A 72,089-nucleotide genomic window follows, 5' to 3' on the forward strand; every position below is an offset into this window, starting at 1 on the left:
CGTATGACATTGGTTTCATAACTCTTCAGATATTTATCAAGAATACGATGTCAATATTAGAACGGTCAAACTAAACTACTTGTCAAGCAAAGTTCAGTTTCGAAATCCTAAGCCGAACGAATTCCTCCTTGGATAGCTTTTCTCGTGGAGAGATCTCATCAGCGCCTTTTTCCAATTGCGTTTACTTACTTGTTATCTTTCGTTCCCCCAAGAGCAAACCAACTTGATCCCTCTCCGTGAGCGGAGTAGGTCCAATTATGTTCTCTTCTGCAAACTTCGATTACCCAGCTCGTGTCTCGCAGAATCCACGCTGTAATATTCGCGTCTGTAATTAGCTCTGGCTAATTTACTCGCTCTCCAGAATCCGGCTGGAAACTGCTATGGAATTTTAGAGGAATTCTGCAGAGACCGTAAGCAAACGTTTGTAAATATGTATTCGGATAAGACACGGTACATGGATCGAGACGTATTACCTGTGGAAACGTTAGGAAGAGTATTTTAAAAGTTAATGAGACTCCGGCGCTGTAAATCATCCGAAACACAATGACTCTTTTATTCACTTTCTTTCCACTACGGTAGGTGTCTCCCATCAAGTAACTATCTAAGCTGTCCACAGACTTTTTAATAGTATTCAGTCATTGCCAGTACATTATGATTGTCTCCATTCTTCGTCACTTTTGAGGGTTTTTCGTTTCTATTACTTCTTTTGTGTCCGTACCCGGTGAATTCTCTTGACTAAGAAGCAGACGTTATATGTGATGCCAACTGATATATTTTTACTCGTTTCGGTCAATAACTGGAGCGTTGGGTAAATGAGTAGTGGAATGCTCAATTTTCAGTACACCTATGGTGAGTAATCCGTAATTTTCGAATATCCAGGTTAGTCAGAAACAATTTGAAAATCTTGCAATTGTGTACTTTCACGCTACGAAATGCGATAACGCTGAGACATCTGAAGGTCCACGAGTTACCAGTTAAAATGTGCCTTCTTCGGATGGTGATCATTTGAGGTGAGGGACGCTCAACATCATGGCCACCAGGGCGCTGCCTGAAAATCATCATGCATATCTCATTGGTGGGAACTAAGTCTGTCCCCAAGTGAAGAGCAGTTGATAATGCTTAAAGTCTGCCTCTCTTCCCCTCCGATTTAGGGATGACGCCTGACAGTTCACAAAATTTAACCACTTGTAACAATGGAATCAGTATTGGAGATGATGGTGGGCAGATATCCATCGAGACTGAGGACTACGCTAATATCAGTATATAGGACACATGTTGCAAAAGTTTTGTGAACTGAAAGTGGCACACCACAGATCCCACAGAGTGGTGGATACTCCAGCCGGAGGAGGAAGGCATGTGTTAAGGGGCTATGTCCGATGCGCATCCTAGTAAGTAGAGCCTTCTTCCAGCTGTGGGGCTGAAATGCCGACATGCCTATGTGTTCGATTCGACCGACAGCAGTTTGTTTTCTGCCATCTGCAACTACTCAGTCTCTCACTGACGCATGATGTGTCTGTCAGAAAATGAAATGATGACGTGCAACAGAATGGGACACTGACGAAAAACACCATCCCGACATGCTTCCTTGGCTGCTTTGTCGTTCATGTTGTTTCCCTCTATCCCGATGTGGCCAGGTACCCAGCAAAAGACCACCACCAAGCCACAGTGTTGGAGACGCTGCAAGGAGTCATGGTGAGCTGAATCAACTGGTCTGCAGGATACTTTTGGTGAAATCGTTGTAGTGCAATAAGCGAGCTGCAACAGACAAGAAACCTTGTACGGTGATGCCTGCTAATCCTCTCCAGTGCCAACATAATGCCATATAACTTCGCATCGTAATTATAAATTGTTCTGGAAGACACACTTTGAAAACCCTATCTGGGAAAACAGCGGAACAACCAAGGACATCCTCTTGCTGGGATCTATCTGTATAAACAACGATAAAACTGTGATGCATACTTCAAATGGAACAAAGTACTAAAAAGTATAAACGTAATTTGGAGTACAAGTTTTATTGTACTACGTTAAGCTTAAAATTACTTTGGGCTTCTGAAGACACCAAGGCAGCAACGCGTTCCATACCTGACTGTGTACTTGGAGGTCTGATAGATCCAGATTCTTGAGACAGTCAGTAGCACGTATCCAGAATCGCTTGGTCACATTGGGCAATTCCTGAACAGCCGTTCAAAGTTGGATTGGAGCACGCCACTAAACGCCAATGACCGATGTGACGCTGAGATTTTCAGAGCCTGTCGAGCCAAAAGGATATCTCACCGAATCCAGAGTGGTGGTTCGCCAGTCTCTGCACACAGACTCTGAACTAGGTTGGTCCGAAAGGCTCCAGCTGATATACAAATGCCCTCATAGTAGACAGCGTGTAACATCTTGAGGTAGGAAATACAGGCTGATCCACAGAAAACGCTGTCTTAATCTAAACTTGCTCGAACAAGTGTCCTATAAAACTGCAGGAGACGAGACCTGTCAGATCCCCATGCTTTCCTGCTAAGGAATTTCAAAATATTCAGTGACTGGACGCCCTTTGTTAGTAGGCTTTTCAGGTGTTGTGGCCGAAGTAAATTTCGAGTCAAATAATGAACCCAAAATGGGCGTAGTGTCCTGAAAACGTAAAATATGGTCTCCCATTTTGAGCGGTGGTTGGTTAAAACTTCGAAGAGCACAGTTAAAATTAACACATGTACTCTTCTCTGGTCAGAACTGAAGACCAGTTGTCCAGGTTTCCAGCCTTCAAATGGTCAGCTGTAGCTGTCTCCTCCTCACTGTAAGATCGGAGGAAGATTAGAATATCGCGAAGTCATCCACAAACAAGGACCGGTTGACAGGGCTCCTGACTTCTAAGGAAATGCGATGATATAAATGGCAAACTATGTGACACTGAGTACACTGCCTTGGGGGAATCCATTCTCTTAAACTTGGCAGTAAGACAAGGCATCGCCAACACGATATTTAAAACGCCAGTCCTCGAGAAAAGATTGGATAAGAAGTGGGAGATGTACATGTAGTCCCCATTCGTGAAGTTGCCGAGGTATGTTGTACGTATAAGTAGTGTCATATGCTTTATTTCGAGGTCAAATACACACAGACCAAATGATTTCGGCGTAATTAGGACTCCTGCATCTCCGTCCCCAGTAGATTTAAGGTGGGTAGTACATCAAACGGGCCGACTTGGAGCAGGAGAGGCACCACAGTACGATTTAATTTCCACTGTCTATACTTTTACAAATAAATTAACACTCATATCAGTGGAAGTTCACAAACGAAACAAAATAAATTTTTTTATATGTGAAATTTCATAATTTTTTTCACTTACTATTGGCTGATTTTCTTGTTGTAGGTACACTTTTCTACATTAGGGGGAGAGATTTTTCGATGAATTTCACACGCCATACAAATCATACTTACAGATGTATTGAGAGGTGGCATGAACCCCCTCTCATATTTCTATCTTACGATTTTCCTCTCTAATTGCATGCGGTGAAAAGTTGCTATTCCTTCACACGTGGACTTCCCACGCAGCGTCTCTCGTCACCCAGGTGGTCCGGTGACAGGCGGGCTCTCCTGATCTTGAAAGGGTAAGCCGACGGGTGTGAGGGAGTCGAGTGAATGCTTTCCAGACGCCGACATTGTCAAAAGAGATGCCCGGAGGGGCCTTAAGTAGTGGTTGGGCTAGAGGTTCAGTTACTTCGCAGAAACTTAGCGAAAACACTTTCTGGCGGGCTACCTGCGAGGCGTGGGAATGACTTGTGTACCCAGCCGGTTGTGGCGGGCAAATTCCCGCGCTTTCTGCAAAATCGTAACTGTGATTGGCTTGCTCAGGGCATAGCTCCGTGACGTAGCAAAATCAGCACAGAAATTGGCGCCAAGAATCTCCATTGGTGGAATGATAGTGCTCCGGCAATAGAGTGAAATTTTTCGCCGGTTTTCGAGTTGCTGATTGGAACGGTTAACCACGGCCACTGTCGTGGGGGCGCGAATGTTCTGTGTTCGGTTTGTACGGGTGCTCTTGTGGAGTAATCGGCTCTCGCCTTTCGGTCGGAGTAGGTTACAAGATTGAGCTCTCGCTGGTCTGGACAGCCTGCCTTCCGTTGGCTGTCTAATATACTTTTATTTAATTTGAACTGTTTGCCGAAGTTGCTGAAGTTTCGACTTCAACGTAACTTTCCGAGTACAGTTGGCAATTGAGCGTTCTGCGTACAAGCGGCCTATGTTGTCTGTCTTGAGCAGTTTTGGCTAAAGTTGACTGTATCGGAGTTACAGTGTGACTTCGCTTGTTAAAATCAATCACTGTACCGTCAGTGATTGTGTGGCGAGCCTTCTTCGTCTCTCTCAGAGGTGCATTTGTATTGCTAGGAAGTCTTTAGTCTGGAACAACCAAATCAGGGTAATTGGTTTCGGGCTATACTCGCGACATTATCATCACCATGACGGGACGTCGAAGCAACCAGCCATCGCCTCGGATACGCCAGATCGTGTTCTGGCAGTTAAGAAGACAGTTTGGTAATGTATGTCCGCAGCACCGGCAGATAGGGATTTTCCTAGGTGATAATCAGAGCTCAGCAGAACGCGCCTGTTCGTCTTTTTCTTTGTTCTGTCTTGGGTAGCAGCAATTAATGTTGGGTTGGCTGTGTGTTTTCTCTTAAGATTTGAGTTGCAAGGAATTGGCTCCACATAACACTTCGTCATAAATGTCACTATCCAGTTTAGGGACAACTTCACCTTCACAGCATTTATTTGAGTATCCAATTTGAGCCAATTTGATGTATTGTAAATGTTTCATGTGTTTTGTTTATTATTTTGAGTTTTATCATAATAAATCATATTGTTATTTTGGACAGAACTTTCATTCTGTTAATCGGCACAGCAACCCTTTCATTTCTCACTACGTTACTGAAACTTTCCTTTATTTAATTAATGTCTATGAAACTAAATTATTGCAGGTGCCAAACTCTTTCTACTCCACTTGCAGGGTCGACTACAGTCGGTTCGCGTTTCTTTTTAATCCATGTGCAACAGCAAAAGTCGGAGTTAGAATAGGGGAGGGGGGGGCTTAGAGCATCATTTATATATGAAGATTCTCGAAGAATTTAGTGTTAAATACATTGCTAGCCCCGGCACCTCGCATAAAATAGCGACCCTTAGCCTCGGATCGTTCCTGTGAATCACTGATAAGCTAACAGTGTTCTTAGTATGAACATTCAAATATTTTTCTCTACTTTTTTTTAATTAGTACCCAAGTTCTTTTTCTTGTAGTTCCGTGATTAGTTTTAAGTAGCGGCGCATGATTACAGTTTTTGTTTTCAGTGGATATATTTTTTTGTTCATTGTTTTTGTGTTCCTCTGATGGTGTGTCCGTATCACATCACACTTTGTTGGGTTTTTGTGCGGTTTCTGTACCACAACAAATCGTGCGTATAATTACAGCGTTGGAGCGGCGTTGTTGAAATTTTATGTCTATGTGTAAAAATATATGGAGTAGATTAATTTTATAGTGCATTTTAGATAAATTTGTTTTTCATGAATGATAACGAGAAGTAAGGCACGACTATTATCGAGCGAGCCGGCCGAAGTGGCCGTGCGGTTAAAGGCGCTGCAGTCTGGAACCGCAAGACCGCTACGGTCGCAGGTTCGAATCCTGCCTCGGGCATGGATGTTTGTGATGTCCTTAGGTTAGTTAGGTTTAACTAGTTCTAAGTTCTAGGGGACTAATGACCTCAGCAGTTGAGTCCCATAGTGCTCAGAGCCATTTATTATCGAGCGAAGCTAAAACAAAAGAGGATAGCATAATGGATAAGGGGCAGTTTACTGACGAGGATAGGTTCGGAGATGAGATGGGCACATTTTTAATAGCACAGAACGACAGGGTCACTGATGAGGAAGGTGATTTGGACGCGATCTTAGAGCAACGTCCCGACCGTGATTATGATAGTGAAGTGGAGGATGGAACAGAGACAGGAACACAGGTCGAGACGGTAGCAGAAGTTTATAGTCTAACGAACGAGTGCAGACAGAGGCCAGCTCGGTCACGTCAGAGCTCTAGCGCCCAGGTGTCCAGAGTTACATCACCCATGTGTGACGAGGATCAAAATGATGACATTAACCCAATACTAAGCTTCCTACGATATATGAAAGAAGAAGCTAACCAACAACGTAAGAAGGAGAAGGAAAAAGATGAGAAACAACGTAAGAAGGAGAAAGAAGAAGCTGACGAACAGCGTAAGAAGGAGAAGGAAGAAGATGAGAAACAGCGTAAGAAGGAGAAAGAAGAAGCTGACGAACAACGTAAGAAGGAGAAGGAAGAAGATGAGAAACAACGTAAGAAGGAGAAGGAAGAAGCTGACGAACAGCGTAAGAAGGAGAAGGAAGAAACTGACCAACAGCGTAAGAAGGAGAAGGAAGAAGCTGACGAACAGCGTAAGAAGGACACTCAGGCAATAATTTCGCATATAGGAGAAACTCGAGGGGAATTACTAACAATAAAGAAAGAATGTGGAGAAGTAAAACAAATGTCAATGGCTGCACAAAAAGTAGTAGGCCTGGCCAAAACGGCGGCAATAGGGGCAGTGAAAGTCGCGGAAGCAACTTCTAAACTCGCAGGGCGCTTGCGACGTACAACACAATCCCACTCAAAATCCCTAGCGTTCTTAAAAAATCAGGGTAATATCGCGGTTGCGAACAACACGAAACGAATGGAAGAACTAGAGAGTCGGATAGCAAAACTAGAGCAAAACGGGCACACGAGCACTGCGCGTTCGGATACCAATGATGGAGTACACAGAATTGTGTCTCCGAGGAAAAGCCCGCCGTGCTCTAGCCCAATGACCGAGTGCGGAACTAACAATGCACACGCAGAAACAGTAATAGCTCCAATAATTGTAGCCCACTTAGGAGAGTGAATTCTCAGTGCCACTTCCACTGTGATACAGAGGTACACATCACAGTTATCAGCAAGATAGGTCAGGACACTCAGCAGACGTGCAAGTATCGGAAACGAGTGACAATGCCAGTGCGAGGATCAGACAGGATTTTCACCACAATCACTTCCTGTCGATACTAAAATTCCAGAAGTTCAAAGAAAATGGAGGGTTGATGCATCCGAAGAGCTGGGTGATGCAGTTCACAAATTCATTACTGGCATCATGGCCAATCCAGGCAAAATTAGAATTCATGTGTGGACACATCGAAGGCCAAGCCGCGGAAAAGATGCGAGGTGGGGCAGCGACGTGTCGGACTTATCAGGAATTTGTTGGTGCATTCCAGCGGACCTACTGGTCAAAGAGGAAATAATATTTTGTCCTGAACTGGAAGTGTCCGGGCATAGGAGCGCAACCAAATTTCTTGATGATTTACTCAAGAAGAATCAATTTTTAGATAGTCCATATAGCAACGGAGAAATCATTAAATTTTGCTTTTCCAAATTGCCAGTTAGGTACCAACAGACACTTGTCGGGAAGTGTGGATCTGACATAGAAGCATTCAAGAGTCTATTGCGCGAACTCGAAGTTGTCTTTGATAAACAAGACGCAAAGGACAGGAAGAAGGGGCAAAGTAACAAATACCACGAGCCAGGAATGGAAGACGACAACAGATCGCATAATCGCACTGGTCAGTTAGGAAACCAGGGTTACGGAAGCCAAGGTTACGCTATTCAAGGTTATGGAAACCAAAGACACGGAAACCAGAACATCAGGGAGCAGGGTCAGACAAGGAATCTGGGATAGGAGGAATAACGAACGGCAAAGCGACCGTAATTGGAGAGAGCGAAACCAAGGACAACAGTGGAGCCACGAGATTGAAACTAGACCCGCAAATCCTAATGCACGTCAGAGGAGGGGGAGCTTAACAAGGGATTGACGCCAGACTAGTGCGAACACAGGCCGCCGGAATTTCGCACGTAATCTCGGACATGGCCAACTACTGATGATAAATTACGAAGATTTATCAGAAATCCTACTCGAAGAACATAAAACAACTCCTCGACAGGATCGGCAGCCTCTTATCACAGTATCAATAGCTGAAAAGAGTATGAATGCGATAATAGCTAGTGGAAGCTACATAACAGCAATATCTGAGGCAGCATACAAGAGGTGCTCTCAGGAGGTGGACTGGCCTGTCCTATCGGTTAAGAAAACCAAAATAAAAGGGGCATTAGCGGGTAAATGTACGGAGGTCACCCAACAAACAAGACTGGAATTCTCCTGCCAAGGACACAAAATAGAGTCTAACTTCTGGATCGTGCCAAATCTGGCGATCGACATGGTAATAGGAACGGACTTCCTAAATGAGCATGAAGCGATAGTTGATCTAGGACGAGGTGAAGTGGTTCTGAGGAAAGGGAATCCCGTCCACATTAAGTTCGACGACCAGCTGATCCCAGCTCAACTACCGTCTAACTGTGTTCGGATAAACTATGCGTGTCACAAAGACAGAAAGGAAGAACAGGACGACGTTGCGGGTAGGAGAGAGGACACGGATGAGAATGAAGTCGTAGTAATGGGAGAAATAAAGGAGAAAATAGGAGAAAAAGTGGAAGCAATAAAGAATATAAGGTGCGACCACCGCAAAGAACTTCATAAATTACTAGTAGAACATGCGGAGGTTTTCATTCCCAAGACAGGATCAATAAAGAACTTCCAATATGAATTCCGTGTACGTCTGCACAACCAGTTTCGTGTGCCACCCTACCCAATCCCCTTGGCATATCGACAGAAAGTAGCAGCTGAAATTACGCGAATGCTGAGTGAAGGAATAATAGAACCTACGGCTTCAGCCTATAATAACCCGTTTAGAGTAGTCGAGAAGGCAGATGGTTGTATTCGGTTAGTCTTGGACTCGCGACAGATTAATACCATAATAGAACCCGAAACAGACAGACCGGAACGAATAGAGGAACTCTTACAAAACTTCCATGGAATATCAATCTTCTCATTAGTTGATCTAAAATCGAGTTTCTGGCAGATCGAGCTCCATCCAAATTGCAGACAGTATACAGCCTTTTTAGCATTTGGAAGATGTTACCGGTTTCGTCGTCTACCATTTGGTTTGAGCATTTCGTCTGCCGCATTCATTCGGGGGCTGGACGGCATACTAAGCGATAATTTGAAACGTCATGTCATCAGCTATGTGGACGATTTGCTGATCGCGGAGAAATCTTGGGGAGAGCACAATCCTCGGTGAACTCCTTGCGATATTCAAGGAATACGGAGTGACTATCAATATCGAAAAATCCAATTTTGGGACGTCCTCTGTCAAATTTCTAGGACATATCATCACGGGTGAGGGCATTGCCCCAAATCCCGAAAAGATCGAAGCGATTGAAAAGTTTCCCATTCCTACGACAAAGAAGCAGTTAAGGGTTGGTTCTTGGGGATCAGAAATTTTTATAACCGCTTTATACATGTCAAAACTAAGAAGAGTCCTAGGTTGCATCAACTTACAGGAAAGAAGATTCCTTGGGAATGGGATGAGGCGGCCGAATACGAATGGAAAGAATTAAAATTCGCATTATTACAAGCACCCATCCTCTCACACCCTAATTTAGCAGAAGAGCTTTGCATAGTCACGGACCGTTCATACTGAGGTCTGGGTGTCATGGTGTTCCAAGACTATGTACATGAAGGAAACAGGGTGTGGAAGACAATCGCGTTTGGTAGCAGAGTACTAGCCAAGAGTGAGAGGAATTACCCAGTAACCGAGTTAGAGGCGCTGGCTATTGTATGGGCGTTTGAAAAATTCAGATACCTTCTGTTTGGTCGCAAGACGAGGGTCTACACTGACCACAAGGCACTCGAGTTCCTGATGACTGCAAAGCTTAATCACAGGCGGCTCATTAGGTGGGCATCATATCTGCAGCAATACAATTTTTCGATAGAATATATCCCCGGCAGTCAGAACATTATTGCAGATGCCTTATCACGGTCACCGATCGGATTTGAGCACAACATGGAAGAAGATCTGGAGGAAAATCACTACTGCCTTTTCTATATGCAGAAAGTAGCCTTTGAAAATTTTATTACCTGTAGTATGCAGGACATCAAGGAGGAGCAAGACAAGGACCCTGCCCTAGTGTTATTGAAACAGAAATGGATAGACAGAAGACACGCCACCGTCAGGCAGTTCTACCTCTTGCGGAAAGGCATAATTTTCCACCGAAATTATGCCAATGACACTGAATGGGGGGTATGCATCCCTGAACACCTAATAAACAAGATTATATGGCATACACACCCCAGCTATGGACACTTCGGACCACGCAAGTGCAATCTCAAGCTAAGGACCAAGTGTTACTTTCGAAACATGGAGCGTCGAATTCGGAGGGTCCTGTCGGTGTGTAAAGACTGCCAAAAGGCTAAGCACACCACTATGAGCATGCAGGCACCATTATACCCAATCGTACCGACCAAATTAAGACAATTAGCAGCAACAGATTTGATGGGACCCTTGCCAAGAACAAGAAGAGGATATACTTATGTATTAGTGTTTGTTGAACTAACGCCCAAATACGTTACCTTTACGGCACTGAAAAGGGCGACAGGACGAACTGTATCACGAGCCCTAATCCGGGATTTCCTACCACAGGTTGGTCATGTGAGTAGAATTATTTCTGATAACGGGCCACACTTTAAGTCAAAAACATGGAAGGAGACGTTGCGTCGATGTAAAATTGATCCCATTTTTATATCTTCACACCATCCGAGCTCGAATGCTGCAGAACGGGTTATTAAGGAACTCGGAAACTTGGGGCGGTTGTACTGTAACAAACAGCACACGACATGGGACGTTTTCCTTAAAGACTTCCAGGAGGTGATCAATGAGGCACCCCATGGGATAACAAAATTGGCACCCATTACAGTACTGAAAAACCGGATTCCTAAGGACTTGATAACCGAAGTTGTAAACTTCCCACCAAGGGCGCGAACGCAGCACTGAGCCATAGTGGATTTGGCTCTCAAGAGGATACGGGCTGCAGCAGTGGTCAGGAAGAGACGTGCCGACAGGGGAGCTCGTCTATGACACTTCCAAATTGGACAAAGGGTGCTCGTGAAGTCTTTCCGACTCTCTAACAAACAAAAAATGAAATGCCAAAAATTCTATTCTGTTTATAACGGCCCGTACCGTATAAGGAGAGCAGCTCACCACAATGCTTATGAATTGGAGACGCTGAAAGGAAAGAGCTCCATAGGACTCCACCACATCTCTCACATAAAGAAGTTCGTGGAATAGTAGTAGTGTAAGCGGTGTACATAGTAGAATGGGCAAATACATGAACCTTGCTATAGTAGTAGTGTAAGTGGTGTGCATAGTAGAATAGGCAAATATATGAACCTTTCTTCGGGGAACAATAATCGTTGCATTAATAGATTAAGATTGCTAAAGTATTAACACGCCGCGTTGTCTCGCATAAGAATTTACTGCTGCTATCCTCTTTTTGTTTATGTTCGCGACTTCCAATGTCGATGGAGTAGGAGACACTACCTTTTCATGAGCAATGTTTTTGTCCTTTCCTGTCTGGTGTCCATGTTGAGGGATAATGATGAGTAAGATGTCGCACAAACGGGCGCATACAAGAACGTGCTTTTAGAAGCGTTCTGAGAAGTCGTGATACGCTCTATAGTGGCCACAACCAGTTCGTGAGACGTTCATACCAATGCTTGCAGGCACGCCACAGTGCACTGCAAGATTGTGGCATATTGCGTGATTTCGAGGATGAATATGGGCAGTATAGTTTTTACAGTGATGCGCCAGCATCGTTGTCTTGCAAGTCGGGGTGAACCTGTGAGCGTTTGACTCCAATGGTGCCCTAGACGGTAGAAATGCGGGCGTAAAGCCTACCATGCCAATGTGCTGGTTGGGGATTTAGCATGCTGCTTGCGACTGTCACAGATGAATAACCAGGGACTTATACTTGGATATTCGTGACATACTGTGTAGCTGGCGTGTGGTGGACGACTGAATCCTCAACAGGAACCAGTCTTGGCTTGGTCATATTACATTACCTCTGGAAAGGTGCGCTTTCATTGCTAAAACTGCATCACATACAAAATTAAGTTCAATTATAAATTTATTGTCTTGTATAGCCATGGCTAACCCAGTCTCCGGAGTTTTGGTGAGGCGTAATGAAAACTCGGAGGTCATGTCGTACGGCGCGCACATCACTGTCGTCAATAGCGGCGAGCAGCGAGACATCTCAACGTAACAGGAATTATGTAAGACTATTGTATAAGGTAAACAAAAAATAAATAAATAAATAAATAAAAATAGAAAAAGGGAGAGTACTATATACTAGGATAAGTTAAACTTTAGGATTTAACAATAGCTAGATCCTCAATATTGTGGGGGTTTTCTACCGTAAGTGTTTGGCGCGCGCCTGTTGGGATGCTATTTTTCAGGTCAACAAACCACAGACCCCAAGTGGAGGGACGATGGGCGAGCGAATGTAGAATAGTTGCATGTTCTTTATAACTCAGTAAAACTTCCAACTGCATAATCACCTAATTTATTCAAAAGACATAGAATGTAGATCGTTGGCAGTTGGTAGTTAACTCTTGAGCATGGTTACTGTCGCTCTATATGTAACAGTAATATAAGTGTGGGCCCGCACATTTAATTGTTCATCCAGTATAGCATCACACACCATGTACAGTAGTGAGATCGGTCTCTACACAAATATCAAGACAGATTATTCCTATGTCTAGATTAGATACACCAAGATTTTGTTATAATGATAGCCGTAGATTGATAACTACAAAATTAAAATAAGAGTGTCTGAAATGAAAGACCATCAATGTATCGTTATGTAAATTTATTATAACATATAAGGTCATGGGAAAAAGTTAGGCATAAGATTTTTGTCAGAACTGTGCAGATGACGGGAATCATGGCAATTCAGAGGCCCGGCGGAGCAAAAACAAGAGGTCATCGGCTACCTGCAAAAAGGGGAGCGTCAGCGCGCCACCTGACGAGAAGGGGGCGGGGGCATCCGGTCCTACAAGCTGTCAGTCACCGGGCCATGTACCTGAGGGATTAGGCGGCAGACAGCCCTCGCCGGGCCACAAGCGAAAGTGTGGCTGGCCGTTGACACTGACACGCGACCAGCACGTAACAGCGAGCTAGCTCTCCGGACGCGGCAGCTGTTTGGAGGGATTCCCTGTGGCAGACCACGTTGTCGTGAGTACACGAAGATCACATAACTTGTCAGAACCTGCGCGTCATGTGCCTCAGGACAGAAAGGGACGCTATATAATCACCTCTTTGAGTGTTTACAACTGACTAGCATTGGCCGATCTGCATACGCAAATCATTATCGTGCCACAAACTCTAACAAATGAATTGTCTCATTTTTAACTTCTCCTCTCACTTAGAGAGCAGTTGTAGGAATCGTCGCTCCTAGTTCGATCCTGTCTGGATCACCCCACACACTTGTGGAGTCACTCCACATGCCATCATCACTTGTCGAACTGCAATATTGGGAAACTTAAAGTACTGTCCAGGGAGAGAAGAGACCAGGACTAGTGATGCATCCCAACTAGTAGTCCTCAGAGACATTTAATCAACATGAGGAGAGCCTATGTCTTCCTACCGTACTGCTGTCATCATGTGCGTGGGTCTTGCTGCAATCTCAACAGCGTACTGCAGATGCTCCAGCACACCCTATTGCTGTTGCAACAACGTAGCAACAACACCCGACGTTTAGCCCTATGTGATGTCAGTACTGTGGCCCCATCCCAAAAGCCCCCCTCCGATGCTCAAGACATGGAACCACATGCATCAATGCATATGACTCAACATACCAACCCCCTCAGAGAAACTAACGAATTTGTGAAGTGCTTCGAATATTTCCAGCAATGTGATTTAGTGCCTCATTCTCAGCACAGTCGTGAACATTGTGCAATGTGCAAGCACAACTTGACGCCCCATGAACCTTGTTTTTTTTCTTAAATTTCTTTCTCGAGTGTTGTTTTTGTAATGTATGTTATACCTTGTATGTGTTTGTGTTTTACACTGTAATTCTTATGTAAGTGATAGACTAGGGCACACAAATTACAAATTTCTGTATTGTTCTCCACACCATGTTTTTTGTTTGTATTTTGTATTTATTGTTGTGTGTATGCAAACAGTGTGCCTGAAGTCCCAATAAACTGAAGCAGATACCACCGGTGTCACTGTGAATGGACCATCAGTTCATGGAACATTTTGTAAACGTTATTCTTGCTGCAGGGAGACAGAATGAATCGGAGGTTGTAATTAGATTCTGAAAGCTCACAATGAGATTGCTAACTTAAATAGTATCATGTGTGAGTGAGTTAAGGTTAGTTTAATGATTCAAATTGTTGTAACATCTTGGGCATTTAATTGCAGAGCACTCCAACTCTGATTGTAAAGAATAAATTGCTCCATATTTGGCTCACATGCCCAGGCCATATTTAGAGAGTGAATGTCTGTGTGAATCGGAGTTTGGAAGGGGCTCCCTGGGTATGGATGTGTGATGTGAGTGTTAGAGTTCCATATTAAGAAGGTGAAGTTGGCTACATCATAAATCATCCTCCCTCTATGAGCTGCATTTTTCAGTGGCAGTGATTTTTTTTATAGAGTGCAGCATGTGGAGTCAGTTTGTAAGATTGTTTTTGGGCGATTGACTCACTACCTTGCTCCTAAGTGAGCCAACCGTTCACCAATTACAATCTAAAATAGCGTAGGGGCTATGAGAAGTGGCATGAGCCCCCTCTCATATTTCTATCTCACGATTTTCCTCTCTAATTGCATGCGGTGAAAAGTTGCTATTCCTTCACACGCGGACTTCCCACGCAGCGTCTCTCGTCACCCAGGTGGTCTGGTGACAGGTGGGCTCTCCTGATCTTGAAAGGGTAAGCCGACGGGTGTGAGGCAGTCAAGTGAATGCTTTCCAGACGCCAACATTGTCAAAAGACACGCCCGGAGGGGCCTGAAGTAGCAGCTGGGCTAGAGCTTCAGTTACTTCGCAGATACTTAGCGACTACACTGTCTGGCGGGCTACCTGCGAGGCGTGGGAATGACTTGTGTACCCAGCCAGTTGTGGTGGGCAAATTCCCGCGCTTTCTGCAAAATCGTAACTGTGATTGGCTTGCTCAGGGCATAGCTCCGTGACATAGCAAAATCAGCGCAGAAATTGCCGCCAAGAATCTCCATTGGTGGAATGGTAGTGCTCCGGCAATAGAGTGAAATTTTCCGCCGGTTTTCGAGTTGCTGATTGGAACGGTTAACCACGGCCACTGTCGTGGGGGCGGGAATGTTCTGTGTTCGGTTTGTATGGGTGCTCTTGTGGAGTAGTCGGCTCTCGCCTTTCGGTCGGAGTAGGTTACAAGACTGAGCTCTCGCTGGTCTGGACAGCCTGCCTTCCGTTGGCTGTCTAATATACTTTTATTTAATTTGAACTGTTTGACGAAGTTGCTGAAGTTTCGACTTCAACGAAACTTTCCGAGTACAGTTGGCAATTGAGAGTTCTGCGTACAAGCGGCCTATGTTGTCTGTCTTGAGCAGTTTTGGCTAAAGTTGACTGTATCGGAGTTACAGTGTGACTTCGCTTGTTAAAATCAATCACTGTACCATCATTGATTGTGTGGCGAGCCTTCTTCGTCTCCCTCAGAGGCGCATATGTATTGCTAGGAAGTCTTTAGTCTGGAACAATCAAACCAGGGTAATTTGTTTCGGGCTATACTCGCGACTTTATCATCACCACGATGGGACGTCGAAGCAACCAGCCATCGCCCTCCGGTACCCCAGATCGTGTTCTGGCAGTTAAGAAGACAGTTTGGTAATGTATGTCCGCAGCACCGGCAGATAGGGATTTTCCTAGGTGATAATCAGAGCTCAGCAGAGCCCGCCTGTTCGTCTTTTTCTAACTTTGTTCTGTCTTGGGTAGCAGCAATTAATGTTGGGTTGGCTGTGTGTTTTCTCTTAAGATTTGAGATGCAAGGAATTGGCTCCACATACCACTTCGTCATAAATGTCACTATCCAGTTTAGGGACAACTTCACCTTCACAGCATTTATTTGAGTATCCAATTTGAGCCAATTTGATGTATTGTAAATGTTCCATGTGTTTTGTTTATTATTTTGAGTTTAATCATAATAAATCATATTGTTATTTTGGACAGAACATTCATTCTGTTAATCGGCACAGCAACCCTTTCATTTCTCACTACGTTACTGAAACTTTCCTTAATTTAATTAATGTCTATGAAACTAAATTATTGCAGGTGCCAAACTCTTTTCTACTCCCCTTGCAGGGTCGATTACAATGGTTCGCGTTTCTTTTTAATCCATGTGCAACAGCAAAAGTCGGAGTTAAAATAGGGGAGGGGGGGTTTAGAGCATCATTTATATGTGAAGATTCTCGAAGGATTTAGTGTTAAATACACTGCTAGCCCCGGCACCTCGCAGTATGAAACTCTAGAATTTCTTTAATTTATGAAAAAATGAATGAGCTGTTACATTTTAAACCTTATGTTTAGAAAAAAGTCATGTTATGCTTAATTATCTCGACTTTTACGATAGGTTTAATAGATTTGGAAAATTCTACAGTTTTTCATTAAGGAGTTTGCGTTTAATAAGCAATGCAAAATTCATCGAAGAATCTCTCTTACTTTTTAAGAAAAGTATACCTATAGCAACAAATGCAGCCAATAATAATTGAAAAAATTATGACATTCCACATGTAACAAATTTATTTTGTTATATTTTTGAACTTTTACTGCTATGAGTTTGAATTCTGAATCCTTACGGGTCATGTTAAAAAAAAATTATGAATTTATTTGTAAAATTATAGACAGTGGAAATTAAAATGTCCTGTGGTGCCTCTCCTGCACCAAGTCGGCCCGTTTGGCTTCCTATCCGCCTTAAGGTTTCAAGGAAGGAACGGTAGCGCCTGGAACTGCACTGGGAGTGGCTCAGGCGACCTTGGGATTCTAGCAGCCAGGCGAGGTGGCGGTTGATCATGCGTTCAAGAGTCTTAGCGATAAAATTGGTAAGGGCTTCACTCCGGTACTGTTAGGGGCGCTACGGTCCTTACCTAGTTTTCATAATGGAATTAATATTGCCTCATTGCAAGTACTGTCTATCAAACCAGATATGATTGAAACAAGAGAGGAGCTGTCCTCTCGCTTCAGGGCACCCATGAAGAAGCATGGCATAATGAATCTCATCAGGTCTTGGAGCAATGTCTCTGGCTGCGTACAGATCTGATTTCAGTTTCCACATGGAGAATGGAAGGTTGCAGACTTCCTCAGTATTCAAGTCTAAATAGAGCCTTCTCATTTTCCTGAAACGCAGGAGCTTGTCTGGATGCCGCAATGACTGTAAAAATGTATTCTGCTTAAACCTGAGCCATGTCTTCAGGCGCGTCCATCAAGACACCATTTCTTGACGAAGCCGCAAGGAAACGTGTATTGCCTTTGCCTGAAATTCGCCTGATTGATTCCCAGACTTGCGCAGTGGAAGTGGGCCGATTAATGGAAGTCGTGACTGTTCCATTCTTTAACACTCGCCTCGCATGTGCTCTCGCAGATCCGGACGAAGGTCTTTTTGTAGCTGGATGGTGTTTAAAGTTCCGCAGGACTGTTCGTCAGACTCTGATTGCCAACCGACAGTCGTCATTCCACCAAAGTACAGGCCGTCGTTTGAGGTGTTTACTATACCGGGGATCGACTCTGCGGCAGCCCCTTGGAGCTCACAAGTGATATGAACCACCGTCTGATGACTACGTTTCCTCCGCTGTGTGAAAGAGTCGGAGACAGTTTCTAAAGGATGAAGATCGGGCGGCCTAGCGAGCCAGTCGATATGGAATATGTTGTCTGAGTGTTCGTCAAACCAGAAACGAATGTGTGCAGCCCCGTTAACAAGGTTTTTTGGCTAGGCCAAGACTGGGAACGAGAATATGAAGGAATTTTTTGTTAGAGAATTAAATAAATTAACACATCTGGAAAGACCACTGTGGGGGCTAACAGTCTCAACATTAAACGGGAGACTCTTAGAGTACTCGAAGTGGGAATCTATCCATAGCCCTATTTATTCTATGAAGGAACTGCGTAATTTATTGAGGACAGGCGTATGAGAAGGTTTATATGTGCGGGAGGTCGCTTCATATTTTATTTTTCTCTCTGATAAAGGGGGGCTGACGCTCCAGGTTATTGAACTAAATTCTGGTAGGCGTCGACAAAACGTATGCAGATGTTCCCTCCAAAACAGTGTCGTAAGAGGTTATCAATATTAAATGAAACAAGAGTTATAATGGCTTTGATTTATCAAAACAAAATGATTACTAAACAGTGACAACCTGTGACAACATTAACAAGATAAAATCTTAAACAAATAATGGGTTGAATTGCAATCGGTGGCAACTTAATGTTCTTTTCATATCTGTCGAAGAGAGAGAGGGTGGGACAGCTAATAATCTCGCAAGGAATATGCTTATAATGGCAAAATTCCTAGTGACTTTCCTAAGGTTAATGGTAGTAGCTCCTACTACAGAAAGAAAAAGCGTCACGTCTGTGGGCGAAGTTGAAAGCAAACTGTTCATTACTGACAAAATGCAAGACTTCAGAGTGAAGTTTGAAATAATCGGATTACGAAAATGCATCTGATTTCCCTACGCCTCTTCTCGTGGCTGCGGCAAGACTTCACAATAGTAACGCAGGTGATGGTTCACGTGGCTATAGAATTGACCATTGGTGGAGCCAATAACCCTCGCCGGAGGCTAAGTGTAAATTAGGCAACAGTTCGGGAGGCTCTGCAGCAGCCCTCAGCATCGAAATCAGATGTCGGATCTTGAGATTCATCTCAGAACTCCCGTGTCATTACCAGTGGAATATGAAGCACGAGGAAACCTCGCACTGCTGCATCTTCTGTCTCTCGCAGTGTGTTATTGGTTCAGCTCTGAATATTCTAAACAATTTGCCCGTTAAGAATCTCACCTCTTTCCCCTGCCTGGTACGTTGATGAATTGTGCCCTACCATATTCTAACAAAAAAAAAAAAAAATCACGCATTACTCTTTGTCTCTTTCCTCGGCCATTGATGCGCTCTGTCTTTTCGCTGACCAGTGTGTCTTTTTAACCCAGAGTTCTTTTACATTAACCAGTAGCAGTAGGTTTGACTCCAAATACCATCGTCTTCCTGCAGGGTCAATGTTCGGTGATGTACCACAGTTTCAAACGCCCACGACCAAGCTTCACATATCCATCAATGAGGTGTTTATATTTAGTTTTCTGTGCTTTTCTTGGGAAACGGCCAGCTGTCGACATGGCACAAAGGAGCGATCCAGTTAAAGAGGGTGAGCTCTCCATTTCTTGCTAGTAAAACCGTGTCAGCAGGTGTTTCTCTCCGAGACATACCGTATTTCTGCGCAATGGCAAGACTTTCTGCAGTTCCTCTGTATGGCGCCAGCCTCTGCCTGGTGCTCAGTGATTCCTTGGATCACCCCCCTCCCCCCCCCCCCCCCAATTGGCCTTCCTGAGAACTTGTCCCTGGAGTGCGACTCTCATACGGCTTCCGCCAGTGAATGCCCCTGCTCTTTACCTCGCAGTGTTTTCATTGCTTGTCATTCCTACGTCGTGTACAAGTTAGAATTAAATCTAAGAGAACAGAAAGACGGCATCAGTTATCTACTGACAATAATTAGTACTGTGGTATATCAGTTTTACCGACATAAATATGCTGATGCAATAGGAGTTTCATTCCTGATTTTCATATGTGGTGACACCTCTCTCATCACACATACTACAGACGAAAGTTTGTAAAACACAGAGAAAATAACAGAAAGTAAAAAGAATTGTAATGGAAATCATGCAGAGATAATATAACCGGGCACTACTATGGGACAAGGTCTCAAGAAATAGACGGCAGTGAGAAATTAGAAATTACGAAGAAGGAAAGAACATTTTCATCTGAGAAGACGGCCTAAAAGGAAAACAGTTAGATAAGAAAATTCACAGGGTGCCACCTTTCAAGGAAGATAGTTGGGAATCTGACTGGTCCCTCACTTAAGGACTACTGGGGGGCTACGTACTATGCAATGACCAGACAGGGTTGCAATAGGCTGAGTAAATTAGTGTGAAAAGGAAAGAAGGGAGATGATTATATACAATACGAATGCGAGTTTGGGTAATATAGAGATATGGGGAAGCTATGATGACTGCAGCAGAAGAAATAGGGGAAATAAATATTGAAAACTGCTGCTCCTTTCCGACAATATGGCTACCATAGGAGCACGTTGCAGAGCATGCACTGCCGTACATGCTGATTACACTTCCTTTTAAGAACCATGTCTCGCATTTTGTAAAGTCCAGTGGCCCAGCGTAAATTGCAGTGACTTCAGTGTAATTATTGTCTTTGAATAAAAGTGTCATTTTTGTTCGTCTCAGTTCGTTAATTTTTCAGTTACATTCTGTACTTCAGTGTAGCAGTTGTTTCTGTTAAGGGTAAAAGTTTCATCAAGCTATGTTATATTTCATTGACACATCATGCGAAAGTTACTTTACTCCTTAAGGTTTTCACACCAGTTATAAGTAGGCTGTTTAGGTTTTTTTGTTGGTAACGCCACATAGTGCTCTGTATGAAAATCGCTGACTGCGCTGTGTACAGTCTGTGGCTGGTTGGACTCGTCGTTGGAAGTTTTTCGCCTGTGTGGTGTTAGGCAGTTGGATGTGAACAGCCCGTACGATTGGGCAGCTGGAGGTGAGCCGCCAGCAGTGGTGGATGTGAGGAGAGAGGTGCCACAGTTCTGAGATGTTAATATGAGCGGACGATTTGGACGGGTGTCCGTCAGAAAAAGAAACTTGTTAAACTGGATGTCACGAATATATATATTATGACTTTTGAACAGTATTAAGGAAAATGCATTGTTTGTTATCTATCAAAATCTTTCATTTGCTTACTATGGCCTATCAGTAGTTAGTGCCTTCAGTAGTTAGAATCTTTTATTTAGCTGGCAGTATTGGCACTCGAGGTATTGCAGTAGTTCGAGTAACGAAGATTTTTGTGAGGTAAGTGATTCATGAAGGGTATAGATTATTGTTAGTCATGGCTATTCTTTTGTGGGATTATCGAAAGTCAGATTGCGTTGCGCTAAAATATTGTTTGTCAGTTTAGAAATGATGAAAATAAGCAATGAGAACTGTCCTAGTACGTTCAGATTCACTTTGGAGTTTGAAAAACAAGTAACGTAGAAGTTTTACTAGCACAGTCATTCTTTACATTCAGAGGGGAAGTTTCACAATGTATATTCAAATGGATGGATCAATGTCTTGATCGCAACTTGCGCAACGGAGAGGGAAATCCGGGGCAAAGACAAAAGCGGTACAACGATGTGCATGCGAACCGATACGTGACAATGTAGGTGACATTTGGGGAAACACAGGTTTAAAACAATGGACGACCTTTTGATAATATAAGAAAATAATTTAAAAACAATCCTATATAGTAACTAATAAGCGCACTTTAATGACTTCATAGAACCAAAGTTAATTAATGAGGAATTAATGAAGTAATGAAGAACTGATACCTTTGCTGTAAAAGGGTAGTTCAAACATATGTCCATTTTCATTTTTATATTTTCATACAACTATCTCCTGAATTACAAATTCCTTGTTAAACTGACTTAAACATACAAATAATACCTTACAGTAACAATACAGTAAAATATTATTTATATGTTAAGTGAAGTATTTTATTTGTCGTATAAATGAATAATATTTTGCTATATCACAATACTTTACCAGAGGGCTGTTATTTCATTTACCAAATTCCAAATCTGTGTTAGTATCATTTCTTTGTATACACGCTTAGTTATTGTCAGGTATGGAAAACAAATATCTAGTTCATTAATCTTATAAAGAAGGCCCGTCAACGACGATGTCATTAGAGACAGAGGACAAAATTGGACTGGGAAAGTAAGGGAGGAATATCCCGATTCCTTTTGAGCGGGAACTTCCCGGCTTTGGCCTTGAAATTTTTAGGAAACCCATGAAAAACCAGATTATGGTTGCATGGACGAAGATTTGAACCGCCAGCTTTCCATATAATAGTCTCGTGTCTTAGCACTGCTCCATCTAAATTGCTCATAATAAATAGCTAACAGTTCTCACTTCTCGCGGAAGTTCACAAAGCTGGAATTACAACGGTATCTGTGAAAAGTGCGTCTTACTTTATGTTTCTATATCTCTATTTATTTGCTTTATTACCAACACTTATATTTAAATAATGCATGGTTTATTAAATACACTATGTGATCAAAAGTATATGGACACCTGTCTGTAAATGACTTACAGGTTCATGGCGCCCTCCATCCGTAAAGCTGGAATTCAGTATGTTTTTGGCCCACCCTTGGCCTTGATGACAGCTTCCACTCTCTCAGACGTAAGTTAAATCAGGTGCTGGAAGGTTTTTTGTGCAACGGCAGCCAATTCTTCATGGAGTGCTGCAGTGAGGATCGGTGTGGATGTCGGTCGGTGAGGCCTGACACGAAGTCGGCGTTCCAAAACATCCCAAAGGGGTTCTATAGGATTCAGTTCAGGACTCTGTGCAAGCCAGTCGATTACAGGACTGTTACTGTCGTATAACCATTCCGCCACAGGTCGTGCATTATGAACAGCTGCTCGATCTTGTTGAAAGATCCAGTCGCCATCACCGAATCGCTCTTCAACGGTGGAAAGCAAGAAGGAGCTTCAAACATGAATGTACACCTGTGCTTTGATCGCGCCAACCAAAACAACAAAAGGTGCAAGCCCCCTCCATGAAAAACACGACCACACCTCCGAATTTTACTGTTGCCGCTACACACGCTAGCAGATGACGTTCACCGGGTATTCGGCATACCAACACCATGAAGTCGGACGCTACACTGTGTATCGTGATTCGGCACTCCACACAACGTTTTTCCATTGTTCAGTCGTCCAGTGTTTACGCTCCTTACACCACGCGAGGTGCCGTTTGGCATTTACTGGCGTGATGTGTGGCTTATGATCAGCCGCTCTACCATGAAATCCAAGTTTTTTCATCTCCCACCTGTCATAGGACATGCAATGGATACTGATGCAGTTTGGAATTCCTGTGTGATGGTCTGGATAGATGTCGGCCTGTTACACATTACGATCCTGTTCTACTGTGGCCCTTCTCTGTCAGTCAACAGACGAGGTCGGCCTGTACGCTTTTGTGCTGAACGTGTCCCTTCACGTTTCCACTTCACTATCACATCGGAAACAGTGGATCTAGGCATGTTTGGGAGTGTGGAAGTCTCTCGTACAGACGTATGACAGAAGTGATGCCCGATTACGTGACCACGTTCGAAGTCCGCGAGTTACGCGGAGGGCTCCATTCTGGTCTCTCACAATGTCTTATGACTACTGAGGTCACTGATATGGAGTACCTGGCAGTAGGTGGCAGCAAAATGCACCTAATATGCAAAACGTATGTTTTAGGAGGTTTCCGGATACTTTTGATGACATAATGTATATATATTCATTTCCAAGCGACATGTTTCATTGCTAAAAGGTAGTAGATCTGCAGAATGGGATATAGGATGATTAGAATTAAAGATAAAGCTCAAGGTATAAAAACTGAAAAGAAAAACATGTTTCTGTTAAATCTGGATGTCGACCACAATAACTTAAGTGATGTAAGGAAAAAAGAAACGTCTTATAGAGAGACTGGTGTGTATGTTTACCAAATACTCTCACGTGCTGCTGACACTAAAGTGGCATATTATGCTTAAAGTGGTTGAACAGCCATATGACAATATAATCCACCCATAAGAAGAACCAGACCAGCGATCAGGAGAGTGCAGGTTGGCGGAATGTAGTGTCTCTCTGTGGTGGATCGCAGACGTGCTCTGTAGCGTTTATATCCACTTACTTTAGCTGCCAGACCAAGCGTTGTATAACTTCATTGGCGAAAAATTCCATGGCCACAGCTGTTACGAACAGATATTATCGTCCATGAAGGTCTGGTCTAACTAAATCTCTAAGAAGCCACATGTCCGGCTGTGACACTATGTTTCTTTAGCGCCGTGTGCAATCATATTTCGCATTGATTGGCGACTCCATGTTGTCTTGTGCACTACGACCAGATAACAGGTATACTTGAAAAAAGAGACAGCATTGGTCGTATATTTTTTACTATTGCAAAATCGATTTTCTGTCACTGCTCAGTCTATGTGATTGCCGTAAGCTTGGTGACAACAGTGCATCCCAATTTAAGTTATACAATATAGCACTGAAGATGGTCACTCAGTGACAGAAAATCGATTTTGCAATAGTAAAAAATATACGACCAATGCTGTCTCTTTTTTCAAGTATACATATTTCGCATGATTACCAACAAAGATGTGAAGTTCCATGGGCTGAAAAAACAATGTGTCATGATGACCACCTTCACACCAGGACCCGAGAACAACGAACTGAATGCATTTCAATCAGTTTGTTCGTTGCATACAGCCTAGTATATTTTTCTTTTTGGAGATGACTGTATTCTGCAGTGTATATCTGTAGCGATCCCTGGAGAATATGTTCCTACATTCATTAGCTGTAAGCGGAACACACTGGTGGACGCCTGACATTAAGGCAACTGCTCTAAGCTATCAATACAGCGTCGTACGAGAAACTAACTTTTGAACTAGCCGTAAGCAGACATCCTTCAGTTTCGAAATGCAAATAATGCCACATCGGTCTAGACCACGTAGTTACCTTAGCTGATCTTCGTTTTGGCCGACGACAGGCATCACCAAAACCTTGAAATTAGAGACTCCTACCCTCCCACACCAGACAAACAAAAGTATTCTCTTTATAATTGTTAGTCATCAGTATTTTGACTGATTCGATGTTACCCATCAACCTTTTAATCTCAGAGTAGCGTTTGCAACCTAAGTCCTCAATTATTTGCTGGATGTATCCCAATCTCTGTCTTCCTCCACAACTTTTACCCTCTATACTCCCCTCTAGTACCATGGAAGTTATTCCTGGATGTCTTAATAGCTATCCGATCATCACGTCTCTTCTTCTGTTTTCCCTATATTCCTTTCCTTGCCGACTCTGTGGGGAACCTCCTCATTCCGTACCTTATCAGTCAATCTAATTTTACCGAGAGAGGTGACGCAGTGGTTAGCACACAGGACTCGCATTCGGGAGGACGACGGTTCAATCCCGCGTCCGGCCATCCTGATTTAGGTTTTCCGTGATTTCCCTAAATCGCTTCAGGCAAATGCTAGGATGGTTCCTTTGAAAGGGCACGGCCGACTTCCTTCCCCATCGTTCCCTAATCCAATGAGACCGATGACCTCACTGTTTGGTCTCCTCCCCCAAATCAACCCAACCAACCATCAAATTTTCATTATTCCTTCTCAAATGCTTATAATCTCTTCTACTCTGGTTTTCCCACAGTCCATGTCTCACTGCCATGTAATGCTGTGCTCGAAATGCATATTTTCAGAAACTTCGTCCTCACATTAAGACGTATCTTTTATGTTCATAGACTTCTCCTGGCCAGTGTTTGCCTTTTATATGCTTCTTGCTTTTTCCGTTATGCAATATTTTTTTGTGTAGACAACAGAATTCTTAATCTTTATGTACTTCGTGATCAATAATTATGATGTTAGCTTTCTCGCTGTTCTTATTTCTGCTACTTCTCATTTCTTTCGTCTTACTTAGGTTCAAATGGCTCTGAGCACTACGCGACTTAACTTCTGAGGTCATCAGTCGCCTAGAACCTAGAACTAATTACACCTAACTAACCTAACGACATCACACACATCCATTCTCGAGGTAGGATTCGAACCTGCGACCGTAGCGGTCACTAGGTCCCAGACTGTAGCGTCTAGAACCGCACGGCCACTGCAGCCGGCTCTTACATAGGTTTACGCTCAGTTCATATTCTGTACTCACAAACCGTGCATTCCATTCATCAGATCCTGTAATTCTTCTTCACTTTCACTGAGGATAGCAATGTCGTCAGCGGATCTTAAAATTGGTATCCTTTCAGCTTGAATTTTAATGCCACTCCCGAACCATTTTTTAAATTTACTCTTTACGCATTACGCCAACTCACACGGAGGCCTTATATGCCTGCATGGTTCCACTGTACTGGTCAACGTCAGATCCACCATATTGTTGCATCAATAACCTCCTCCACCATGTAGTGCTTCCCGTCGAGTGCATGCTTTATTGGGCCCAACAGATGGAAGTCGGAAGATGCGAGATCCTGGCTGTAGGTGAGATGACGGTGAACAGTGCAGTGAAGTTTTGTGAGATCCTCTCCGGTTCGCAGACTTGTGTCAGGCCTTGCGTTGTCATGGATAAGGAGAAGCAATTTGCACTTTTGTGGCGACGAACACGCTGAGGTCGTTTCTTCAATTTTCTGAGGGTAGCACAACATTAAAAAAAAGTGTGTGAAATCTTATGGGACTGAACTGCTAAGGTCATTAGTCCCTAAGCTTACACACTACTTAATCTAAATTATCCTAAGGACAAACACACACATCCAGGCCCGAGGGAGGACTCGAACCTCCGCCGGGACCAGCCGCACAGTCCCTGATTGCAGCACCTTAGACCGCTTTTTTTAAAATCAAATTTTGTTCGTTTTTTTCGTTCGTTGTATCTGCTCGGCGCGGACGTCGAAAGACACCCGTTTCAGTTCGTTGTTGATCCATTAACTCAGTTTTTTTATTACAGAGGGCAGCTAACCCTCTGACTGGTCACGCTGAGCTACCGTGCCGGCAGTCCGCTGGGCTCATCCTGTGCGGCAGCACAACATACTTCTGAGTAATCCTCTCTGAGTTTCAGTACGTTTGGGCAGCGAGGTGTTTTATTGTGATCCGTCGAATGACAGTGCCTGCAAATTCCAACATTGCGACAGTATTGGGGCACGGTCGGTACCATTCCAAAATACCGTCACCAACCCCGCTCCAGCCCCCCCCCCACCCCCCCCCCCACCCCCCTCCCCCCACCCCCGCCTACGTATACGCGCTAGACATGAAATGTTTTCATAACACCGTCACCTTTCCAAAGCATCGTTAGTCGACAAGGTCGCACGCAATTGTAATGTGTTGCCTCTCTAATCGTTATTACCGTAGCGGGTTGTGACATAGAGAGAAAAGCATCGTTAGTAGACCACAACAAGGTCGCACGCAGTGTATCCGGCAAATGTTAACTCTCAAGTCGTTATTATCGGCGCGGGGTTGTGACATAGAGAGAGAGTTAGCGCCATCTCTCTCTATGTCACAACCCTGCGCATACATACACGCGCTAGGCAGGACCTATATAAATCAAGGCCCGACCTACCTCACTCTCACACTGCTCGTATACTTCATTCATCCAATACTTGTCACGTATTCGTAATTAAACGTGTAAAAATGAAACGATCACGAACCGCCAGTGACAGCAGCAGCAGCAGCAAACGTGCTCATGTGGACGAAGTTCCATTCCCTGGTAAGTACATTTTCAGAATTCTGATATCTACACCCTTTAACTCGGTGTATGAATGCTACATATCTTTTATAATGCTCTCTATAAAGATCGCTCCTCCACTTGGTCTGTGTGTGTTCATGCTTACGTTTTTTACCCTTTTGAATCTCTCTCTCTCTATAAAAATTGCTTATCCAAGCCTTTTTTACCTCTAACTTAGGTGTCTGAATCTTTTATTTTAACTGTTACATTTGTTTTGTACTGCTCTCTATAAATATTGTTCATCCATGTGTTGTATGTTACGTGTTATACCCGTTTCGATCTCTCTCTGTAGAGTTTATAAGTCTTTTAACAGATTCTATGTTTGTGTATGTGTTAAGTCTTATATCCGTTTTGGACATCTCAATGTAAAGAATGACTTTCCACATGTTGTATGCGTTATAATTAATTTACCGTATCCGCTATAAAGATAGAGCTTCCACGTGTTGTGTATCTGTTATATTCGTTGTGCAGTACTCTTTGTAAATATTTCATTTCGTTCCTTTTTTTTTAAATTTGCTGGTCCGCTTATTTCTCTATCACGTAACTGAAAGCACACTTCCCTTTCCACTTAAATAATTTCATCTAATATATACCCGTTTCCTGCCGGCCGAAGTGGCCGTGCGGTTAAAGGCGCTGCAGTCTGGAACCGCAAGACCGCTACGGTCGCAGGTTCGAATCCTGCCTCGGGCATGGATGTTTGTGATGTCCTTAGGTTAGTTAGGTTTAACTAGTTCTAAGTTCTAGGGGACTAATGACCTCAGAAGTTGAGTCCCATAGTGCTCAGAGCCATTTGAACCATTTTTTACCCGTTTCCTGATTGTATACAATTAGTCCTCATAAGCCGGTCTTTTCTTTGTAGATGCCCCTAATTCAGAATTCGGTTCAACCATCCAAAACGTTCAAGGAGGCGACGGTAGCGTTCAAACGGTGCCCGCCACACAGGACACTCAGTCTTTAGAGGAGGAGGAGACCAACCTGCCTGACCCGTTTGAGGAGGAGATCAACCTACCTGAGTGGTTGGAGGATCTACTTGATTTTGGCAATGAGTTGCTCAAACCATGGAGTCAGAGCGGAGAAGGTGAATAATTTTGAACATTAACATTCCTTCACATAACCACCATTATCTACTCTTATTGTTATTATGTAACGCTCTTTTAAATATAAATCACTTATTTATCTTACAGGTATATCACACGGCGTAGCCCGTGTTCCTAGAGCGGTGGTTGCGGGGGCGGGACTCGGGCGCACCGAACCGCAAAGACACGCCGCGCCTTGCGTAGCTCCTATAAGGGCTTCGCGGGAGGAGGAGGAGGATGCAGAACACGCACCATCTCCTCCCCCAGCGCTGTAGCAACCGTTTGGCTGTGCAGCCCGTCCGCCATCGCCACAGCCTGGCCCTTCAAACCGTCTGTCACCCCTCCTCCTCTAGAAGCAGCAGCTCACCGCCACCGTCCACGCAAGGTACGCGTTCCGAGACGTATACCTCTCCCCGCAAATAATGATGATGATGATTACGATCACCCATCACCAGCCCATTCATCTATCGGGTGGACTCCTAGTTGTAGCAACAGTAATAATAATAATTTCCTTATGGCTAGCGGTAGTTCTCTCACCCGTCCTATCGATAACGAAGTCGATCAGAATAACGGCGTAATGACTCCCTTAGAATACTCAGCAGTTGCTAGAGCGTTTGAGGGGCGAATCTCTTTCACAAGAATTGAGAATCCAGGCGGGAGGTATCGCGATCCTGTAAGGTTTTTGGAGGCGTGCCTCCCCGTCTTGGAGACCGAGCTCCTCAAACTCTTAGAAGATTCGGAATTTAACGCCTTTAAATGCAGTGCTGTGTTATGCTGTGAACTCAGTCACCCCCCTAAACATCAAGGTGATGCGGAGACGGCTACTCTGCATTATATATGGGGTGACATTGGCGTTATTTCTCGGAGCACATCGATTGCTGAGTGGTATCGGGAATCCTCCTTGAGCGCTATTATGGCCCGATTTTCCGAGATGGAAGTACATGGATCCGCTAAAGCGCTCAGCAGTATACCACACCTCGACATCCATATACATGTCTATGATCCATTGAATGGAGGGTCCAGTTATATTAAACTCCCTATAGATACTGAGAAAAAGCAGGCGTGCATTAATGTTCAGAATAGCTATGATAATGCGTGTTTTGCATGGTCAGTCCTGGCTTGCGAGAGAAATTACAATTACAAACATCATCCTGAGCGTCCCAGCAGTTACAAAGTCAAAGATATTAAGAGACACTATAACTTTGACGGAATAGAGTTCCCTTTAAGAATCCAGGACATACCTAAGTTTGAGGCTCAGAATACCGCAATATCGGTCCACGTTTATGGCCTGGAGAAGATAAGCAAGTCAGATGAGCAGAACAAGCATACAGTAGTAGGCCCCCTCCATTTCTCAAAATTTGCAGGTGAACGAGAGATGCATGTCAACATGCTGCTCTTCTCCGAACGTGATAATTATCACTACGTCTGGATCAAAGACATGTCCCGACTCATTTCCTCCCAGTTAAGTAAAAATGATCATAAACGACATATTTGTATAAGGTGTTTGAATTATTTTTCATCTCAAGAGTTATTAGCGACACATCTATTAGATTGTGCATGCAAGGACCCGGTACGTGTTGTTATGCCCACTGAGGAAAATAACTTCATTAAATTTAAAAATGATCACCACCAGCAGCGTTGTCCTTTTGTTGTGTACGCTGATTTTGAATGCTTGCTGGCTCCTATTACTCGTTGTGAAGGGAATCCCTTAGCCTCACATACAACCTTCACACAAAAACACGTACCTTATGCGGCTGCGTTCCAAGTTGTATGCGCATATGATTGTAAACTTAATAGCTATCAGTCTTATGTAGGGAACGACCCGGCGATTTGGCTTCTCACAGAGCTTGAAAAACTTTCTTGGCAAGTTCACAAGCTCTACAGCATCAATATTCCCATGACCAAATCAAAGGAAAATGATGACTTGTATGAAAAGGCTGTTAATTGTCATATTTGCGGGCTGGTCTTAGATAGAAAAGCGGAGACTCCTCGTAGAGACCATTGTCATCTCACGGGTAAGTTCCGCGGTGCAGCCCACAATGCATGCAATTTGAAGTATCAGTTACCTACACACATACCCGTCTTTTTTCATAATCTGAGCGGGTATGACGCTCATTTTCTCGTTGAGCACTGGGCTAAGTTCGGTATGAAGAAGTATCAGGTCAATATCCTGCCTGAAAATGTTGAAAAGTATATTTCTTTTTCAAAACGAATGATGCCGAAAATTACGCTCCGCTTCCTTGACTCTCTACGATTTATGCAAACTTCGCTCCAGAAACTTGTTGAGACTTTACCTCGGAATGATATGCATATCACTCGATCTGCATTTACCGATGAGGAAAAGTTTCAACTTGCGACGAGGAAAGGAGTTTTCCCGTACGAGTATCTTGATAGTATGGCAAAACTCAATGAAACCAGGCTTCCCGACATAACTTCTTTTACCAGTACTCTCACTGGCGATACCATAACTAACACAGATTATGAGCATGCCGTTAATGTCTGGCAGGAATTCAACATCCCCAATTTGGGAGAATATGCAAGGTTATACATGGACACGGACGTTCGTTTGCTTGCAGATGTTTTCGAAAAGTTCCGGAGTGTATGTATGACCACGTACTCTCTGGACCCTGCCTTTTATTACACGGCACCTGGTTTGTCATGGGACGCTATGCTCAAAAAAACGGATTGCAACATTGAACTTTTGACTGATGCTTCAATGCTTCTATTTTTTGAGCGAGGGATCCGCGGCGGACTTTGTCAATGTGTTCACAGACACGCCAAGGCAAATAATCCGCGGATGGGTGTCGAGTACAACGCATCCCTTGATTCTAGTTACATTTTCTACTTAGATGTTAACAATTTATATGGGCATGCTATGAAGCAACCGCTGCCGGTTGCCGGGTTCCAATGGGTGCCTGAAGACGAATTGAAGGGATTAGGTGGACAGATAATGGATCTTGCGGCCGATTCTGATGTAGGGTATGTGCTTGAGGCAGACATCGCGTACCCTAATAATTTGCATGGAGAGACAAGCGACTTGCCGTTATGTCCAGAGCAACAAATTCCACGAGGAAGCACCATCCCTAAACTGATGGCCACTGTTGAGGATAAGCAGAGGTATATTATTCATTATCGTAACCTCCAGCAGTGTCTCAGATTAGGAATGGAGCTCATTAAAATCACCCGGGCAATCTCCTTCAAGCAATCCCCCTGGTTGAAGGAGTATATTGAACTAAACACCGAAAAGAGGGCGGTCGCGAGTAATGATTTTGAAAAAGACTTTTATAAATTAATGAATAATTCCATTTTCGGGAAAACTATGCAAAATGTAAGAAATGAACGCGATATTGTTATTAGAACCGCATGGGAAGGGCGTTACGGCGTGAGAAAATGTATAGCCAGGCCGAATTTTAAGCGTGCCACCATCTTCAATGAAAACTTTGTTGCTGTGGAGATGTCGAAGACTGCAGTAGAGTTTATGAAACCCACCTATTTGGGGATGTGTATACTCGATATCTCCAAATTCTACATGTACCGATTCCACTATGAGTTTGCGAAACCTCATTTCGTAGATCCAAAATTACTTTATATGGATACAGACAGCTTTATCTACTGGATCAAGAACTGTGATCCATATGAAGTAATTAGGTGCAATGGTAAAGAATTCGACACCTCTTCTTATGAGATCAATAATCCTTATGGTATTGTTCCGCAGAACAAGAAGGTTATCGGTCTCATGAAAGACGAGTCGAATGGTTTACCAATTGTAGAGTTTGTGGGACTGAGATCGAAAATGTATGCATATCGCACAGTAGACGGGAGCACTCTGAGGCGGGCAAAGGGTGTTAGACGGATCGCGTCTCGTGCGCTTACGGTCGAGGACTACTTGCAGTGCCTGTACGGTCGTAGCGTTGAAGGCGCTCATCCACACATGGTTCAACAAACTAGCATTCGATCACGAGCTCACGAGGTTTACACTGTGCTGCAGTCTAAAGTCGGACTGTCTCCTCATGACGATAAAAGAGTCATTTGTGAGGATGGGGTGGGAACCCTCCCATACTCACACTATTTACTTGAAACGAAAGTAGGGGTGGGGGACTCTGGTTGAGTGATAGAGAGGGAATGAGCGTGTGAATGTTATGAATGTGAGCTATGCGTGGAAATAGTATGGCTCTTTTATCATAGTGTAAATAGTTGATGAGAGTGTTTGCGTGCTTCCATGCATGTCTGAGTGTGCGAATGAGCGCGAATTTGTGTTAAGTGTGTGTGTATGTAAATATAATCATTATTTTTTCAAAGAAAATCATAATAAATAAAATAGTCTTTATATCTACATATTGCTGACCATTATTAATATATATATATGAAAAGGCTATAAATTTAGCCAATTAACTTCTGTATGAACAAAAATAATAATAAAATTTTCTCACTTAATATATCCGTCACTTCTAGTCATTATAGAGCTTAGATTTTAGTTTGTAAGTTTCACCTACCGCTAGCCATCCAATCAGAACTAGTTTTTAAGTGTATGAGTTCCACTAATTAAATTCTTTCTATATGTTCAATTGCTTGTTCTAGCGGAAAATGTTTCTAGACGTCCACTTTAAAGAAAAATATATATGTTCACCTTGTTCTTGTAGTTGAAAATCTTTAAATCGACTTACTTGGAAAAAAATATATATATTCAATTTGTTGTTGTTCGTTTCGAAAATGTTTAGAGTCATTGACTTGAAACAACTAGGTTTGGTATTAATTAAAAGTGCTTTGTTTTTCTGGTGGAACTTCATTAGCAATATTAGTTACTTTGTAAGATAGGGTAGTACCTCTGCATTAGCTTTAAAATTATATATATAATTTATCTGAAGAGAATGCTTATATATATTTCTTAATTATCTAAAATTGTTAAAAAAATTATCTAAAAAGATGTGGAATTTCAGATTTTTGGTTAAAAACCAATCTTATATCTGTAAACTCATATTTATATATAATGTGAAAAATGTTAAATTCTGATTTCAATAATAAACTCAGTTATTTCCTTCTAAAAAAATGTTGTTATTATTTGATACCCTAATAATGATTATTCTTTTTATTAAAAATATTATAAATTTATTTATGTGTGTATGCAGAATACGTACATACAGCCACATCGCAATGCATAAAGTTATAAAGTTTCCTGCTTTTAACCACAAGTGCCGGACTTCTGCTAGTTGTCACGAACACACACAGCCCAATGCATCGCTATCTCTTACAGTCCTACGTCAACAGATACTTTAGAGAGCGTAATCTGATGCATCGCTTTCCACAGCGGCCGCGAGGTCGGTAACTGGTGCAGCCCCCTACCAAGCGTCAGCGGCTGCGCGTGTCTGTCGATTTCGACGGAGACCGCGAGATCGGCATCCGCGCCTAACTATGACAGTAGGTTCGTTCCACGTCAAAGGCCAGGGTATATGTCTCTCTCAGGCAGTTCCCTTCATATACAATATAAAAAGAATAAACTTACAATACTAGGGACGTTGGATGTCATAGAAAGAAAAAAACACTCGATCTTATAAATTATTATTTATTTCTAATAAAAGTGAAAAGTAATTTTACATTCTCATATGCAGATACAAAAGCACTTTTTTGGTAATCGTTCTTCAGTCGATGGATGGATGGGCATCCGTACCATTCAAGGTTTTGAATAGATGAAAATTTAAATATTTGACGCATCCAGGAGGTTTTGTCCCTTCCCTTCACGTAAACGATGGTGTCCTTGTGATCGAATAATTCAAGTGCGATCACCACATCTTTATAGGGTATGCCGGGATCATCCCAGTGGATTCCATGATAAAAATTAGTTAACCACAATGCACTGGTCCGTGTTTTACAAGATTTCACTTGCGTGAACGGTCTTGGTGATCGAATATTTGCGGAGAAGGTTTCAATTATTCCTGCGTCTTGTGTGTAGACCACAAAAGCAACTTGTTTAAATACGAACTGTCTTCGCTCTCCATCATGGAATCCTTGAACATCTGCAATGATCTTCACAGGCTGAGTTGCCATCGTCAAATGATCAATGCACAGGACAGCATATTTTCATTTATACAGCTCGTTGCACAACACCTGTGAGCGGTGAGTAATTGATTATTCTGTCGTGTAGGACTAATGCATATGCAGCGGTGTGTTCTGGGAAATTTGTCGATGATTCAAATTCAATTCGAACGTCTATAGGTCCAGACTTAATTATCTCATTCTGTTTAGAGCAGTCTATTACAATGATCGGTGAAAGCTCTTTGAACTTACGAGGACTCAGTAGACACCCCCCTCCATCTCCTTCAGCAATTTCATAGTAAGAAGGACGAAACCTTGCATACATGTCATACGCGAGGCTGTATACATTTTCATTCCATTGCAGATGTAGATTGTCATATGGGTAGAATTCTGAATTGAGGTAGACTTTGGCGTTAGTTAACTTGCAGTTATCGAACACGGTGGAATCGTTTGATGTATTTGCTCTTCTATCAGTCTGAAACGCGAGTATAATGAATCTGGGTGTCTCGATATGACTGGAGGTCTTAATAGCCCATGTTTGTCTGCTCGCAGTCGGTAACACTGGATACTCAAAGATCTCCCATGAGCGGAAGGTCAGTGACAGAAATGTACCTGAATTCAATACTTTCAGAAGCTTCAATCGTTCCTCGTCGGATACACTGACGTGAGGCATTTTCCATATTAATTTGTTGATTGTGATCCTATTCTCTTCTTGAGCTCCTTGAATGTACGAGTTATTGTCTGTCGCACTCCGCACGAGAATAAGTTCCTGTTTAGCGTTCATAATAATCTGTCTCAGATCCTCAAAATATCCCATAAGTATTTTTAGAGGTATGCATGCAGTAAATCGCTTGTACTCCTGGGGTGTTCTACCCTCCGCATCGTCTATGAACCATCCAGCATTTTCTAAACTATGCAGATCTGCTGGTGATGCCGAGACGTATGTTTTAAGGGTTGATGTTAGACCAACATTGCGTGTACGATCAATCTCAGAACCATTCAGTTCATAGCGAATCTCTTGGAAGAGGAATGCCAATGCATTGCGTGTCAGCTTGGACCCCACTGTATCGGTGCCATCAGTTTTCTTGAATGACCCTTCGAGATATATGAAACTCTTGCATGGAAGAGTGAGTGTGTCCTGGTGCTGTATGACAATCCTGATTTCATCATTCTTGTTAAACGTGGTTGAAGCGTAAGATTTATGAGAGAAGTATTCTTGACGTATAATTCTGTCATCATACTCTACTGGATTGGTTATATTGAGTGATGACGTCATTGCAGGGTTTGAGACCAACTGATTTAAGAAATTCGTAGTTCATAGGTGTTATCAGTTTGCTGTTCAGTAGCGAAGTGGCGCGCTGTGTATTGCGTGCAATTGTTTTATACCGCAAGCCCATCTTGTTGTAGATGTAATCGTATAATGATTTCCTCACCGCGAAAGTCGACAAGTTTATTATTCTGATCCACAATACGCAGCTCCAAATAGCCCAATGTCTGAGCGGTCACTGGAAGGTATATTGCATTGGCAGGTGTCTCAACAATCTTATACCCCGCTGCAACTGAGGGGAAGAATCCATAAATAGTGTGAATGAGAGTATCGTTGAGATAGGAATTCGTAGCAATGTTACACTCGACACGTATTGTGCTGACTGGGAGTATATCCACAGACTGATTGGACTTGTAAAATGTAGTTGGATCTTTCTTCAAAGTCTGCCCTTTTGTGAATCCAAGCAGGGGTCCTATTGAATGTTTCTGGCATTGCATTTAGAGTCCTTATTTCAGATTTAAGTGTATTGATGTTTGCACGTAGTTAAATACCGTTTCCAGACTGTTTTAAGAGTTCGTTTAAATCCTCAATATCGTATGCACCAGATTCTATTTCAAGAATATCTTTTTCACCATTAATATCTAGATGCAGTTTATTGTTAGTGTTGGTGATATTCGGGATGCTGTTGTACGTCTCCAGTCCAATCAATGCAACACTCCATTGACCTGCACTCAAATCAATTGGTGGGAAGTAATTTGCACGCAATACAGATGACCGTCCTTTCAACGTCAAAGTGTACGACATTGCATCTGGACGTCAACTGATAAATGAAGGTTTAAACATCCTGCTTATATACGTTAGTTTTTGTTCTTATTCTTCTTCTTTGTGAACGTCAAGAGAAAGATGATGCAAAGATGCCCGCAGAGGTATGTATTAAAGTCCTGATAGCGTTGATAATTGTATAGCACATGTCTTCTGTGAGTGAAGTATTGCTGTAATTCTTCGGGTGGTTGCAGGTCACCAAAGGAGTCGAAATAGTAGACTACCCCAGCGTCTTTCATAACGTACGCCACCCAGTGGGTGCCAGGACCTCCGACAACATCTAAATTCACAATACCGCATTCACCAGTTTTCCACATAGTCTTAGGTAATGTATCCCTCATAAACACATCACGGAATCTTGGTATCTTGAATTTATGTCTAACAAACTTAAGAAGGTCTGTATTTGTGAGTGGTCGATCTGGTAGGATCGCTATTGGGCTTTTTTTTTTATTTATGAATAGACCAAGACCCTTCTTGTACGGTTTCAAGTATAGGCCTTTTCCAATGACTGCTGCTTCCATCATGCGGTTATGTCTTCTCGCCTCTTCTAACTGGGTTTGCGAGTTTTGCGCATTCTTGACTGTTCGAGCGATAGCTGCAGCCCCACCGGCGAGCGAACCTACCGCTGAGAGCGGGGAGAGGGCTGGGATGAGAAAAGGAATAAAACCGCCGGATGTCTTGGGTATTGGTAGAATGCGCGGTGCTTTAACGGATCTTCTCGTTGGAGATTCTTTGTCCTTCATTGCGTTTTTAGCTGCATACATCGCTGTCAGGATACATTTCTTCAAACAATCCTTCTTGTTCTTTATGTTTAGTGCGCGACGTGCAGCGTTCATAACGCGCTTGAAATTCATCACTCCTAATCCTAACTTGATTTTTCCGCGCATGGTTTTATCAACTGCGAATGCTGTGATGCGTTGACCTATACCAATATCGTTTCTTTTCCGGATCGCCTTAGCTTTATCAGCTAAAATCCTATCTGCAATGTGACGACTTGGTAGATCTTTATTTGCTTCGTATGCAATGTCGTGTTCCATGCACGCTTCGTCAAGCAGATTCACTCCCTTATCACCTCGCGCCAAGCGTTTCTGAAGCTTTGTCCCAGGTCCGCAGTAGTTATACCCCGGGATGTGTAATTCCAAAGGTAGTTTGTCCAGAACACCACCGCCTCCTCTAATGTACCCTCGATCGCGCATGTCAGGCTACTGTGGTGGTTGTGGACGATGAATGTTCATTATATAGCAAATCCCTGGCATCAATCCAACTGTTTTGTGTAGCAGGAAAACCAAGCCATTTGACTAGGGCTTTATTTCCGTGTCGTCTTATGACTCTCTCCACGAGAAAAAGATCTGGTTGTGAGCTCTTCTGCATCTCCTCAGTGTAGAAGGAGCCTGCAATTTCTTCACCTTTACTGTCTTTCAATAAATAAGTTCTAGGATTCGTTCGCTGCACATTTGAAACTGTAAATATCTCAGTTGACCAGTTCGGTAGGTATGATTTCTCAAATGCGGTCTTGTGTTTTGAGATACGCACCAAATCACCTACATTAAATTTCTGTTTGCGTGGATCCAGTATCTTAATGTGAAAGTATACCGTATCCATGAGTGTGTTATCACGAACATCAATTGGCCGCATTTTTATTGTGCTATGTTTGGTTCTATTATATTGAGCAATTATTTCTGGGAGGATATCTGTCCATTTGTATGAGCCACGAAGGTTAAACCGCATCCACATTCTGCCTTTTATTGTTCTGTTCAAGCGCTCTACGATACTTGCCTTCAGGTGAGTGAATGTCGAGTAGTGATGTATTCCATACCGCTGCATCACTGTCTTGAAGTACCTATTGTAGAACTCACCACCATGATCGGTTTGGAGATTGTCCGGGCATCGATTGGTTCCTATCTGTAGCAAGCGTTCAAAAGCATCAGCGACATTTGGTCCGGTTTTTGTCTTGACCGGTACAGCCCATGCAAATTTGGAGTATGTATCAATAACAATTAAAATGTATTTGAATCCATTATTCTCATGTGAATACTGTCGCATATCTACAAGATCAGCTTGCCACAAGTCATCCATCCCTTTAATCATGACATGCCTGCGCGGGTATGTTTTGCGTGCTGGTTTGTGTAGTTCCCGAACTACGATCTCCATACTTATTCGATGATACCTCTCTCTCGAAGCTCAGAGATTATGGAGATAACTTCATTCGAATGAGCTGTATTACCTGCAGCAGCTGATGCCATGAGCAGACGTAGTCGATCTACACTCCTGGAAATGGAAAAAAGAACACATTGACACCGGTGTGTCAGACCCACCATACTTGCTCCGGACACTGCGAGAGGGCTGTACAAGCAATGATTACACGCACGGCACAGCGGACACACCAGGAACTGCGGTGTTGGACGTCGAATGGCGCTAGCTGCGCAGCATTTGTGCACCGCCGCCGTCAGTGTCAGCCAGTTTGCCGTGGCATACGGAGCTCCATCGCAGTCTTTAACACTGGTAGCATGCCGCGACAGCGTGGACGTGAACCGTATGTGCAGTTGACGGACTTTGAGCGAGGGCGTATAGTGGGCATGCGGGAGGCCGGGTGGACGTAACGCCGAATTGCTCAACACATGGGGCGTGAGGTCTCCACAGTACATCGATGTTGTCGCCAGTGGTCGGCGGAAGGTGCACGTGCCCGTCGACCTGGGACCGGACCGCAGCGACGCACGGATGCACGCCAAGACCGTAGGGTCCTACGCAGTGCCGTAGGGGACCGCACCGCCACTTCCCAGCAAATTAGGGACACTGTAGCTCCTGGGGTATCGGCGAGGACCATTCGCAACCGTCTCCATGAAGCTGGGCTACGGTCCCGCACACCGTTAGGCCGTCTTCCGCTCACGCCCCAACATCGTGCAGCCCGCCTCCAGTGGTGTCGCGACAGGCGTGAATGGAGGGACGAATGGAGACGTGTCGTCTTCAGCGATGAGAGTCGCTTCTGCCTTGGTGCCAATGATGGTCGTATGCGTGTTTGGCGCCGTGCAGGTGAGCGCCACAATCAGGACTGCATACGACCGAGGCACACAGGGCCAACACCCGGCATCATGGTGTGGGGAGCGATCTCCTACACTGGCCGTACACCACAGGTGATCGTCGAGGGGACACTGAATAGTGCACGGTACATCCAAACCGTCATCGAACCCATCGTTCTACCATTCCTAGACCGGCAAGGGAACTTGCTGTTCCAACAGGACAATGCACTTCCGCATGTATCCCGTGCCACCCAACGTGCTCTAGAAGGTGTAAGTCAACTACCCTGGCCAGCAAGTTCTCCGGATCTGTCCCCCATTGAGCATGTTTGGGACTGGATGAAGCGTCGTCTCACGCGGTCTGCACGTCCAGCACGAACGCTGGTCCAACTGAGGCGCCAGGTGGAAATGGCATGGCAAGCCGTTCCACAGGACTACATCCAGCATCTCTACGATCGTCTCCATGGGAGAATAGCAGCCTGCATTGCTGCGAAAGGTGGATATACACTGTACTAGTGCCGACATTGTGCATGCTCTGTTGCCTGTGTCTATGTGCCTGTGGTTCTGTCAGTGTGATCATGTGATGTATCTGACCCCAGGAATGTGTCAATAAAGTTTCCCCTTCCTGGGACAATGAATTCACGGTGTTCTTATTTCAATTTCCAGGAGTGTATTAGTTCGTTGGGGTCATCATAATATATATACTGAGGGACTCGATTGGTCACTGTCTTAAGACCAATGTCAATACCATCTCCGCTGCTGGCACCGTTGTTGTTGTTGTTTTGGTCTTCAAGTATTGGTTTTATAATGGTTTTATACTTCCTGTTGGTAAGGCTTTTGGTGATCTTGTGTACACCAGTCATGTGTAGTATTTGACGGTACGTGCCCTTATCACTAACTGAATAATTTATAGGTTTTTTAGTTGGTCTTAGGAAAATAAGATTCATTAAGCCCGGTGTTCGGTCAAACTGTCTATCAGCTATTTGTATTTTGTCTTCTGTTACAGTTATGGGGTGTGTACCCAACATGTATGGTCTTCCTGGGCTGACGCCGAATGTTCTATCTATCTGGCCTGGTGCGTGACTAATAATGAATTCATCAATGGCTTGACTGTCGTTTTGGGTCGTTTTTGTTTTTGATGACAGCTGTCGGAGAGACTCAGTAACTGGCTTAAAGGTCTCTCTTAGTGTTTGCTGACGATCAATATACCCTAACCTAAGCAACCGTAATTTCTCTCGGACTGCTTTACGGGCTTGAATGACTTTCTGTTTGGTCGTCGACATCTCAACGTACACTAATCAGACGTCTCTGCGACATGAGGCTTTATATACGCATTCATTTTCTTCAGCTTCTTAGTATGATCATGATCGCTCTTATCGACAACAATGAGGTCTACATCTATTTTTCTCTGAATATGATCGACCTTTTCAGTTAAGTCGGTTACTTTCTTACTGACTTGATTAACTAGCTCATTTAACTGATTCACCATTCTCAGAAGGGTTTGGTAATAGGTCTCTAGTTCCCTGCGCATACTTGAAACTTTAAAAGCCATAGCTTGAATTTTCGCATCCATGTACAAGCGAATGTTCTGTCTGTGTACACCAATCATCTCAGGTTGAGAGGTGGACATACGCGCGAATTTGTCCATGGTATGACGTAGACTGATGTGTTAACGTCTATTACCTTGTTATATATGCAAAAATTCTTGAAAGTTTCGCCTGTATCTACCATCATACAGTTTTCTTGTTTTATCAATAACGAGAAACCCATACTGTGAATGGTTCCAACAGTCTGCACATATCTTTAAGAAATCATTGAACGACATATCCGTCCCCACATGTGCTTGGTAAATGTGTCTTAAATTAAGATTGTCTTGCTTGAAGGCTATAATGAGATTTGCGTTATCCCTAACAAGTTGTTTGGGGATTCTGGAATATGTTTGACTTAGATAAAATACGTCAGCACCCATATGGCGACCGAAAGAGAAATATTTGAGAATTTGGTCTTGGTTTTCTACTGCAACATCGTCAAATATGAATACTGTGTTTGGTTTTGTTTCTTCAGGTGGGGGGATATCAGAGCTTTCACTGAATGTTGTGTATGTAACGCCATCTACACCCCGAAATATCTCATCCAATAGCTGATACTTGGGTTGAAAGAGTGTTTTTGAGAATAGACAGACATGTTCAAATCGGACACCTTGCACATGAGTTAGCAAAGTCATGAGGACATTAGTCTTGCCGCAGTTGGATGGGCCTACAATAATTGCCCTTATATCATCGGGAAGGAGAATTCCGTTTTTCTTGTTCTTCTTCTTCTTCTTCTGCTCTTCACTTGAATCTTCACATGACCAGTCACCGACAACAAAGTCCTTGTGGTGAGGATGCTTCACCCATCCGGCCATGATAGTAAATGAACCATGTACAAACAAGTACTTGACATATATAGAAAATATAACTGAGAGGATAATAATAATATTTGTGTGTAGCCGGTATAGTTCAATCAATTAACCGATTGAGCTATACTGCCTACACGAGGAACACATGTTTGAAGAGTAAGATGGTCATAATTTGAGTAGACTTAAAAAATTATTGGTTCAATTTGATTATAATAGGAGTGGTGGTCTGAAATAAAAGAGAAACAGGAGATAAGATTAAATATAAATTATTTATTTAAAAATCATACATTGGATGTACTATTTCTGAGGTGTTATCATAATCTGCACGTTTCTTCTTAGAACCTGTACAATATATACGAAATAATTCTCTTTGGTTGGCAATAAATTCTGCACGTATCTCACGCAATCCGATAGGTGACTCCGAGTACTCTGGTTTTTGACACACGCATTTCAATTGGATGTCTGTAGTTTTAATGGCCATATGCGAACGAAGATGCTGTTCAAAATCGTCGATATGTATATTATTAACACGTAGAGAGTTTTTAACATCACTATATGCTGCCTCTATGCTAGGAACCAAACGATTCAGTCTCTCGAGAGCAAACCGTATAGAGGAGTCTAGGTTGAATAATTTTATAACTGATAGATGCCTTAGATAGACGCTGTCGACACCTGATTTAATGCATAAGGCGCAGTGACATCGGCAAGACGAATTTCTGGTGGGGGGTGAGTTGGATCATATTCGGAGGTCATTTGTTGATTGATGTAGCGCTCTGCATGACATATCCCGGCCCAGTCGAACTCGGAAATAGGGACTTTAACACTTTTGGAAATATTTTCAATCTCCATTATAGCTTGGATCCCCCAGACATGATGGACGTCTATAGCAATGTTCACACGTTTGGAACCACTTGAGGTTAAATTATGTGTCGTGGTGAATAGCGTAGCCGCACTAGACGTATTCTTTTTATTTACAGTATCTAAACTCGGTGGTTGCGCTATCACGGGAGTGTTCGATTGTGATGAGTTATATGTAGGCATCCAGTACTGACCACCATTTAGTTGATCTTTAACACCCCCAGTGGTTGAATTCGTTGCGTGGTGAGCAGATCGAGCGTCTTCATCACACAAGTTGCTGAGTGGAACGGATAGCAGCAACTCCTTGTCCTGTTCCAACATGTAAGCTACAGGATCAAATGAGTCGGCTGTCGCTGGTGTAGGTCCGGATGAGATGGTTAACGAAGCTAATGATGATGATGCAGGTTCGGACGCGTCTGCGGAGCTAAGCATGGTTGCGTTTGACTCTGTTGAAAAAAGAAGATGAATGATTAGATATTAGCGAATAAGTGAAAACATTGAATAATAAGGATAATGAACGAGATAGAATAATGTGAAATATGATACTTACTTTTCCGTTTGATCCTGTTCTGAGTGACTGCACTGGAGGTCGACTGGTGCTTCATGATTGTTCTTCTTAGTCTTCCGCTGACTGAGTGACCAAGACTGAGGTCCCGGAACTTAACCTATATATGTCCTACAATGAGGTCATAGGATAGTTGAATCCTATTGGTAGAAGTCGAACATGTGACTCAATTAAGGGCTCGTATTGGATACAGCCATTTCCACCACCCCACAGGATACATTGCGTGCGACCTTGTTGTTGTCTACTAACGATGCTTCTCTCTCTATGTCACAACCCGCTACGGTAATAACGATTAGAGAGGCAACACATTACATTGCGTGCGACCTTGTCGACTAACGATGCTTTGGAAAGGTGACGGTGTTATGAAAACATTTCATGTCTAGCGCGTATACGTAGGCGGGGGTGGGGGGAGGGGGGGTGGGGGATGGGGGGGGGGGCTGGAGCGGGGTTGGTGACGGTATTTTGGAATGGTACCGACCGTGCCCCAATACTTGCGACAGTCACAGATGTGTGCGCCGTTCGGCACGCGGGAAATCGGCCTGTTTTGTGCGACATTGTTGCGATAGTGACAGATGCCTCGTTCCGAAGACTTTTGCAGTGCTTTCCTTCACTTCCAGGTCTCCGTAGACATTCTGCAAGCTCCTGTGAATATCTGCGTTGATCTTGTTTTTCGCCAAAAGAAACTATGTAAATGACTCTTCCTAGAACGCACCTCTGTTACAAACGCCATTTTTAAGGCTACGTATCGCGCCGCCACCTACTGGAACTTCATGAAACTACAGAGGGTTGAACAGATATTCCACAATGTTCCACAGCAAACTCCGCATTTTTTCAACCGAAATTTGCTGAAAAATATGTTGATTTCCCTAATTGAATGCCCCTCTTATACAACGACAAGTTGTTGTCTAATGTTCTCATCAAAAATTGCGAGAAGTACTTCATCGATTTAATTTAAATTTATACACAATTCTCTAATGAAAGTTAGGACGGATAAAAAAGTGGTTACTAAAAATGTCGACATGTTCTTGAGCGATTTACAGCAAATTGTCACTCTTCACTCTAATGAACATTCGGACGGACACACGCTATATATTCTTAATGTGTAAATATATATGCATACTATTATGTAAAGATAAGTTGTTGTTTAACATTGTTATCAAAATATTTGACCTATTTATATTGGGATGGACATAGGTTATACATTTTTAAATATATATAGTGTACATATATAGGTATGTAATAGGGCAAGTTCTTGTCCGATTTACTACAAGTTTTTACACGTTACCCCAACAAACATCCATGGACATAGGCTATATTTCTTAAATATACGTGGTATAGACATACATTTATTTATTACATATAATAGGCAAACGTTGTTAGCAAATACATCTGAAAAGTTCTTGATCGACATACTTCAAATTTTGTGCTGTGTTCCGCTTGAAAATGTGCAGTTTTCTTTCTTTTATCCTTGCAGTCCATTTTAACTACGATAGCGGGCATTTAAACCATTACACAGATTGCTTCTCCTGTACATATTCTTTCTCATTATACATATTTTTCAGAAAAATGATATGGTTCAAATGGCTCTTAACTGCTGAGGTCAGCAATCCCCTAGAACTTAGAACTACTTAAACGTAACTAACCTAAGGACATCACACGCATCCATGCCCGAGGTAGGATTCGAACCTCCGACCGGAGCAGCAGCGAGGTTCCCGATTGAAGCGCCTAGAACCGCTCGGCCACATCGGCCGGCAAAAATGACATACACAACAGTGATTGTTATGTTTTCTTCCTCACAGTAGTCTTTCGAACTAAACTGGAACGTTGTATTTACGACGTTCTAGCTTGTGGTTACAATACTACTACGGAATCTGCATTTTCAATAACACATACAGACAAAACTCAAGGTCAGAGAGGGGGAGAGGAGATGAACGGAGAGGGAAGGAGGAAATGGACAGAAGGAGGGGCGTGAAGTTGATGGGCAGACAGAAGGGCGAGAAAGAGAATAGGACATATATCATATTCCCTTACAAATCTACGAATTGCAAAGCATTATCGGCTACATTAGTACTCTGCAATGAGAACAATGTGTAGCATCTCTAGGCCTGTTCTTGATCAAACTCAATTTTATTTCATTTAGGATTAAGCTGAACGGTTTAGTGGAACATAATAATTGTTGGAGATCCTTATAAACTGTCATTTGTCCTTTCAGGGAAGTCATGTCTATAATAATTTGATGTTTTTTTATTGTTAATTATATTTCCTGCCATTACCGAGATACTTAATTTGCTTCAAAAGTCTCTATAAAAGCTGTAATTATTCACTAAATTAGCAGACGTAAGCAAATCTGCTATTAATCTTACGACTTACCATCTGCAAAATTTCGACAACTTTTCAAAAGTTACTTTCTCTCTTTTTCTAACGAAAAAATATTTTATGTGGCATACTGTGCCTATTGCTTCATTTTTAGACTTAATGCTCTTCGTAGCATGTATAAAGCACTGTGTACTATGTAAATGTTATTTTTCTCAAATAATACGTATCTTGCCACGTACTTCTATGAAGAATTGAAAGTAAATATCTGACCAAGTCTCCTTGGGTGATCCCAATTTAACATGACACAGCGAGACACTGTGGCTTATCGATGACTACCGAGAACGGCGAGCACTACCACTCCCACTTATTTTTATAATTACCGGACTCAGGTGCAGTGGGATGTAGTTAATTTAAATTAGTTACGTTGGCTGCAAGTAGCTATTTATTTTACGGTCTACTGGCTGGCAAATAAATTACAAAAAACCCGCAATAATATTACAGCTTCTATACCTTTCGGTGAGGGACACGCAGAACCTGTTACCATCCATTGGATCTACGGTGCGTTCAATGTTATGCCTATTATCTTTTATCACCTTAAGATGTATTGCGCAATGAAGTTCATCTGATGATGTTCCCAGAGATATGTTAATAATATGTGACTAATGTTCCTTCCCTCTCCTCAATATATATTATTACAGTGTTTAATAGAAGTGAATGTCTGTATTGTGTAGCAATAGAAAAATGAACTACTCGCAGATTTGTTTGTTCTAATAGCTCACTACCCCACCAGTATGCAAACGGACTCAGAGAGTCGCAGCGATACAACACCGCCCTGTCACATTAGCCTGGCCAGCTGTCAGGCAGCTGCTAGGTGTACAAGAAGCGTGTCACTGAGGGAGGTAGCCCCAGGGATTGGAGCCATGTCGTCTCTAGTGCCGTTGCCGGCTGCGCCGGGTATCTTAGTTGACGATCAATGGTGCACTACAACTGGGCTACTGAGGTGGTCCCACAGGTTCTAGATAGGGTTTAGACCCGGAGAGTTTCACGTTGTACACGACAACGACCATCTGTCCAATGGAGCATTAAACGTGATTTATCTGAGAAAGTCACCTGTCGCCAGTATTCGCATGTTAATTCCAGGTTTCGTTGCCGATGAAGAACAATCCGCATGGGTGCAGGAACAAGGCACATTTTGGGGAGGCCCACACGCAGCAACCTTTGCTGAACGGTCGTTGAGGACACACTGTTCGTGGCCCCTTGTTTTCGCTGGGCAGTCTATTCTCCCGTGCACATCTCCGCAGCTGTTATTCATTCCTCTCATCTATGTCTCATAGCGCAGCACAAGCAGGGCCAGTTTTGAATAGCACCATTTTGTCACGTACGGCATACTTTAACCACGGCGGCACGCAATCGGTTTAGAAATTCAGCCATTTCGGGAATGGCTCCACACCTGTTCCTAAATCCAACGATTACGCCCGTTTTGATATCAGATAAATCGGTCTGTTTCCATTTTACGACAACGACTTTGCCGCGTTTCCCCGACGAGTCTCACGTAATCTCCACTGTTAGCGCTGCCACCTGGCTTCTGTAAGTTGTTATTGCACATTTACGTCGAATATAGACGGTGGTGACGTTAATGTGACGACCGCGTATTTCAGCCGTAGGCTGCCGCTGGCAAAGAGTGCCCGACAGACGCCTTATGTGGTGAGGATCTTCAGCCAGCTACGACATATAAACATTCATCAAGGCCGGTTGATCCACTAGTTTGTATTTCATTACTGGAGTGGCTCTCCATGTTAGTTAACATATGGCTTTCATAACGTAATCTTTTTCTGGAAGTCTGTTCGAGTGTGTGTCGTTGTTTGTGCCTGTTTTCGCTTTAGATAATCGCTACTTCTTCGGGCTCATGTTGATTGTAGTCGTAACTTTCGCTCCCTTCTCAGATTTCAGCTATCGAATTGTCGTCTATCAAGGTTTTAATATGTTACGTAGTCCGCAGCAATGATCTTCCTAGTTTAGTGTTACCGTATGACACTCAAATGGCATCAAGGAACTAAATCTTTCGCAAGTTTACTAGTGCATCAACAACACAAAATTTTTTGAATCATGCGAGTAGCAGCCGATGCTTCAGCATCAACAACCACTGGTAATTAGAAACAGATTGTCAACAAGGCACTGTATAAACTGGTGGCTCCATAATGGTGGGACTGTGTTTATGTGGGATGGACTAGATCTTCTTGGTATTCGGCTACTTAGAGACCATTTGCAGCCATTCATATATTTTATGTTCCCAAGCAACGAGGAGATATTTATGAATCATAGTACGCCATGCCATCGGGCTACATCTGTTCGCAAATTGATTTTAAGAACATTCTGGATGATTCGAGCGAATGCTTTGACCATCCAGATCGCCCGACATGAACCCTATCGAACATCTACGGGACATAATAGAGAACTCAATTCGTGCACATCTACCAATGTTTCGCAGTTACGGACATCTACAGAGGCAGCGGGGCCCAATATTTCAGCAGGGGACTCCCAATGAGTTGTCGAATCCATGCCACGCCGAGTGGCAGCTCTATACCGGACAAAAATGGGGCTGACATAAAATTAGGAGGTATCACATAATTCTTCCCATCTCAGTGTAAGTCACGGTCGCAATATATCGACACGAATTATTAACATAAGAATGGGAAAAATATTGAAGTTTACTTCGGGGAATATTTAATTCTCTGACCATTTTCGAAATGGATTGTCCGAAGCGTCTAGCTCCAGCTAACATTCTGCGTTGAAGGTCTATTAATTCCCGCCGCGCGGTCATAATCACGTCGCCAAGGTTTTGAGATGAATCATCTGATTTCAAATAACAGCTTCGCCAATGCACTGCCTTTTTATACCTTACGTATATGTATATGTGTATATCGCTGTCCCATAACGTTTCGCACCTTAGTGTATTAAATTGATGACTAAGGAAATATTCACACAGCATGTGCTTTCTTTGTAACTGGAACTGTTACATTCTTTTTCAAGTCTGAGGGTAATTCTGTAAGTATATGTCGTAATAACGTTAGTCCATTTTGGCTTCACAAAATCGTCAGACTATCTCGATAAATTCATTGTATATGAAGCTGGTTCAGATACGTGTGTCAAACGTTGATGGTATCGATATACATCGTAGAAGTTGTAGGTTGATGATGTTTGGTTTGTGGAGCGCTCAACTGCGTGATTATCAGCGCCCGTACAAAGTCTCAATTTTTACAAGTCCCAATATTTACGCAGTCTCAGTTGTTACATGGTATCAATTTTGACACAGTCTCAATTTTTACACAGTCTCACATTTTACATAGTCTCAATTTCTTACACAGTCCAATCTAGCCACTGTCACGAATGATGATGATGATAATGATGATGATGATGATGATGATGATGATAAAATGATGAGGACAACACAAACACCTAGTCCCTGGGCAGAGGAAATCCCTAACACGGCTTGGAATCGAACCTGGGACCCTGCGATCCAGAGGCAGCAACACAAGCCACTAGACCACAAGCTGCGGTCGACGCTGTAGGTTGAAACATTGCAGAGATGAAAGGAGGCAAATGATAACGAACTGTTGTTAGTGTTTGGTTGCCCTGCAGCAACTAACGATTTTGCAATACACAGGTGCATCACTTTCCAGTTCACAGGGAGCTCTCACATACAAGTAAATATTAATCTTTTGACTGTCGACGCACGGCCGTTTGATTCATATGACTTTGATCTACGAGACTGGAATATTTTGGAGTTACATCTGACAGGAATTTGTTCTAAATGAGTCTTTCATGGGACCCACGGTACAGCATTGTGCTGTCAGCACCAAAAGCCGCTGAAATTCATTGCGACATCATCCTGTGCGAGTGTTCATCGGAGGTGAGGGTATCATCTGGAGTGGCCCAGGGAAGTGTGGTAGGCCCACTGTTGTTTTCTATCCACATAAATGATCTTTTGAATAGGGTGGATAGCAATGTGCGGCTGTTTGCTGATGATGGTGTGGTGTACGGGAAGGTGTGGTCGTTGAATGACTGTAGGAGGATACAAGATGACTTGGACAGGATTTGTGATTGGTGTAAAGACTGGCAGCTAACTCTAAATATAGATAAATATAAATTAATGCAGATGAATAGGAAAAAGAATCCCGTAATATTTGAATACTCCATTAGTTGTGTAGCGCTTGACACAGTTGGGCGTAACATTGCAGAGCGATATGAAGTGGGACAAGCATGTAATGGCAGTTGTGGGTAAGGCGGATAGTCGTCTTCGGTTCATTGGTAGAATTTTGGGAAGATGTGGTTCATCTGTAAAAGAGATCGCTTATAAAACACTAATACGACCTATTCTTGAGTACTACTCTCTATCGGGTAGGATTGAGGGAGGACATAGAAGCAATTCAGAGGCGGGCTGCTAGATTTGTTACTGGTAGGTTTGATCATCACGCGAGTGTTACGGAAATGCTTCAGGAACTCGGGTGGGAGTCTCTAGAAGAAAGGAGGCGTTCTTTTCGTGAATCGCTACTGATGAAATTTAGAGAACCAGCATTTGAGGCTGACTGCAGTACAATTTTACTGGCGCCAACTTACATTTCGCGGAAAGAGCACAAAGATAAGAGAGGTTAGGGCTCGTACAGAGGCATATAGGCAGTCATTTTCCCCTTGTTCTGTTTGGGAGTGGAACAGGGAAAGAAGATGCTAGGTGTGGTACGAGGTACCCTCCGCTACGCACCGTATGGTGGATCGCAGAGTATGTATGTAGATGTAGATATAGATGTGCGAGAGTCGTATGACGGCAGGTTGATTTCTGGTGCTGTGTGTGTCTATCAGCAGGAGTCGACGCACACTACGAAATTTAAAGGCCACAACAAAGCGTTGAAACCAAACGACCTGGTCGGGAAATGGCTGGACTAAACTCTTGGAAATAGTATTTAGCGGTGACATTAAAAGATTTTCATACTTTGTAGGCTATGTTGAAAGTACCTACCTGGCACGGCACGAAATAAAGTTGTCGTTAAATATAGAATAAGGAACAATGCCAAGGTACAAAGAATAAGAGGTTCCTACTCATGTTTCAAAAGCGTTTATTCGTGTAAAAAGGAGGGTCAAATGCAAGCATGTCCAATAATCCTACCGTTCCTACTTTCCTGTAGACTAGAGACTCCCCAACGGATGTGTTAAAAAGAATCTAGCCAACGTGTAGAAGTGTGGTTGCTCGACCTACGAAAATAACAGTAACTCGGTTACTCCACTGTTATTTTCTAACAATCCGCACACACGAAGGAAAACTGTACATAGAGAACATCTACGTTCAAAACTAAGAAGAATGTGCATGAAGCATTAAACTATCTCATTTACAATTTGTACACATATGATTGGCCTGCTAGATACTGTGTAGAATAGCGTAAAAGATAAGTTACCAGCGGGAATCGCGATCGAACAACTTGAACGTACAATTGACAGCAAAAAAAGTGGGTCACCCCTGAATTCCAACGTGTAGGCTGCATCTGAATATGCAACCAACATGGCATATCTGTGTTGCACATAGTCGCAACCCTCCACAGTACAGTCGTTGTAAGATACACAATGGGTACCGCTAGAGACTACTAGAGAACACCAGTCTTTATGACAGTCCGTCCAGATGTAAAGTAACACCACGATAGTACAGAAGTGATCAGACAGTCCTTAACGTTTGTAAACTAAACTTAATTACAAAATGTGACATTTCAAATGTTATGGGACAACTAGTTTTGTCACATATATCGTTCAGTAATCCTGAGGCACAATTAAATATTTGAGGCAGTATATGGATTTATAAAGTTGTACGGCAATTGGAAACAATTTCTTTGCTGTCTAAAAGGTTTACCCAACACATGCTGAACGTCATTCAACGTTCAACGGGGAGTGGTTCCGCATGAACTTTATGTAATACTAAGCAGTTAAAAGAAAACGTGATTAACGGCGGCAACCACTCTACGGAAATCCCAATATTAACAGCGAATCACAAAAATGGTTCAAATGGCTCTGAGCACTATGGGACTCAACATCTTAGGTCATAAGTCCCCTAGAACTTAGAACTACTTAAACCTAACTAACCTAAGGACATCACACACACCCATGCCCGAGGCAGGATTAGAACCTGCGACCGTAGCAGTCCCGCGGTTCCGGACTGCAGCGCCAGAACCGCACGGCCACCGCGGCCGGCAGCGAATCACAAGTAATATCATTGTTCACATTACCCACACGAAGTTGTACTTTAAATGACATGACCAACGTCTTCGTTCTGGATCCGGATGCAAACCCAGAACGTAAAGCCATTGTTAACGAAGCAAAGCTTTGCGCCATATCGAGACTCGATCACTAGGCAGAAAGAGACGTCAAATATTGACGTTTGCACCAGTATCAGTTATCAGTTCTCAACTTGAACGTAAATGACGATAATGTTTGTACGAAACCAGGAACCCTAACATGACAATTACCTTCTTGGTAATTAACCTCGAAAGACGTTGTATAGTGTTGCATTGTCAAGGAATAAAGGATGCACATGTTTAAAATTGAAATGCCATCATGTAATGCTGGGTACAAGGATGCGAAGCCAGCACCTAATCGGATTGTTGAATAAGTACGTAAAATCAGAATGTAGATATCACAGTTTGTCACCAGTAGTGGGGTTGGAACTTTAAATGACGACTCAAGTTGTATTGCCTGACCGGGATTCGAACCCGGCGCCTACCGCCGTCGTTGTCTAACCAGGAACAGGCGAGAAATGTCCAATGTTGGTCCACCATCCGCGAGATGTGGACACGTTTAACTAGAAATAAGTTGACGAAAACGTCTATGCTGACTCAGAGTCGAACGCCGCACACATGGTTATGAAGACACGTTAATAATCAACTTCATATTCAGTAGCAGCTAGGAGTAGCATGTTTAGCTGCAAACCTTAAGGCCTTACTCATCCCTAGTAACGTGTTGCCTAATATCTGCGATATCATGATGTTAATTTACAAGTGGATTGACTGCCGTAAAGAGCAATGTTCTCTAGTAGTCGTGTAGCATTAAGATGTAAATGAAGTGCCTCAGGAGAAAGTAATTTCCGTCGTGCAGCACGTATTGTTTCAGAGACACTGAGTACATGTTATAAGTGCATAAAACGTGTATTATATACTATGTATATACTATTATTTGGAGAAGCTGCCGCCAAACCTGTTTACTTTTACATTCCGCTTAGTTGTTATGGTTGAAAACAGGTTTTCTTAAGGCTACATCTAATGCACAGCGCTTACAAGAAAGTATAGTTTCCTGCGTCATGCTATTACTAGCTAGGTGAAATATTTTGTGGTAGCTATGTTTAAAATGAATGTATTTTTCAAAGTATTGTTCGTCAAATATTTGAATATCGTCAACTGTAGGTGTGCCTGCACATGTTATAGCATAATAGCAGTAGCTGCGTTAGTTTGTACTACAGACTTGGGTAGGTTAGGTGTAACTTTTGTTCCTTCAAGGGGTGATCGTGACCATGCGGCCCGGGTCTGTACTAGCCGCGGCTCGCGAGCTACGGGCCAGCAAGGCTGGCCGAGGCGAGACGCAAGTGAGCGAGCTGGCGGTGGCGTTGGTGGGCCAACATTCCGGGACGAGCCATCACGGCTGCGCCGCATGCCTCTGCCGCTCTGTTTGACGTAAATACGTTTACCTCCTCTCCTGGAATCAATATAAGAGCGGCAAGCAGAAATACACATCAGGCTGTCTGCCGTAATGGCTCACTGGGGGAGGTCTATTCGAGGTAGAGTCAAAAAATGGTTCAAATGGCTCTGAGCACTATGGGACGTCACATCTGAGGTCATCAGTCCCCTAGGACCTAGAACTACTTAAACCTAACTAACCTAAGGACATCACACACATCCATGCCCGAGGCAGGATTCGAACCTGCGACCGTAGCGGTCGCGCGGTTCCAGACTGAAGCGCCTAGAACCGCTCGGCCACTCCGGCCTGCCTTGGTACAGTCGTCGCCCTCATTGAGGAAGGAGGATGTTCCATCAGAGAAGCTGGCAGACGGTATGGCGTACCACATACCGCTGCAACGAGATGGTGAAGGATCTGCCTTGAAAGAGGCACCACCAACAGGGCTCCTGGCTCATGCAGGAAGAGAGTGATCTCACAGCAGGAAGACAGGGACCTAGTGTCTAAGAGCAGAGAAAATCCCTTTCTGAACGCGAAGCAGTTGCGGTGAGAAACCAACTTCCCCGGCTCCAGTGACACGATTCGTCGAAGGCTGAGGGACGCTGGACTGCATGCACGATGATCCGCCGTGAAACAAGATCTCGGCGAAGACAACGTTTTATACCGGCTAGCATTTGTGGAGCTCCATCTGAGGGCGTCGTGGGACAACGTCATTTTCACTGATGAGAAGGTGTTTTACACCAATAACGACGGTCCACGAAGCGTTTACAGGCCGCAAGGGACTCGCCATCGACGCGAATATGTAACCACGACGGGAAGAAGTGGCCAGCTATCTGTTACCTGTTGGGGTAAGAATTCTGCGAGAGGGGCGGGAATTCTTCACAGGATAGAAGGAACTCTGGACAGCGCGCAGTATGCCCACATATTGGAAAATGTGATGCTTCCGTCAGTGTGAATGCTGTACGAAGAAGGGGACCATTCTGCCATTCACAAGTCTGCATTTGTTCAGCAGCGGCTCTCCACGATTGGCGTCAACGTCATGGACTGGCCGCCACGGGCGGCTGATATGAACTCCATGGAAAACATGTGGGCTGAGGTCACCAGAACATTAACAGAGAACTGGCCACGAAACCAACCAACTACTGCGGACGCTCTTTGGGACTGCGTCCTGGAAGCCTGGGAGGAAGTTGCTTCTTCAGGCTGTTACGTCCGACGGCTTATACATTCTATGCCAAGCCGCGTGATAGACGTACAAAATAATGAAGGATTCTGGATAAAATACTAGAGTTCTTAAAATGTTTTGTTATGTCTTCTTTTTCGTCATTTTTCCTCATTGGGAGCTAGTGGAAGATCGCGTGGCAACAGAAAACATACAAAATGGGTTAGCCTTCCTTTGAGTTGCCCTTTTATTTCAAATGGGTTTCTTTTTAATATACAGTTTGTTAAGTATTCTATTTTGATTTCATTTACACCCTGTCTACATACTTACAAACGAATCAGCGTAGATGGACTCTGTCACAGTAGTTTTTGTTATTTCAAATACGTCTGTCTCTTCCCCTCCACCCATGAATACACCCTCCGTCCTCCACACAATACTCCAACGGTTTCAGATTATGTTTACTCGCCGCGCGGGATAAGCCGAACGGTCTTAGGCGCTGCAGTCATGGACTGTGAGGCTGGTCCCGGCGGAGGTTCGAGTTCTCTTCGGGCATGGGTGTGTATGTTTGTCCTTAGGATAATTTAGGTTAAGTAGTGTGTGAGATTAGGGACTGATGACCTTAGCAGTTAAGTCCCATAAGATTTCACACACATTTGAACATTTATGTTTACTCGTTGTTAATATCTCTTCTATTCCCTCTCACACTCTCTCTCTCTGACACTATCGCCGCAAGTGCCCTTCTATTACACTCCCCCAAAACTTTCTAAACAAATCTAGCGGTTTCCAATGACGCTACATTTTCTCTTTTAATTGCTGCTGTCTTCTTTACTCTCTATCATTCCTCTCACCACCTATGAAACCGTATTCTTTATCTCCCCTTCCCTATAACCCATTCTTCGTTCTGAGAACAGTCCTTCCTTATCTCACGGTCCTAAGATAAAACGAACTGTGGCACACATCTAAGTAAGCAATACTTTGCAAGCATTTCATGCTTATATTTTGCACTTCTGCACTTCTGTCCATTCCCAGACCCCGCCCTCCTTCCTGTTACGCGTCCCTTCACATCTGCATCTGCATCTAAATGAATACTCTGCAATTCATAATTATTTGCTTGGCAGGGGGTTCTGTGGTCTGGTGGATTAATCTTGTATTGATGTGTAAAACGTGTAGGTTCACATCTCACGTCTGGCGTAGATTTTTAACACACACAAGTAGCTCTCCTTCACCCCTAGTAACGCCAAGTGTAGAACGCCAGTAAGCTCCGTAGTTCAATATCCGCAATAAAGATAACATCCCTTCGCTGCCGACTGGGCATTCGTTTGAGCTGTGACAGATGGAGAAACCCCATAAGGCAGAGATTCTGTCACCAGCAAACAGTCGTAAACTAGAAAACGTATTTCATTTAATGAACCAGTCGCCATGTAAGTTCACAAGGCTCTTTCTTTATTTGAAACTGAGACGTTGAAAATTGTGGTGCTGGACTGGGATTAGAATTCGATTTCACTGTGTTCCCGAAGATTTCAAACTCTTCTAGGCGTCCTCGAAAGGCACCTATCTGGTTTCGAATCCTGATCAGCACAAAATATTCATTATTTCATTACAAGCCCTAGCATGTGCACTCCGAACTACTGGTGAAAAATAGTTGCATTTTCAACGTCTCTTCGTGCGTTGTCAGCTGTACCGTGTTCGTTCCAACTCACACCCACATGATGAGCTTTTTATCATAACATTACAAGATCAAACGTTTCCTTACATCTTTTCAAGTTCAAACATTCCTCTCCATCCTACTGGCGAAAACGGATTTGAGTTTGACGTTGTGTTCGTTGTGATCACCAACAACGACATGTTGTGGATTCAACATCTAGACAGCAGAGTATTTTCCATCACATTATTGAAAGTACAAACATGCCATTCCTAGCTATTATTGGAAAAGAATTTCATAGTTAAAGTTTCTTCATGACCACGCCTGCGGGGTTTGAATTCCATTCAGCACAGATCTTTTCGTCGCCTGATGTCTAGCTAAACATGCACCCATCTCGCTGCTGGTGAACCAACAATAGCTATTTATCGTCTGTTCCTGGCTAGAAAACGACGGTGCTAGATGCTGGGTTCGAATCCCAGTCACGCAAAAACAATTCTATCGTCACAGCTAGTAGCGAAACGGTAAGCGTCACGCACTGTTGATAAGACGCCGCGTGTTCTATTACATTCGCTACTACATTTTTTTAAAACGCAATTCTGCTGTCTGCTGAAGTTATCAATTTAATGGAACTTTGAACATAATTCTCTTCACTTCTCAACCCAAAATAGTCGCATGTGGAAAAAAGGCTAACTTCTGTGTCATTGTGTTCTTTTCAGGTTTAATAGACGGCCATGTAGCAGATGCGTCTGGAAGCTTTTGTATTATGTATGGGGAGAGTACATCGTGCCAAAATAGTCAGAAAAGTATTTTATACATTAGCTGTCGTCTGGTAGATTCATTTTATTCTTCTTCAAACCTTGTTTGACAGCTTTAACTCAGAACAAGTTTTATACATGCATGTAATCAATAAACTGCATGTGCATTGTCAGACTGTTATAGATAACACCAGAGAATTCGTATATATCGTTGATGATTAATTTCTCTCTCATGTTTAGTATTGTTTTAACAACACTAAAAGAAACCTTACTAAAACTGTGCACTGTATTGTAAGAAATGAAATAAAACTACCCACGATAACATTACGACGAAAGTAAGTCTGTTTTAACAAAACTGAGTATCTGTACACAAGCGTGCCTCTATCTGCAGGAATTAGTAAAATACTACTCACTTAGATTTCGATTGGGTCTGTGTTTAAATGGTATGCTGTGTCATACTCAACAGATATGCAAATGTGGCATTTCATAAATAAAGTTACGTATTCCTAGAAGCCCAAAATTTGCTTGTCAGCAGCGGAAAGAGGCGTTACCTGTTGTGCAGCATTGTAAGTTTTTCACCATTGCACTTTGAGCTGAAAGTATTTTCTTGCGATTTGCTAATCAATTTATTTCCTTCATACTTATCACCCTGGCATGGAAGTCTTAAGTGAAGAAAAATTTTGAATTTCGTATCGTTGACGGTCGATTCGAATTTCTTCAGAGACGCTTGTATTGTATAGCAGCTTGGCAGTCAGAAAGCCGAGATCTACGACCATCAACACAACTTACTGAGTCGAGCTGCCAAGAGGATTTGATGTGTAACGGTTTTCTTCTGATTTTGTTACAGAATTTTTTCTGTGAATTCGCAGCTCCATGAAACAATACACAAAAAAAGCTCGCACGCGCTGGCCCTACCATAGTTAGAACTGACGATTTTCTTAACTGTTGGAACACGAGACACAGGCAGTACCACGGGGCTACGGACGCACTGCTGCAAGCATGCCACTCTCGTCATGGTATTGGTCGCTCAGCCTCATAACGCATCGTGAAAGATATTAAAAGTTGTCATTTATGTGAAGAATAGCAATTCTTTAGCCAAAAAATTGAAATTTCTGTCTCAGTGTCTTAGTTTACGTGAGGGTTATATACCACGAGTCATTCAAATACAAAGGGAATATCAAGTGAATTTAGCGAGTCAGTTCAGTACCATACGCGGAAGTGATTGCACTGTCACAGTGTTGCCAAATGTTTGTGACGATGTGACAATTCTCAGCTATGCTAGCAACAGCTCTGTAGCGTTATAAGAGGAGAATCGTGTGCTCGTGTCATTGGAGGATACGGAGAGGAGGCGCGGGGTTTGGTTAATATGCAGCGTTTTCTCCAGCAGCTGTGTCAAACATTTAGGTGTGTAATCTTCCATCACGATGACAGTTTCCCACAAAATATATACGAATAAAACACTTACCTTGTTACTTTGTTACAAAAGATTATTTCAGTACAATAAAAAGTCTTTGGAAATCAACTTTGCCAACCTGTCACGAAACGTAAGATAACAAACACTTTGCACCTCGAAATCGATTGCATCTATGTGCAGTCTTGTGATCATACAAGTAGAATTTCATGAATTGCACGAGAATGAAAAAAAAATGTTGGTGCGAATGGAAGCTGTGAGAAATACAGTTACCTAATTATTGTGTACCACGTAATAATCAATTCATTTGATAATTCAGAAGAGAAGAAACTAAAAATTATGCCCATTAAGACAGAAACTAAAGTGCAGATGCGGGCACTGTGAATCTCTGCGCTTTTTCATCTTCAGATCTATACAAATAATGTATACTAACCAGCGTATTCATTGCTTTCGTAATGTTTCCCTCTTGTTTAGTCTTCTTATGATGAACTGGATCCATACCCATGAGTCTGATTTTTTCTTTGTATCCTTCCATCTACTATCTTTGTGTGTTATTGCTCGGTGTTCAAAAAGTAAAATATTATGCCTGCTCCCACGAGGTATTAAAATGAGGTCGCAAAATGGCTAACGAATTATAATCAAAATACAATGAGACGCCAATTTGTCTGTCCTCATGGTGTTAAGTGGACAGAAATAGTTGGGTGTTATTGTCGTCTTTTCTTATTGAGATTTTCATATTACCCTGACACAAGACGCCGAGATAAATATGTATATTCTCCGTGACGAAACATCCCACATTCCATTGATCCTCATCCATTCGTTACGTGCTTCGGCGGCAATGAGTGATAGGAAAGCTGTTGTGGGGTGACGAATAACTACAAGAATGGTAGTAATTACAAATCAAAAATCAAGGATGTTTACTGCATTACAGACGATTAACAAAATAACCAAGAATGGCCCCGTGTTTAATTGGCGCACTGAGTAGGTGTTCTTACCACATTGTTACTGAATTCTGTTCTAGTTGTTTGCAGAGATAAAACAAAGAACACCGTAGCCATACATATCGCTAGTACAACGAGATATTACCTATCAACTATCCTTGCTTTACATCACGAGACGAACATGGCGTCACTGAGCTGATATTTGAAATACATTTCTGTTTTCTCTCTCTGTTTCTGTCTCTCTTTTTATTTTTATTTTAATTTTTAGAGGAAAGCATCGATATGCGCGATAATAAGCAAGTAGGCATATATCCTGTTTCAAGTTATTTTTATCGGGATACATAATGCAAAAATACACCTTTTAAGTGTGTTATTGCGTAATTCCAGTTATTGACAGTCTATTCGTGAGCTTGCTCGCATTCAGTGGGGTGAAGCCTATCACAGAAGGGGTCGACAGCATCGTCATCTACCACCTTGACAACTCGAACGGTGATAGTGCTCGGCCGGTTACTTACGTTTACTGGTATCAAAGCTACAGCATGAAAACACAAAAATGTTAATAACCCGAAGATCATTAGTTTTGGAACCCATAGAAAGTAAAGCAGTCATCAATCGGAAGAGTGGTTTGAACACCATAGTGCTTTAATAGGCACGGTCTTGTTGGAGGTGGTATGCTGTTGCTTTCATCCGACCTTTGAGTTGACTTACCTAGCCAGTTAATAGGGGAACCTACAGTTTTACGTGGCTTTCGGACCACAGTGCAACTCGGCATTTTTCACATCAACAAACACTGCCCCAGGGGAAATATGTGTAAAACGGCACATAAAAATCGTGGGACTGGTGAGGGATCGAACCTGAGACCTTCGTTTCCATAGTCTTGCTCTTTATCACCTTGCCACCATGCAGCCAACACTGTGGTTTCACACACATCCATGCCCGAGGCAGGATTCGAACCTGCGACCGTAGCAGTCGCACGGTTCCGAACTGCGCGCCTAGAACCGCGAGACCACCGCGGCCGGCTAAACACTAGGTGTTTTCTTTCAGCTGGCAAGAAAAACTGATACGTAACATTTGATTTTACTTAGTTAGCAATACGATTACGTCTTTGGTTCGTGTCTCCGTCGCAGAACTTCACATCATGCGCTTCATCTTTGAATTCATACACACTTCGTTACTTCTGAATTGAGGTATATCAGATATCTTTCATGGTTAGTTAACAGGGATGAAAGGGTCTTGATAGGAGTCCCGGTTTATTAAAAAAAAAAAAAAAACTGTCGTCTTTTATTTTCAAGTTTAGATTTGGTTGCTGATATAGGCGAAATTTTCGGTACTTCATGACTCTTCATGGATAGTCAGCAATATGATTAGATTAGATTAGATTAGATTAATACTTTTTCCATAAATCATGAATACGACATTTCGTAATGATATGAAACGAGTCATTTTAATGAAAGATTTCTTTACATACCAGTATTCAATTTCTTTACAACAATTTTTTACCCTCTCTTTCTCTCTCTCTCTCTCTCTCTCTCCCTCTCTCTTTCTCTCACACACACACCCACATTCTCTTTTTATGTTTATTTGTTTGTTGTGCTCGACTATCGGCGAAACACGAAAATGTCCGTGTATGAGTTTCTTAGTTTTGAGTACAGTTACGAAAGAAATACAAAAACAACTATGAGAGTTACTGATTTATTATGCTTAGTAGCAGTCAGTTCTGAGAATTATTAGTAACTAACCAGTCCCTAAACCAAGTTACAGAAATGCGAATCAGATGCATTACGTCTTCCAGGCCGTAGCAGCCGCCTCTTTGAGGCGCCAGCTATGGTCACTTCCAAGCCCGCTGTAGTATCACATCGGTTCGTCTTCTTCCTATTGGTAATGTAACTGAGATTTGGCAACAACGCAAGGTATGTTTGGCAACTCTGTGATCAACGAGTTACTTCCTGGTGTGCACGGAATTAAGCCTCAAATTTCACTTGATTTCTCGTGTCATTTCCATTGAATAACCTGAGTTGTTATCGCTTGAGGTGTAACAGAATATTGTACATTTACGGTTTTCAGCCCAGCGAAGTCATTGAACGTGGCAATCGCAACTAATCTCGCCCTGTAAATAGCGGTTTACGAATTCTAGCCACTATTGGCCTCGTAAGAGGCAGGCGCAATCCATATCTATCCGCTAGCTCTGTGTTGACGTGCTGACCTGTGGAAACGCGACTGTTATGGTTCGCGGTTCCAGCCTCGCTGAATGTAACGTTTTTATCCCTTCTGTGTTAGAGCTGCTAGCAGTTAGATCAAACATCGATAAGCAAATCGTAAGAAAATACTTTCAGCTCAAAGTGCAATGGTGAAAAAATTACAAGCAAATTTTGGGTTTCTAGGAATACATAACTTTATTTATGAAATGCCACATTTGCATATCTGTTGAGTATGACACAGCATACCATTTAAATACAGACCCAATCGAAATCTAAGTGAGTAGTGTTTTACTAATTCCTGCAGATAGAAGCACGCTTGTGTACAGATACTCAGTTTTGTTAAAACAGACTTACTTTCGTCGTAATGTTATCGTGGGTAGTTTTATTTCATTTCTTACAACACAGTGCACAGTTTTAGTAAGGTTTCTTTTAGTGTTGTTAAAACAATACTAAACATGAGAGAGAAATTAATCATCAACGACATATGCGAATTATCTGATGTTATCTATAACAGTCTGTAAATGCACATGCAGTTTGTTGATTACATGCATGTATAAAACTTGTTCTGAGTTAAAGCTGTCAAAGAAGGTTTGAAGAAGAGTAAAATGAATCTACCAGACAACAGCTAATGTAGAAAATACTTTTCTATTTTGGCACGATGCACTCTCCCCATACATAATACAAGAGCTTCCAGACGCATCTGCTACCTGGCCGTCTATTAAACCTGAAAAGAACAAAATTACGCAGAAGTTAGCCTTTTTTCCACATGCGACTATTTTGGGTTGAGAAGTGAAGAGAATTATGTTCAAAGTTCCATTAAATTGATAACTTCAGCAGACAGCAGAATTGCGTTTAAAAAAAATGTAGTAGCGAATGTAATAGAACACGCGACGCTTACCGTTACGCTACTAGCTGTGATGTAGCTGCAGTACCTCTGGAAGGGAACAACAGTTCTTCCAGAACTTCGGCATTCCACAGTGCTGTGAGATAATGCATATGGCCGGATCTAGACTTCTGAGAGACAGACAGTTACAGCATTTCTTTTCACTGCACGATGGTTTCAACAAACAGATAGCGTAATAGAAAAGCTCAAATGGAAAGGAACACTTCCTATTTAAATTACTGCATCCTACACTGTTGGCAGTTCTGTGTAGGTGGCAGTTATGTTATTTTATTTTGGTGATTATAAAATGTATGCACTGGGTAGCCAAGGCAGCTAGTTCATGGTGATTCGGTCAACCAAGTAAATAAATGTACTGAACATCCTGCAAACCACTACAGGGAGCCTGTGTGTCAGAATTCTCATCCTGTGTGCCGCAACGGTGTTATGATAGAGAAATTAGTGGTAGAGAAGAGGGTTTGGTGGTCTGTTGGACTGATGATAGTTTCATATGATGATGGTCTCGGTTCGATTCCAACATCTGCGATGTTTTTTGATAGGGAGAGGCAGATTCCATTCTCTTCTGCCTACGCCAAGTGAAGAAGGTATAATGGCATTGTGGTCTGCAAATCACATTAAACATAATATTCCTTCTCTACCAAGTAGACGTTAGGTGGAACCACAATAAAGTAAGGAGTGGCGACATGTAGAAACTCTATCACCAGTATCCTTTCTTATACTAGTTATTTATTTCTAGTGACGAAACAAACCCTGTGTATGGTCACGGGACACTTATTCCGACTTTTATTTGAGCTTCCGTATGTCGATAAAATTGGTTCTGAGCTGGGAATGCAACTCAGACCGCCCTTAACGCGGAATTTAATCTCTTCGTGGCAATACAGCTCGACTACAACTTGTTGTTTGTTCAAAACTGCAGATTCCTCAACACCTCCACATATTGCTTATGAATGGGTTGGAATCCTGGCCCAGCACTAAACTTTTGACTATGTATTATCAAGCTCTAGCATGAGACCACCTATCTGCTGGTGGGTAATAATTTTTATGTTTTATGCATTTTCATTCGTTGTCTACACTAACGATATCTGACGATTTTGACTCCCAGTGAGACACAGAACTATTTGTGAGATCACTGTAAGTTCAAGGATGTTATTCCAAGCTGCTGGTGGAGAAAAATTCGGTAGCTGATGTCTCTTTGTGTGTAGTCAACATCGATATGTGTGGGGTTCGATTCCTAGTCAGCACTGAACTCTTTGTCATATTATTTCTAGTTCAAACATGCTCACATTTCCCTGCTGGTGTAACAAACCCATACTTAACGTTCCTTTTCTCCAGAATATAACAGCGATATGTGCCGGGTTCGAGTCCTGGGAAGGAAAAATTAATGTTTCTTCTCGTCATTTCAGTTAATACATCTAGCTACTGCCGAGAAAATCCGATATGTCAAAGTTGATTGTGCTTTGATAACAATCCGATTAGGTTCTGGGTTAGAATCCCTGTCCAACACAAAGCTTTACCTCACTGCATTTCAAGTAAGTTACTTGTGAAGAAGCAATATTTAACATCTCTCGTAGTTCGTTAACAGGGACAATAGATGCTTGGTAGGAATTCGCGACCGTTAAAAATGTTTACGTTATGTAATTTAAAGTTGATATTTGTTAACTGATACTGTCTAAAATCGAGGTATATCACTCTCTTTATGCCTAGTCAGGAATGACTTTTAATTTTCGTCAGTCACGAAATCTTAGTTTGCATGACCTGGGTTTGAATCCATATGCAGAACGAGTCGGTTCGTCGTGTCATTTGAAGTTCATACATATTCTCAACTAGCTGCTCGTGAATAACGTAAATTTTTTATAACATTTTGTGTTAAATAACAAGTATGGAATGTTACTTTGAAGAGGAAATCATGAATACGACGAACTTACTACGTGCATTACCTATCTGACGTAATACTGAGAGTGCTAACATTTCAGGTATGTCATTTATTGCAATAAATGCGAGCTTACAAGCCTTAAGGACAGTCTTATCTGTGATGAGGTGTTCCCTGATATATTTAGTATCGTGGTATTACTTTACATCTTGAGTTATTGCGATACAGAGCAGTGTTTTCTAGTGGTGACTTGTTGGAAACATTTTCAATACGACTGTATAAAGGAGCGATTAGAGGACCTGCTAGACAGCTGCGTTATGTGGGTTGCATGGGAATCAGGCGAAATGCAATCCAGGTCGTTCGGATACTTTTGAGCATGACTGTACTTCGTTAACAATCCGATTAGGTGCTGGGTTCGCATCCCTGTCACAAGCTTTATATGATGGCATTTCAATTTTAAACATAGCGTACCTTTTTCCTTGTGAATGACACCATATTTAACGTCGTTGGGGGTAGTTCCCAGGACGGTAACTGTTATGACAGGATTCCCAGTTCAGTACAAACATTTTCGTCATTTATTTTCAGGATCTGAATTGATAACTGATACTGGTGCAAACGTCTATACTTCACGTCTCTTTATGCCCAGTGATCGAGTCCCAATAAGGCACAAACAAAGCTTAGCTTAGTTAGCAATGGCTATAGGTGCTGGGTTTGAATCCAGGTCCAGAACGACGACGTTGGTCATGTCATTTAAAGTTCAAATTTGTGTACACGTAGCTGTTGATGTGTTACGAGAACAATGATATTACTGGTGATTCGCTGTTAATGTTGAGATTTCCTTAGAGTGCTTGTTGCCGTTAATCGCGTTTTTCTACTGGTTCGTCCAATATCCAGTTTCCAGAGCCACTCGCCGTTGAGCGACCTTCAGCACTTGGATGGAAAACCTTTTAGAGAGCGAAAAACTTTTTTTCCAATTTCCGTACAGCTTTGTAACTCCACATATTTTCTCAAGTATTTAATTTTGTCTAGGGATTACTGTACGATATATGTAAAATAATCCGTTTTCTCAGAACTTTTGGAATATCACTTGTTGTAATTAAGGTTAGTTTATGAGTGTTATGGGGTGTCTCATCGCTAAGAACGTGTTTTCTAATAAGTTTTGTATGGCGATATTAGTTGACCCTTAGACTGACTGCCATAAAGATCTTTGGTCTCTAGTAGTCTCTTGCGGTACTCATTGTGTGTAACCAAACAACTGTACCCCACGGGGTTTTGGTGTTTAGAGGACCTGCAACACAGCTACGTTATGTTGGTTGTATTCGGCAGTGACCCACTTTTTATGCTGTCAAATGTACATGGTGGAAATAATTGCTTTACTCATGTCGTAAGTAGAACTGGTATTTGCACATGCACAGGGATTAGTACACGCAGTTGTCATAGTAGTGTGCAAGACATCCCATTCACTCTAATAAGAATCAACTCTGGAATCGTGAAAGAAATGAAATAACAAAAATAATAATCACAAATACGGTTTTGAGCGAAATTAACCGTTACCGTGTTATCCATGGAGATCACATGAATATTTGCAACTTTGTTCGGAATAGCACTGGTGTTCTAACTAGATGTTGCTGACTGCTTCATTGGAGATCGTGAACTGGGGCAGAGCAGCCCATGCTCAAATCTGTTTCGACCTTAGTGCGATGGCGCTTAATTCAGTCTCAGTCACACCGGAGTGAGGTACACTTTCCAGTTTGCGCCATGGCCATGTCGCAGCCAGATTGTGATGAAAAGCTGTTCACCTATAGCTTCCTGGTGTCATGTGCAGGAGAGTACGCCGACAACTAGCGCGGCTATTAGCTGGTCTATCCAGAAAGAGGAAAATGTCGTCTGGAGCCCACCCTCCCTCTCACCCACTCCTCTGACATGTCCGAGTAAGCAGCACGCCAGAACTGCTATTGGCCAATCGAGGCCCTCTACCAGCAGTGGTGCTATGTACAAGCGAAGACTGCCCTTTCGAAAGCCTCATTTGAGGTGAAAATTTGAGGTAGCCACCCTGGCCAATGAATAGACAAATGAGAGTGCGTTAAACGTTTTAAATGCGCTAGACGATGTGTGACAACAAAGTGTCGCCGTGCTATTACGATAAGACGATGCACAATTACCCTTTTGAAAGTTGCGCTTGTGCTGAAAATTTCGCTTCTAGCCGACAAAGGCGAGGCATCGCACCGTCACCGCCTGCGACCTGTTTTGAAGGCGCCACTCCAAGATTCTTCTCTCTCATGTAAACCCTATCGTCGCTACATGGCGTAACTTTTATTACGTTACTGAAATCAGTCTTGCTCCTACAGTGCTATTTTAAGAAGTACATCACACTACACGGAAAGTGCTGGCTGTGGGTAGTGTCGACTGCTTAAACTGCAGTTACTTTTGCTCTGATATGCTTTGCCCTGACGAAATTACATTCTTCCGGTCATAGCTGTGCCTTCTTTGATTGCTCTGGGATATGACTGATGGGGACTACAACATACGAAACGTTAGCTCACTTTATTATCTGAATGATAAAAATATTTACATAACTTAATACAATCCATTGCCACAGAGGTTTGATGAATATTTGCAACTGTGTTCGGAATATCACTGGTGTTCAAACTAAATGTTGCTGACTGCTTCATTGGAGATCGCGAACTGGGACAGAGCAGCCCATGCTCAAATCTGTTTCGACCTTAGTGCGATGGCGCTTAATTGGTCTGTTTTGTAACCTGTTGTAGACTGAAAGGCCATATTAGTTGGGTTGAAATAGATGTAAGGAGTGTGGCTACACGTTTATATTCATCATAAAAATATAGAGAATAAAACGATTCGCTTGCTTTCGAGAGGCTTACTGCCTTCGCTAATACCTTAGTCAGTGGCAAAATAAACAAGCAGTCTAGAAGTTGTGGTTTTAAGTCCAAAGACCACTTTGCTACAAAAAGAGAGATTTCTTTAACACGTCGATACCGGCGAAGAGCGAGAATACTATTGCTGTTGTTTGGATAAAACAGCTTTACGGGTAAAGCCCTGCTCACATTCTCCACACCACGTTGACTGTTTGCCACTGTGATGCACACTGTTGGTCGTGATTCGGCCCTCTGTCGCCGTACCAGAACCGGTTTCTAAAGGCAACTCTTGACACTTATGCTACTAACAACGGAAATCCTGCAGCACACAGTCTGAATGCCTTTTCATCAAGTTGGGTACCTAAGGGTACATAATTTTCTATACACACTGTCTCAGGTAGCGAAAGTCTAATTATAACCATCCAGTACTTGTCGTTCTCCTGTCCTGTGATGAAACGTATCGACAATTTCTGACTCACTCGCTTTATGGAAATTATGGAAATTCATTTCCGCCGCTCATTTCAATGCTAAAACAGGCTGATATCAGTCATGTAATATCATCCAAAGAGTGTGATGCCACACCAGCGTCGGCAACGTGCATCAATACTACAGACATTTGCGATGTCTCTCTTGCCGCCGTCGGAGGTTCGAGTCCTCCCTCAGGCATGGGTGTGTGTGTCGTCCTTAGCGTAAGTTAGTTTACATTAGATTGAATAGTGTGTAAGCTGAGGGACCGATGACCTCAGCAGTTAGATCCCATAAGGCCTTGCCACAAATTTCCAGGAAATGTCACCCTGCAATCCGCAACGGCGAATGAGAGATGTTGAATAAAACGCCCTCTCTTTCAGCACAGTAGCGCCATCGTACTAAGGTCGATACAGAGCCAAGCATGCGCTTGCTTAACACCAACAATAACACGATCATCCTTAATCCTCCAGGATCAAAGTGAAAGTAAAGTCTTCCTTGTCGTTCCTTCACTCTCTAATCAATTCATCTGAACTATATTTCGTTATTACCTCAGCTGAAGCAGATTATCAATAATATTCTGTGGTTCTTTATGTATTATTACCGTAGTCTCTTGCGAAGTCCCACTAATACACAAGTTCCGACACCTATTGTGGTGAAGAATGATCAAGTGCTCAATACATCTTACTCATCAACTTACTCTCCTCGACTTTCTGAAGGAAGTAATATATAGGTCATCCCCACATTAACTCTTCTCACAAAAACATCTTACAGATATGCTCACCAGTATTTCTAAAACCTTCTTAGTTAAACCACCAACAAACCAGTTCTGATCACTGCCCCTACATCATCAGTTACGCCTCGTCCCCTTCTTAGGGAATTAATCCATAAATCATCCACAAAAATTTGTTTTCACAAAATCACTTACACATATACTCTCCAATACTCCTACCATTTACATATCACTTTGTCAGCTACCATGCCCTCCATATCAACGAAAGTTTCTACATCACAGCCGTAGCAGCTGCTTCCTGTAACTTCAACACACTGCTCACGTTACTACTTACTCGGTCATCAACCACAAGAGGAGACATTTCCCTGCATCGATTCCTGTTCATGGTGAAGACTATCAAATCTCATTATTCTACACATATTTCATCACAGCATGAACTCAACGACAATTTACCAAATATCCATAAAGGAATACTTACATCATTATCAATACACTCGTGACATAATCACTTCTTCCTACTTCTTCCTTCGAAAAACCATATTACACTGCCGTCAAAGCCTAGGGCATATAGTATATTCGCATCTTTCCCTCTTATCCATCCAGGAGCTTATAATATTGGTTGTAAATTGTAGTGGGATCTATTCTCCATTCACTATCACTATGATAATTAACAGACCTCCCTACACCAAATATATTAATAGTATAGAAGACTTACTAAAAACCTATGTCCAACCAATCATCATTCTTCCCTTCCAGACATACATAGACTACCCCCAAATCTGATGCGTACTGGTTTGAAAATGTACAGAACTTACGGATTTCCTCTGAAATATTTTAGGCCCTCCTCTACCACAGAGACTTCCATCCTCACGGCTTTACTTATTTATTCGCAAAGGCCTTAATTCATCATAACCATGACGACACATTTTTACTGCATTTCAACACAACTCGTGCCTTCTATTGTCCTGTACATAATGACGATGGATCCTCTTTCCGCCATACTAAGACTTCTTACCAGCACTTTATGGACCACAGCAACTCCAGGATTTCTCCAAACGCCTGTTCCATCGTTTCTTTATTCCTAACTTTCAGTTTCCCTATTACTTCAGACACTCGCCATTTACTGTTCTTGGGCTTTTGATCCACCCTCATTTTTAACATTCTCCTCTAATGCCAATACTCGACAAGCCAGCACTGCGACTCAGGCTCACTGTGCGTTTTGCAAATGCTCAGCCTCGCCAATTTGTTGTTGCAGCTGGGGAGTTTGCGCTACTTGCAGGGCCACAACCACTAACCGTTCCTCCATATCTTCCAAACGCCTCACATTGACCTGCTCATCCATCAGAAAGGGCGGAAGACCCACCGGATTTGCTCGAATTAGCATCCACAATAGTAACAGATTTGTCTATAACACTGCTCACAATGTTCGAAAATTCAAGGAAACCTTTGAACTTGCATTCCAAGATTCCACTATATTCCCGTTCTCACATCTATTCATTGAAACTCTTTCAAGTTCATCCTTGCCTACTAGTTTAATAGGATCTACGGTCTGCCCTTGGAGTAACCGAAGTTGCTAATCCTAGCCTTGTCCACTCTCCTGTCCGGCGGAGTCCTTGCTTTGCATACATAATGAACTCGCTTACCGATTACGTGCATTACCCTCGGATCATAGCCTTTGCATTGTTCACGTACAATACTCTCAAATCACGTAACTTAATACTAACATAAAATAACACCAAAACCCTTTATGGACATCCCTAAGTATGGCAAGAAGAAAAACAGTGACTTGTTGATCCTGACCTCGAGCTGACTTATTGTATTTATCACTCAGGCTCTGCGGACTTCGAATTATCTGTGGTCGCTTATAATATTCATACTGAAGGTCCTTACATTTGATCCAGCTTTATTAATATAATGCAAGTGCGTTTATCTTAACCGTTTCCTTTCAGCCTTCGTACACATCTCCGACCAACTGGTGCACCTACTTCTCCTGTCTCAAGTTCAAAGAAGCACATTCTCTACAAACTCCAGGAATATGCCCATACCTTCTTTGTTCTGAAGACAAACCTGACGTAAACTAATAGCATTAAGCCTTATGACCTGTCACGTTACACTTTCCGCAAGGAATGATGTAAAAACCTCCATCTGCTATCCTGATATCACCATTAACTCGTTATAAATTTTCGCAAACCACTCGCTGATGGGTCTGCTCCTTCTATCTGTGTTGTTGAGACATAATTATTCCTTCAGAACTTCAATTTTGCGTATGTTCACTCACCTACCGTGCCCACAGCTGCTCGTGCGGTAGCGTTCTCGCTTCCCACGCCCGGGTCCCCGGGTTAGACTCCCGGCGGGGTCAGGGATTTTCTCTGCCTCGTGATGAGTGGGTGTTGTGTGATGTCCATAGGTTTGTTAGGTTTAAGTAGTTCTAAGTTATAGGGGACTGATGACCATAGGTGTCAAGTCCCATAGTGCTCAGAGCCATTTTTGCCCACAGCTCCGACTTAATAGGCACATCTTCTCATAAATACCACACATAGAAACACCCTTCCAACATTTTACAACGCTGCACCAGTGTAGAGCAGAACATCGGATGAACAAGTCACACACAAACATCATACATAAAGAAAAAACTGAAAACGCACGGATTAAGCAAGATGCACAGTCAGCTAAATAGTATCTCCCTCATTTATGAAAACGTGAGCTATATGCTACAAGGTCTTATTCGTTGCTTGCCACTACATTCCTCCCTACTTGGAATTCGGAAGACGCCATCATAAGCAAAACAGATCAAGGACGCAGTTATTACATCGAGTAAGGAATAACACAAATCCGTACAACAATCAAAATTTTTTAAAAACAAAATGGTTAAACGCAAACAGATTTGACTTAATGGCAAACAGTTTAACAGGTTCCTCCAGTTTAATAAACTACAGTTCTCCACCGGCTGAATAATAACCAATTAAACCCAAGATACAACTCCACTAACTCGAATGGAAGATTGCCTATTGGAAAGCATAGAAGTGGTTCCGCTAGTTAAACACAATACTACACTTTTCTGACGCGATCAGAAAATTACCTATCAGCCAGATCCTTAGCAGGGTCACCAATTTAATGAAAGACGCCACTGCGTTGTGGCTAAACGTATACAGCACCTCTGACCTAAGAAGAATGAACCTGTTCGATATGCAGATTGTCCTTTCCTCAGAACAAACGTAAAAGGGGCTAGAAATAGAAGGAGTAGCTCTAACAACCGAGTCGAAGGTGTGCTTCTCATTTAAGTTAATAGTGCTCAGAGGGATGAAGAGGTTCCACTCTAAATATTGCTGTGAATGACCGGTAACTGAGACTATCATTTTTCACAAAATATTCGACAGAAGGCACAGCACATGATGCACATGATGGACAACGTAATATTTAACTCACACACTGAGGATGAGCAGAAATTGTAGCATGATATCTGTATAATCACACAGTTGCCAGGAACTGAGGGGCAGATCCGTGGCCAAAGGAAAAATATGGTCTGGCAATTAACTCACGAGGTCACTCACTAAATGAAGTACACATTTTTCTTTCAGACATGATGATTGTGTCGTCTAGGTAATATT

Source organism: Schistocerca nitens, chromosome 5, assembly GCF_023898315.1.
Source record: "Schistocerca nitens isolate TAMUIC-IGC-003100 chromosome 5, iqSchNite1.1, whole genome shotgun sequence".
NCBI classification, from domain to species: Eukaryota; Metazoa; Arthropoda; class Insecta; order Orthoptera; family Acrididae; genus Schistocerca; species Schistocerca nitens.